The 72,089-nt window shown below is 43.3% G+C and overlaps 2 protein-coding genes across 2 annotated transcripts; one reads left to right on the top strand and one right to left on the bottom strand.

Moving 5' to 3' along the window:
* Window positions 1-25,096: 25,096 nt before the first annotated feature.
* SLN (sarcolipin) lies at window positions 25,097-25,481 on the top strand. Its single transcript, XM_059825832.1, has one exon. The coding sequence runs from the start codon at window positions 25,164-25,166 to the stop codon at window positions 25,257-25,259; it is 96 nt and encodes a 31-aa protein (XP_059681815.1). The 5' UTR covers window positions 25,097-25,163; the 3' UTR covers window positions 25,260-25,481.
* Window positions 25,482-48,038: 22,557 nt separating this feature from the next.
* Window positions 48,039-66,411, bottom strand: ELMOD1 (ELMO domain containing 1). Its single transcript, XM_009812877.2, has 10 exons — window positions 66,267-66,411; window positions 66,075-66,103; window positions 64,742-64,839; window positions 60,340-60,469; window positions 57,061-57,194; window positions 55,811-55,879; window positions 55,502-55,525; window positions 53,017-53,067; window positions 51,364-51,497; window positions 48,039-48,211 (listed from the first exon to the last, which is right to left on the bottom strand). The coding sequence occupies exons 1-10, from the start codon at window positions 66,409-66,411 to the stop codon at window positions 48,039-48,041; spliced, it is 987 nt and encodes a 328-aa protein (XP_009811179.1).
* Window positions 66,412-72,089: the final 5,678 nt, after the last annotated feature.

Genomic DNA, 72,089 nt, shown 5'->3' with positions numbered 1-72,089 from the left:
GGTGCTGTGGGGAGGGCACGCCAGGGCCGGGTGACTCGGTGAGAGTCCAACCAGCCACACAGCCCGGAGGCTGCAGCCATGGCACAAGCCAGGGCAGCGCCGCAGCCTGCCCGGCGTGGCAGGGCACAGAGCTGGGGCATGCTGGAGGCTGCTTTTGGCCTCCCTTGCACCCCCTGGGAAACGCACTGAGGGAGTTGCATGGACTTCACCACCTTTTGCCCAAGAAGCAGCTGAGGTTCCTCCTTTGCTTTCTTTAAAATATGAATTCAAGCCTTATTCTTTGCCCTCTCTGCCTCCGCCCCAACTCCCGATTGTTGCAATCAGTTATTTTTCAGTCTCGGTTTTTGTAAAACACAAATGTTTCTCAGGGAGAGAAATCTGACAGCTCCTACCTAGAAGGTGCTGTATAATCCCAAAGGTAGGAAAAAATTAAAGTTAGAAATAAAAGGAAAAAAAAAATCAAAGATATTTAGTTGTCACCAGAAACCCCTGAGTGCACTTGATCTCTGGAAAAATACGTTAGAATGAAGCTGAAAACCCAGAAAAGGATAATGGAAAGACAGGTGTAAAATTAGGGCCCGATGCAGGCTGCGGTGAACCAGTGGGAGCTGAATCCCGAGCACCACGAAACGGTGGGCTGAGGGCTGCTGAGTGGTGCTGCGGGGAGAGGACGGGCGGCTTTTTGCAAGGCTGTTTTTAGGTCACAATTACTTTGAAATTAATATTTTTTTCCCATCAATAACTGAAACCTAAAAAAGGCAAAAGGCATCTTGTAGATCTCCTTAAGTGGAAAACACCCTTTAAAGTATGTCTGATAGTGATCTCAGAAACAGCTGCCAGTCCTGGCAGGCAGCGGCAGCCCGAACACGCTATTCTTAGACCAAGAAAGCGTAAGTAGGTCGAGTTACAATTGGTTCTTGTAAACACTGTCCCCACTAAAATCAGAAATCGATATGAGGTCAGAAATTTGCAGAATGCTGAATCAGAGAGATAAAATGGACAGGGCTGATTTAGTCTCCAAATACCTGTTCTTTTGGTTCATCTCCAATTTTACCAAATGCATTTTGCTCCATATGGTGTCAGTGGTCGGAGACTTCTCTCCAGTGGGGGAGGTACAATGAGCCCTTCTGAAGGCCTGGCAGAAATAAGACAGCGGTACAGTTTAGGGATGCCTTTTTATTTATGCATCATAAGGTAAAGCTAAATAGTTAATGAGACTAAAAAGGAAGTTGCAACTTGATAAGTGCTCAACACTTGCTAATAAAACACAACTTATGTGTGAGTGGAGTGACTCCAGTCACAGTGTCACCTTCTTGTTTTCCAGAGCTGGCATGGACGCGCAGGTTGTGCCAGGCCACCTGGGTGCTTGTCTCCTGGAAATGTAGCTCTTCAGCCCATGCCCGTCCCTGGCCAGTGTCGGCCTCCCGCGGGCCCTGGAAGCAGGTCCAAGTGACCACCTCCAGGCCATGGCCATGGACATGAATTTCAGGTCACATTCTTCACTGGCTGCATCAAGGGCTTCCCAGGGAGTGGGGCATCAGTGACAACCAGAGGCCCATCGAGAAGCAGAGGTGCCTGGAGCAGGGCTTCCCCAAGGTGCCCTAAGGGAATTATCATTCCTGCTCTCTTCTGAACTCCTGTGTGAGTTTTGGAGCTACTGATGTCTGGTTGACACGACACCAAACAGCAGTGGGCTGCTTTTGTAGTGCTGCTGGCTGGAAAGGAAGGCTGAGGAGCAGCAGAGGTGGATGGGGCTGGGCAGTCAAGGTGGCCCCGCAGGGCACTGCCTCTCTGACAGGGCTATGCAAGGCTCCTGCCTCCTCCCGAGGGTGGCTGTGCCTCCACCAGTGTCTGCGATGCTGCAGGACACCTCAGTGGGTTCCCGGCTTCCCCAAAGTCCCTGTTCTCTCCTCTGTCTGTGCTCTTGCCTCTCTACCTTTCTGGGATGGAAATATTTAGACATGGAGGGAGTTCATTGGTAGGCTACAAAGAAGGTTTGGGGTAAAATATGGGTAGTAAATCCAACAGAGATTTTAATTCTGGATTTTTTTTTTTACTGCCCAATTTTATTCTGTATTTTATCTGCTTTTTTGAGCTGGAATTATAAATTTGTTTCTACTCTTATTCCACACATGTATTACATTACAGCTCAGGGACCTCCTCCACATCCAGTTGAGCACTGCTTAATTACAGCTTGAGCTGTCCTTTTAAATGGACATAGCATTTTTTTCTGAATAATTTTCTTCTCTGCCTTTTTCCCTATGAAGGTAGATGTGCTACCATTGTTTATGGTCACCTAGACGGAGGAACTGAGACCAAAACATCTTTAGCAGCATTGAATTCATTCTGATCACAAGAAAAACTTCTGTGCTTGATTGCAGAGGATGAGAAGGAAAGAGTACACCAAAAGGAGGTTTCCAAATGAGCCTGGTAGGCAGGGCAACATGAGGAGACTGCTCCATGAGCTCTCGCCATAAAAGACTGAGGTTTAACTGAGCCTGAAATGAAAGAGGGTAGTCTTACTTGTGAGTCTGAGGCCTTTCCTTGAAACTGCGACTCAGTCAGTGGACTGATTTAATTCCTTGCCCTTGTTAAAACAGATTAAAAAATTCTGACATGGTTGGGATCCCATTATCAGCCAAAAGCCAGGTTAAATCTTTAAGAACTTGGGTTTTCGATTGGGATAGACTTGCGAAGTCTTGTGTTTTATAATGATTTCCACAGTATCTTTGAATTCCTCCTTGCAACTCCAGCACCTGGAAGCATCTTAGCAAACAAGAATACTCCACTTTAACTGAAAAGTGAATGTGCATCTACTGCAGTTAGAAGACCTTGAAAATCGGACTCCTGAGGTGCAAAACCATCAGGCAAATGACCTCCTGCCTCAGCAATTTGTGTTTCACCTTTCAAGCGAATGTTCTGCTTTCCAGGTCCTAAATCAAAGGGCAGCAATAATATCACTGTTAAGGTCGTAAGTAGCCATTGGCTATACTGCAGCTTTTAATGTGGGTATAAAATTGTACTTATATATAAGTGACACAAGATACAGTTGCAGCTTGGGTAGGTCCTGCCTGTGTAAGTGAATATATCTTTCGTTGTATCAGCTAGGCTATTAGAGACCACTGATGGGAGTGTTTTAGAAGACTGGCAGATCATACCAACTTTAAATTCTAAAACTAAATTGTCTGCTAAATTCATTCATTAGCAACAAACTTGCTAATGGGTAATTCTTTCTCACACATTATTAAGCATTGCTACATAGAGAAAACTCTCAGTCCCTAACAGTCATGCTCTAAATTAGCTGTGAATACACAAAACCATGGAGCTAACAGTTTGCACTGCTGGCTTTGCTTTTGGTCATTAACAATCACTGAGGTCCAGGTCATCAGGCCTGAGACCTCCTCAGTAAGAGAACTCAGAGCCCAGGTGGTCTTTCTTCTCTGATTTTCCTTGTTTATGCCTAACGCTTTCATTCTACTGCCCCCCTCCAAAAAGGGGCAGAAGGTCTCCTCTGCTCCTGATACCACTTACTTACTTTTTTTTGTCTTGCCATCAATCCTTCTTATCCCACCTACCCTGTGAGTAATGAAGTGTCCTTAACCTGGCTTGGCTAAATATCTGACAGAGCGTGGGACCAGACTGCTGGGACACAGGGTCACACTCCCTCTCTCTGGCTCTGGGGACCATGCTGCATAGTATGACTCTGCTATACACAGAGCAAGGATTACGTACTCGTCATTACCATTCCATGTAGTGCCTACACATGCAGTTTCTGGCTGATGAAATAGAAAGAGCTTTTAAAAAGTTGCAACTGTTTTTTTCTTTAGCTGTATTTTAATTTCTCTGATATTTCTTGGACTTCAGAGACCCCTTCTATTGGTCAGTGGAAAAATCTCCAACAGCTGGAATAAGACTGGATCCATCTTTTCATTAAGAAGGTCACTATTTGAATATAACATATCTGCATGACAATTTGCCTGTGGCCTGATTCAGCAAAACTCCCCAAGTGCATTCAACACTACACGAAAAGAGCTATTCTGAAACCAGCAGCTGACTCATTGTCACGTTAAAGGGCAAGGCAATTTGGCAGAAAATAAACCCCCTTGTGTTCCAGCTTGTCCTCAGATATCAAAGGGGCTGGGGGTGGCTAGGCTTAGATTCTGAGTGATGCCCAGTTCTCTGTGTTACAAGTCCGGTTGTGTTCAATATACGTACTGAACTCTCACAATTACGGATGCACTCGTAACTCCACACACTTTCAGACTAGTTGCATTGCATGAGCTAGCACAGCCACCCTTAAGGAATTTGGTTGCATTCAATGAGAACTCTCATGGCTAGATTAATGAATAGTGTAGTTTATTAAAGTAACAGATGCACAAATTCTTTCGATTGCCGGTGATAGAACCACTGCCCACGAAGCATGTGCACATACCAAGAAAATGAGTAATATAGCTTGGGTACAAATGTGTTAAATCACAAAACAACTCTATAGAGATTTCTAAGTCTCCCAGGGAAGCACTTGGTATAACCAAATGTACAAATCTTACCCAAAGACATCCCTATGGGGGGGAAGAGAGGCTCAGTCCGTTGACTGATCCCAGATGTCAGAGCAGGTCTGCGACGGTATCTTCCCTAACATCCCTCCTCTCTTAAGACTTTTTATACTATTTTTTACTTTACAGGTGGAGCTTGAGTGACTCTAGTCGTATATTTCTTTGTTGTAATTGGTGTAAAAGTTTCTCTCTTTGCTTTTAAAGTTATAGACCAAGAAAAATTCAGAGTGCAAACTCAGTGGGGGGTGGTCGCACCTTGGAGGCAGGTAACTTTTGGGATGGAGGTGTGTTTTGGTATTATAATGAGATGATAATGAGCAAAGTTCACCCAAGGATAGCATTTTGTCAAAACAGTGACAGACTGTGGGCCCATTCCCAGGTACTCCACTACACACCATTACACAGGTTATTGTATCTTTGTACAGTAGCATTGTCTTTGACCAGGTACGTATCCTAATTATAAGGGTGAGTCTCCATCTCATTGTTTCATAGTACCTTCCAGTTCCCTTCTTATCACAGAGCCTGGCCACAGTGTCTCCACTCCGCTCCACCCTCTGTACAGTTTCTCTTAGAGTCAGCACACCAAGCTCCCCTGGTGTTGCCAACACCTAAGGCTGCCTAGGGAACTTCTGTGGGATGGAGCCCTTGCATAACTGCCGTACTCCACCCTGAGAATTTCTTCAGTGCTGTACCTTTCCTTAAAATGTGGATATAAATGTAATTTCCAAGTCACCTCCAGCAATAATTCCACACTCATGTACAGCTAAACATGCACTTAAACACTTGATGGGATGCTGCAGTGTGGCTCCATGTCTCTGGGTAGCTCGGCACCCAGCCAGGCTGTGGGTGCATGGAACGGCCACCCCCCAGGGTTGTACATCTAATTTATTATTAATTTTTTGCCACTGGGCAGAAAAGAGGTTGGGATTTAAAAGCCACTGTCACTGTTGAGCTTTCTTTCTCTTGCCCCAGCTCCTTAAACTTCAAATAGGTGTGCAGCTCTCAGAAGGCACTCAAGGGAAAGTGCCCTCCTGTGGGGTATTTAAATGCAATTGTTAATGTCTGCTTGGCTGCAAACACCCAGCAAATTGCACATCTGCATTCTTTCCACTGAATAATTAAGGCACTTTTAACATGTGTTAAGACACTTTTGCTTCTATGTATGTGAAGAGATGTTTTTTCAGGCCCAGACCACTTACAGGGTTATTTTTTGTTGTTTAGTCCAATTTCATCAGCTGTGTCCATTTTGGGGTTGCCTCTTGGCAGCCAGACAAGGGCTTCCTTGACCTGAACGTGACAGCAGATTATTTAACCAGCCCCCTCAGTGAAGAGTCATTTAATCCTCCTAATCCTTCTCGATGTGTTCTCTTGCTTTCCATGCCTGGAAGAGTAAGGGCACAAAACTTCAGCTGAAAGGTTATACTGCAGGATCCTCACTGTAGAAATAATTCATCCAAACAATTCCTTCTGGGATCAGATAATGCCCAGCTATTCCTTAATGAGATTTTGAAGCAAGAGCTGACAGGTGTCCTGCGGCAGGGATGGATGCACATGCCAGGGATGGCTATGGGGGGAACTTCAGAGCCCCAGACACCACAGCAGTGGTGGCATGATGCTGCCCTGGCTGCGTTGTCCGCAGTGGGCTCTGGCTGTACGTTGTACCGTGGTTGGTTGAGGCTGCACAACAATGATCTGGGAAACCTGCCAAGCCTCAAGCCTATGTTGGAACGGGGCTGGTGTGAATATCTATAACTGCAAGCTGTAAAGAATACTTCAAATGCTGCTCTAGCAAGGCCTAATGATTGAAAAGCCAAACTCTCCCTGGAATTCTGCTTCCATGAACATTAGCTTTCATTCCTCTATAAATTACTGGAATCTGTCCTTTACCTCTCTGAAAACACCAAGGGCTTCAGATTATTTGCCCACAGCCTGTGACAAGCTCCGAAACTCTGGTAGAAGACTCAAATCCACAAACATAGAAGAGCCACAGTACCAATATAATAGGGAAATCAAAGTTGCTACGTAGAGCAAGGGCAGGGAATTTGTGGATGATATGTTTCTTTTTAAAAATATAATTTTGAAATAGACTTTTAAAAAAAGCTTTATTAGATTGTTACAGAGATATTTACAGTACATAAAGTATATGCACAATACAAATATTTTGTAACATAACTTTTCCACGTGAGACTGATCCCTGCTGGTTTTGGATTGCAATTTTCAGTCACAACAAAGGGGTTAGTGGTGAATCCTGCATGAACTCCCAGGCTTCATATCTAGACCTCCTTCCCTCCTTGCTGCAAGCATCTTGCTCCATGGCTGTGGACTTTCAGGAGCAAGTTTGCATTGGAATAAAATGCTTACAACAGGCAGCTGAGGGCTATTTTGGCATCCTTAACAGTGTCCAGTGCATGAAAGTATTCCTTCAGGTTCTTCTCCATCTCTAAGAGCAGTGAGAAAAGCTACTTGTCTATGTCTTTGGACTAAGGCAGCTGGAAATTTGAATGTCTTGGGCTTATACATACCCACACAGATGCCCTTTTTCTATTCATCTCCACCTGAGACTGAAGCAGATGACCTGTGGAAGTTGGAGAACTCAAGCTGTATTAAGGAAAAGCTACCCCAGCCCTTCAGCACTCTCAGGAATTTCTTCTTGGCTTTTCTGGCCTCTGCAGACTTCACCAAAGCTTTCCCAGACCTGCGTAGAGTCAAATTGCAGCGAGATTCTACCTTCCTTGAAAGTGCCAGGCACGCAGGGAGCCTCGTGCCCCTGAGAAGGGCTCGTGCAGGCACCAGAGCCGACAAGGTACACTCAAGAAACTCCCTCCCCATTCCCAAAGGGCTGCAGGTTAGACCCTCCCAACCAGGGGTGGTTGGGACCAAGGCAACAGTCTGCCCTAGCGCCATCCCTCTGCCCACCACCTCCCTGTCCACGGTGGCCTGCACCGGCTGAGACCCCGTGGAAGGGTCTCCAAAGAGGCTGAGTTAGACCTCTCTCTCCACTGGCTGCTGGGGATCTCAGAAAGATTGGTCTTGTTAGGCTGAAGATGCACTTTGGCTGTATACCCCTAAGTCTTACACAGACAGGTGAGCAAAGAAAATATCATGCTGGTTTTCTGTATATTTCTTTCTCACCTTTTTTTCCCCATCTCCTCTGAAATTATCTAGGAACAAAGAAGAGCCAATGCAACTGTTCCATTGTCCATGAACTATTTATAGCAAACAGCTTTCCAGTATGCCATTTATCAAATGGAAAAAATATAGCTTGGTCTTTAGTGATACTCAGAAGCTTTGAAATTCAAAGAAAAGGACTTGCTGTAGATAAAGTAAACAAATAACAGGCTTCTGAATGGAAAAAAATATTTTTTCTTTTTTTGGTAGAAGTAATTGTTCCAAGCTTTCTTCTTTCTGTCTCTTTGCAATAAAGCATCCAAACCCTTATTTCAAAGATTTTTGTCCAAATGAAATAAGCAGACCTGAAAATATTTTCCATTTTTTGCGATGTCTTGGCCTGCAGGCCCGTCCAAATTTTACAAGACTATAAAAGGTCCAAGAGATGGACAGAATAAGTATTTCTTGAACTAAAAAGCATGGAAGAGTCTCTCTGGCTTTCCTGGGGTTTAAATCAGGCCCTAGAGGGAGGTTATTTTGCCAGCTGTGCTGTTTATCCCTGGGCACACTGCAGCTACAATTTGCAGTAAACACTAACTGCTTCTCTACTGAAATTTTCACATTTGCCCATGAATGAATAGGAAAACTAAGAAATAGTACAGTACTTACAGATCAGATGAATTTATGTAAATGTTCATCACCTCAGTGAACAGTTCTTATGAAAGGCAGTGAGAAATAAACTGTGAATAATTCCTCCCCGGTCCTACCAAGAGGGAGATGGGAGAACAGACATTTTAAAATCTCACTCAAGGTGTCGGTGATTTTCTCCAGGGCTTTCTTAGCTCAAATGGTTTTTAGCAAAATAAAACTGTGTTAAAAAAAACCCAAAAGCTTGGAGAGAATGTTCCTAATGGAAAATGGTGCATCCAAACCTCAGTGCAGCCAGTTTAATACTCCTGACATTTTCTGGGATTATGCAGATTGAGGAAATCTGGGATGTACCATAGCCAGGTGAAAGACCTGCCTCCTCTTACTGCCTTCCTGCCACCAAGGTGGTTTTAGGTTGTAATGTACTAGCTAAGCTGAATGGCTGGTGGGAATTGGCTTTTTGGTTCACGAAGTAGGGGTCATCACTCTGCTTGCATTAGCTTTCTGTGGCAGAAGCCAGAATATTCCTCTGGTGCAGTATCTGTGTGCCTCCTAGTACAAATTTCCACCTGTATAACATGCTGCCCTTTATAAACACTTGAAATTAGCAGAGGAGCTATGAATGATTTGCCTCCTCGGTTATGCACTGATTAGTGTATCTACATTGCAGGCAGGAAAATGCCATAAGATTCCCATAGTTTGACTGCCTGAACTTGCCTAACTAAGTTTTGACTTTTACATCACCATGAAATCATAGCATAGGCTCCTCGGGTACTGGGCAATTCCCCAGGGTCCCGTTCTCACGCTGCTTCCAAAGGGCACTGCAACGATGTTTGAATTACTGAACACCTTCCTCTACTGGGGTGGTGTGCCAGTAGCACAAGCGCTGGCATTGGTGCAATGCTTTGTCTGTGCTCAGTCCAGTGGTGCTGTTTGCCTGTCGTGCACTGCAGCAACAGAGGCCGTGAGGGTGCTGGAGCCGTGACGTGCTCCATCTTGTGCTGCTCCGGCTGCCCCAGCCATGAGTCTCTTCTCTGCCTGCCCTAGGAAGTGGATATTAAACATCAACAGGGCATGGGAGGCTGGACAAGTCCACAGGCCAGCTTAGGAAGAGGGAATGCTCATGTAGCCTGCATGGATGTACAAAACCCAGGAGCATTCAAGCCCCTAACAATTTCCCCAGCAAGGACAAGCCTCTGTCTGTCCTTCTGAGCGAGTGGTGAGACCTGGCTGGGCTTGGCACCTATTTCCCCAGGTCTGCACATGTGTCCACTCCTAATCCTGTGTCTGAACAATGCTTGGCACAAAAGGCTTCTCAACTACATGCCTGTGGACTACAAATCAAAGCAGCTGAGAAGAGCAGTGGCTTTCCTTCAGAGCCACTCTTTGCTGCAGGACTGTGACCTTACAGTTCTTCTAGTGCTTCATTAATCCCAGAAGGTGACATGCTATTAAATGCCAGAAGTTTATTTTGTGACTATTTCACGGACCATAATCAGAACAGCTGTTCCCTTGCGGCACCGTTAATAGCACGGATCCCTTCTGCTGGGATTCCCGTGTGCTGCCATGGCTGCCTCAACCCTGCCCCTCTCCTGCATCGCCAATACACAGAGCTGCTGCTGCTCTCCCAGGCACAATTTAATGCTTTGCTTTATGTCTCAGCTCAAAAGCACCCAAATAAACATCCAGCGAGGTCTACCAAGGGAGGACACCTGGGGAGATGGGCAGGGAACACAAGCAAGGGCAGGTCAGGCTATGCCGAGTCTGACCAGCCTGGCACGGTGTTAGTCCTGTGCGGCTGTGTCTGTGCCACTAAATAAAACCGGCCAGGGGCAGCGCTCTGCCCTGAGAGCAGGAGGCATGGCCCAGCTGCTGTGCGCGTGGCTAAGTCCTCTTCCCTCTTAAAATGGGGTGATCACATCTAAACTGCCTCCATTGAAGGGTCCTGGCATCACACTGCCCCGAGCCGTGCATGGGCACAGTCTGATACCGCATCCTTGGGGCTCAGCCAAATGTGTGTCCTAGGTGGGTGGTTTTTGTATTTTAACTAGTACAGGTGGGACCTCTGGGACTAGTGGGGAGCACAGAAACAGAGGGCATCCTGGCAGGGGAGAAGTCTCTGGGATCTTGAGGGGAGCAGAGCCCTCCACTCCTCCCTGTGTGCCTGAAGGCTTTGTTGAGAAGAGGAGGAGCAGCAGAGACACAGGCCTGACAAATTTATGGGTAGGTGATCCTGTCCCACTTTTCTTTTTTTTTAAACTGGAGCTTAGCTAAAGTTTCAGCAAGCCAGTAAATGAGGATTTGCACTTAGCCACGTGGGAAGATAAAGGTCAGGTGCGGCAAGCCGTGCTTTGTCCTAAACATGATGCTAAAACCGAGCTGATGTGGCCAACCTATGCTATGGGATTAAGACCTCCTGCCAAAGGAATCGGTGTAACAGCTGGGCTGTCACATCAGTCCAAAATGCTTGGATCATGACCCAGTCAAAGAGCTTGCCTCCTACAGAAGATACTTTTGTTTTTATGCTAAGCCTGGTGGGACTGAGATCAAATAATACAACGCCTTTTCCCTTGCTTGCTGTGTCATGTGCAACTTGCTAACCTGGGATGGGAATCTGAAATTTCTAAATCAAACACAACATAAAGGGAATAAAAAGTATAGAGCACTGAATGTGGCAGAAATTCAGAACCGGTGGGCACTGAGTCTTGAAAAAGGACTTCTTGATTTCAAAAAGACAAATCTTCCTCCATGGGGACAGGACTTCATGCATCCAGGTACTCCATGGAGACACTCGGGGGGGTGCTGGGCATGCTGCAGACAGATGGCTGCAATTTTCATCTCCGTTGTGTACTCAGAAGGCCGATCAGAAAACTCATCACCTCCTGCATGGCTTCTGTGATGTGTTTTGGACAAGACATGTGGTACTGAGATTGCAACCCAAATCCAAAGTTAGATTCGTAGGTGGGATCAGCAATATTTCTTACTCAGATTACAATTATTTTACAGGCATGGGTCTGCTAAAGTGCCAAAGGCATTTATGAAATTCGTAGCTTGAACAATTAAGATAACCTGGATCTGGGCTGAGTGTTTATGGACTGAAGACCAGAGGAGTGTTTTGAGGGAAGAGAAACAGCACAGATAACCCTGATCTTAGAAACAGTCTCTGCAGACTAAAACTGGGGCGGGCTTTTTGTGCTCTCACCTGCTACACTTTTAAATCTGTAATAGTCTGAATTTCTGCTGAAGAAGGGATTTTGAGATTAGTTGGTAAAACCCAGTTATTTACACAATTGTGTTTTTATTTGCAGTTTTCTGCCCCAAATTGTGTGCATTTCCCTGACATTTCCAAACTGGCTCTGTTTTGCCTGGTTAGAAGTACTAGCCCTGGCCAGACATAACGGTAAATCCCATTTTAGGTACCACTGCTGACCAAGTGAAAACTGGCGGTGGGGTCAATCCTGTTCAAAAATATTTGTGGCTGGATGCAGAAAGCTCTGTTCCCTGCATCCATCTCCAGACACATTCACCCCTGTTCTTGCTGGACATGGTTCCTGAGTGCTACTAACCTCTTTGTAAGTACTTTGGGCCCAACACCATTTTCTAAGACACTGTGACTTCCCTGTCACCAGTTTCCCTGAATTTGACTAGGCCTCTGCTTGGCAACTTTTTCTTGCAACGAGGTTTAATGCATTCTCTTTCTTAGGGCACTGCCAGGGCAAGACCTTCTTTTTCTTCCAAGTCAAATGCCTTGGGAGAGAGTAGGCAGGCAAGGGCATGCACAGTCATGCCTCTGGCGGGGAGCAAGCAAGCTCCTTGGCTCAGAGTATCCCTCGCATCCTACCCGCCCTTCTATGCACACACACGCTCTCTTACTTCTCCATTGCTCCTTGGCTGACATTTCCCCAGCACCTCCCCTTCCCCCAGGCTGGTCATACCCAAGCCACGTGCTGGCAAACCTCAGAAAATAATTGGCGCATAACCAATAATTTCTTATTACAAGGAGGACTGCACATAGAAAACAACACGAGCTAGCAACGTTTGTGTGCCCTCATTGCCCAGGTAATCATCAACAACATCAACCCCTGCCAGCGTGTCGGGGTGGAAAAACTGAACTTTAGCTCAAGATAATGAAGCAACATCCCTCTACTGTTTCCTGGGATGATGAGTTTCTTGTCTGACCTGGCACAGATTGACACTTCTCTCCAAGAATGTAGCGAGCCCCACAGGAGCTCTGCAGAGGATCAGAACATGCTTCCCTGGCTGTTCCTGCTGGATTAAAAGATATTTTTGTTAGCCAGGGTTGACACAGGTCAATGTCATGTCATCCAGCCTGAGTGGTCTATTAGGTGTCAGACGGTTGCTAGGTCTTATGGGCAAAGTACTGATTTTGTTAATATTATCAAGCCAAGTCAAAGAGTGCACTGACCTGCGTCCCTGACACTCTCTGGCAGGGAGGAGTTACGATGGGGTAGGAATGTGTGCTTGCTGCTAGTTTAGCCAGACCTCCTATCTGGAAAGTGTCTCCTGTGATCCATGAAGATCTGGAAGATGGCAGATAACACCTCTTCCAGTCAAGAAGAAATGGAAGAGTCTTCAGGGGGGCAGATGCCAGAAGCGCATTCAGCCAATGCTTTCAACATGGCACTTTCAAGCAGAGCATCTTGTAACCCCCTGTGCAAGCATTTGCATCGTGCAAAATGGCTAGCACAGAGCAGCGCACCCAAGGGTGGAGGGAAGGAGGGATGTCTGGCTCTAGCTGCCATAAACACTGACAGCGCGCTGGCAGGTCAGCTGTTCACTGCTGCAGGATTATGTCTGTGGCTGGTCCAGAGAAAGCCTTGCTGACAGCTGGTTTGGTAATGCCCAGGTTTGGTATTAGTAGTTGCTTAATCAAGCCCTGAGAGGGTAAAATAAGTAGTTTCCTGTTTCAGAGAAGGGAATGAATGATAAAGTGTTAGTAGAGAGTATGATCTTCCCAAGGAAAGGTATGATAGATGGGCAGGGAGTGAATGCCCTTGTTTTTTTTCCCTTAGCCGTATCACACTCATGTTTGTAGGCATAAACGTAGGTGTCTGTGTGCTGCTCACTTGCTGCTATTTGTCTGCAGTTGTATACCCTCAGGTAACAAAGCCTCCATCTGCTCATGCTGAGATGTGTTAATTGATTTTGTAGAAATGAAAAAGTGGATTTAACTGTTCATCAGTGATGCACAAAGTGTGATTACTAAGACAAGAAGAGGGCAAGGATTATTTATCACAAACAAAAGAGGAAGCTTAACCTTAGTGTTGTAGCTATCTAGTGTTAAAAGACTTTGCTCCCAATACATTACTGGCCAGTAGTCCTGTTAAAAGTTGTTGTTCACTCTTAAGACTTGTCTTGTTAAGAACCCAGACGAACATACGTCTAGCAAAACAGATTGGGAGAGCAACATCCAAATGGCTGATGATAACAGATGTGGATTTTGATCAAGCAAGAGGAAAGAAGCACTGGGGGAGCCCAGACTAAGGGTGCTAGTTTGGGCTGTTCCACAATTTGGCTGTTCAAACTTTTTTTTCTGGATTAGATCCTGACAGTCCCTAAAGCTCAGCTGCATTTGGTAACCTGGAGCAAGAGAGGGAGAGGGTTGCTGGATTGTTGAGAGTATCTATGTCTGACTTTTTCTCATTTATTCCATAATAGTACAGTGCACTGAGAAAGAATAACAATTTCTTTTCATTAGTTCGATACAAAACTCTGGTCTGCATTGTCTAGAGCCAAAGTTCATTTCAGATTTCATTCCACTCACCCAGGGTCAATGACTAGAAAGTCATTAGAGACTTCTTGAGTCTCTTTGGCTTTGTATAAACGCCTCAAAGATGAAGGGTGAATCAGTGCTGAGTGGGGATTTGCTCCTGCCTGCCCTTCCCATCATGTCACTCCAGTGCTTATTAGCTCTGTTTGTCCTAATAAATGCAAAGCAATGCCACCATGTGCTCAGTCCGGCCCGGGTTAAAACCCATAGCAAGATTCCTCTTGAATTCAATGAGAGAAAGATGAGATCCTTCATGGGCTGGCTAGCACCACACAAACTTGGGTAGGAAGGAAAGTTGATTAGAACATGGCTACTTAAGATCGTGTTTGCTATTGTAGTTCATGCTTTTCTCAGGAACCAATGACTTATTTGGGTTGCTACAGTTACTTGGTAGTGTTATGCAAACCCAGCTCAGCCTATCGTTGGAATGCTGGATGTGCGCAATTTGAAAAATAAACACTACAAACGCTGCGTTAATCGTGCCAGAGCTCCTCCGACCACCTCAAACCCATAAAAACAATACTGCTTTTGCTAAGGGGTGTCTCTCACTTGGTTTTGGCTCTTGGAATAAAATGTTTTAATATGAGGATTGTGGAATTTCTCGCTGGAGTGAGGCTAATTAATACTGGCCTTGTATTTGGCTCAATAAATAAACCAGAAATGTGTCAGCACTTCTCTGCAGAGGGTCTTTGTGGGTGTGGCGGGCCAGCAGAGCCATATTTTAGGTACTGTTTAGTGGCAGTTTATCTATTAATTACCCCCATTTACATTTGTAGAGCGCACCTAAATCTTGCAAAAGCATTAGGTCTTCCAGCCCTGTTGGCTTCCCCCTGTCCCAGGCATCGACTGAATAACCGAGGGTTCTTGTCTACAGCATCCAGAAACTCAAACTACTGCAAAAACCAGTAACTAATTGATGACTGCTAAACTACACTTATACCAGGGCACGTGCTCTGAAGCATTTATAGAAATAAGCTTCCTTTTTTGTTTAAATTCAACAATATTCCTGGTTCTGATACAGATACTCACCTTAGTGTGGTTTCCTCTCTACCAGCCATGGGCTGGATGCAGAGCTCACCTCCACACATGCTGTTCGTAGACCCCCATACTTCCTTTTGGTCGTTCCTGGCTGGAAGTATGCTGCTTCCTATCCACCTCTGAGCTTCACAATTCCAGAAGCAGGGCAGGTGCTTTCTATCTGTTGTTTTTTTATTGTTTTTTATTGTTGTTTTTTTTCCCAGACAGGTTCCAGGCTATGGCTTCAGCTTGCTGGTTCTGTTCACATGCTAGGGAGGGACATCAATTCCTTTCCATGTTCCCAGGGATGGGCTCTCTGTCTTCTCATGGTGGATGCTGGACTATGTAAACTGCCCATTACTGGTGGTTACTTCCTGATGCTCTTCTAGCTGAGGGGGTGATGTCCCACCATGGTGTTTTGTGTTTTTTGGATTTTTTTAATTAACCCAAGCTGCACCCTTTTGTCAAAAAGTTTGCTGTTGGCCTTTGTAAAGTGGTGAGAATGGGAGGGAATGAAAGCTCGAACTAACAGGTAGAGCATCACCTAGAATTTGTTGCTTATTTGGCTTCCCAAAGGTATTTGAGGGCCCAGTTTGGCCAAGGTTTAGCCAGAATTTCAGAGTTTTTCCTTTGTTGGACTCAGGTGGGGCTGTCAAAGGATTCATTTTCCAGGCGCACACAGAGAGAGTGCCCCCCTCCACCCCTTTCAGACGGTGTGTGCACAGGCTGCTCCACTGCAGCACTCTTCAGCAGTCCCTATCCTTCAGGACAGCCCCCATCACCCCACTCTCTGGGTGTTTGTAGCCAACCAGGAATGGTTAACACTTCTCTGTGGCTGCCACACCTTTGTCATGAGGATTTGGGCAGGATATTATCTGTCTGAGGAGAAATAGTGCTGCTTTCTTGAAATGCAGCACCTGCTCCATGGCATCTGCATTCGCTGTTCCGTGGTAAATATGAAGCATCTTCTCCCACAGAGAAGGAGGGACCACAGACTGCACCTGGGGTAAGGGCATCCACACAAGTGAGTAGCCGTGCAGCTTGCACGTGGTGGCAGAGCTGGGCTGTGAGCTTTCAGAAACAGGTTAATCGGCCCATAGCCCTGTAAAACCACACAAACACTGTAGGTTGAAAGTACCAGGGTGTGTTGGCACAACAACTAGTGGCTACCTAGTAACCAAAGGCAAACCTTCCTCGCAGGGAGTATTTACAGGCTGCCTTATCAATGACTCTGGAGATTTAAGAACTTGCCGTATGAGTTACAGCTGAAAGCTTCTCACATAGCAGTAGTGCTGATATAGTTGTTCACAGAGATAAAAATTGTATTTCTACATGGTGCCAGGACATAGTTTATTAAAGACTCACTTCTTTTCATGTAAGAGAACTAAGCCAGGCTGTGGGCACACAGACACCTCACTCTGGGATAGATTAAGGGGAGAACCTGCCTGACATCAGCAACAGCTCATGGACAAACTCCTTCTCACAAATAACTTTAGAGTAACTCTCCCCTTTTTTGCAGATAAGCACCCTGTCTTTGCTTATACAACCAGTTACCAGGCTGCAACCAACAGGCTGTAAGTTCACAGCCACCCTTGTTGTTTTGCATCCATTCCTGTTGCAGGATGGCTGGATCCTTTGCTGGAGACTTTCAACATGTGGATCACAGAATCATTAAGGTTGGAAAAGACCATTAAGATCATCAAGTCCAGCCATCAACCCAACACCACCATGCCCACTAAACCATGTCCCAAAGTCTACACGTTTTCTGAACACCTCCAGTGATGGTGACTCCACCACCTCCCTGGGCAGCATGTTCCAAGCTACAAGGGCATCAATCAGTCTTGATGCAAGAGCACTGAACATCGAGGCCTGAGTACAGAAAGCTGCACTTCTCTGCCTATGCCTCTGACACTGCTGCACCAAAGTCTTTCCTCCACCACCTGTAGAAATTTCCTCCACCACTCAGAAATGAGTTAAAAAAATAAGATTGATTCTGTTTCTGATTTGAATGTGTTCTTCCACTACAGCTTCTACCATCAATGCCTCTCATGTATTTCTCCACAAGAATGCAGACTGTTCTTCCTTTGAACAACTGCTGACTAGATTTTTAGTCTGTTACCTTAGCACCTTGTACGTGTCAGCACAAGTCTGGTGGTTCAACCATACAACCCAGAAATGGCATTCGTTGCACTAAGGAACTTTCACTGATGTTGCAAAGGTCATGACTGCTCTGCCCCGAAGATGTTGCCAGCGCAGGGGCCCATAGTCGCAAGGATTTATCATGCACTTGCCTGCTCAAACTGCAGCTCCGGCCAGCAATGCATTTTAAGCTTTAACTGTGTGAAAGAGTGTGGCCACAGTAATCTGCACCTCTGTGACCTTGACCGTCATTGCTGAAATTAGCTTTACAGATGGTTAAGCTCAAAAGCCTCTCCATAGCTTCTGCTAATACTGGCTGGACAAGGGAGCGTGGTGAGAGCCTATGCCAGCACATAGTCCTGAATCCCCCACTAGCTTTTAGTTATCTTCCACTAGAAACTCATTAACTGCAAGGTCTGTTGTTTAGCATCACTGGGAAAACTTGCCTTTTAATGCCTGTCTTTAAAATCCAGTGAAAGACGAAGGCTGTGTACCGGAATTTGGCTCCATTCAGAACAAGGGGGAACATGTACAAGCTGAGATGAAAATACATCCATTTTGGCTAACTTTCTACAGCATTTCTGCATTTTCACCTCTGATATTTAATCTCCTAAATGCTATTCACTGTCTTGATTGTCCCTGGGGTGACTGGGTCACTGCTGTTGCAGGTGAATTGATGTTTTCTTCACTCTTGACCTGACATTTAAAGTAGTTTGGAGGCAGCCAACTATAAAAGACTAAAACTGAGGTCTCCCTTTCTTCATCCTTCTTGTCTTACTTCTCATTTGTGGTGCCTTAGAAGTAATTTTAAGTTGTCTTCTTTCCCCATGGTGTTCAGGGCTGCACATGATCTTTACTGGGTCAGAAATGCTTAATTTGTCTAACTACATTACCACATGGGTTTGTAGTTTGACTCATAGTACTGTTGAAAATGTTGCATAGAAATGAGAGGAGTATTTTCTGACTCTAGGCTTGTTGTGAAAAGAAGTCTAATATCAATAAAATTAAAAATGAAAAAATAAAATAAGCTTAATAGAAACATGATAACAAGTCTAACAATAAATGAACTCTGACAGAGAACAAGAATCTATGATCTGGCAAGAACTATAAATGTTCATGTGACTTGTGGCCCATGCTTTGGCTATTGTAATCTCTGAAACATTTTTCCTTGTTATCCTCGACTTTTCTGGTCATATTCATCTCACATAACTGTGGAGATAAAAAAGCTAAATACCTTCCAGAGAACTGTAAATGTCTATTTTATGTCAAATAAATTTCCAATTGGAGGACTCTTTCTCCCCACTGACTGTAGTGTGATGTTTGAAGTTGGAAGAGATTAATCCCACCCATCAGCCACTGAAAAATAGTGATGTTTCTCTGCCTGCCACCCATTCCTTATTGTGTTCTCTTTGAGTATTGGTCTTACTAACAAGTCAGCATGAAGCAAAGCTAAACATGAATGAAAGATTGTAAGAGAGAGTGCAGCGATCATTAAAATTTGGAAGTCTCATTCACCAATATTTTCAGTGATTTCTAGAAGGACAAGATTGGTAAGCAGCAAACATCAACAATACAGGGCAAGTTGTTCTACTTTGGCTTTCCGCACTCAGAATATATGTCCTCAAGATCCTTGCTGTGCTGACATCCATCCTGGAGACACTATCCATGGGTGCTAACATTCTTCATCACTGAAGTTCCCTAGGAGCTGAAAGACCTGCAGTGGCAGGCAGATAGCTCGCTACCTCCTGCCTCTGTTGCTGTGCAGTCCTTTACCTGTCTGCCCTGAATGAGAACAGACCTGAATCCTGATCTTCATCTCCCATGTGTGTCTATCCCAGTGGTCCTGCTGGGGAAATGGAGGAGGTACAGTTTGCTGTGGTTTGAAGAAACGATGCCTGTGGCATCTGAGGATTTCTTCAAAGCATCTAGTTTGCTGGAGAGGGTTATATGCATGCAAATGCAGTTGATAACTACTTTTGTGACTGGGTCCTCTGAATATCTAATGATTTCTTCTTTGCTTCTGCTGATCTGCTGATCTGATGTCCCTGCCCATTTTGGGACCTGTTTTACACTTCAGTAATCCCAAAAAGGACATACTGATGCTAATGTAAATGTCATATGGACAGTCTGTCAGACTATGCTGATCTGTTGGATAGGCAGCTTTACCTAGAAATAATACATGGCATCTCTGGGCAGCGACACTGTGCGCTGTTGGCTTTGGAGAATGGAAAGTCCTATTCCTTGCATTGAGGAAGGAACTTGACAGTGCGAACCCATTCATCTTTCAAAATAAAAAGCTAAACTCAGAGAAAAGGCTAAACCCACCCGTGCCTAGGTAGACTGAGGTGTCTCTCCGCAGCCCCAGGAAAGGTACCTGCCTCTCAGACAATGACAGCATTTAAGACTTGCTTTGACCCACAGTACTCTCTACCAGCTAACTCAAGCAACTGCCTACTCACACAATGGCTGGTGTGGATCCCGTTCTTGGGAATTCAGGTAGGTTCATCTGCTAAAAATACAGACCTCTGCCATCTGACCAAGTCCAGCCTCCCTAGCCCCCCCAAACTCCCTTTGGAGGTAGTCAGCACGACCTGTGGAGTTTAGGAAGGCTGACCCTACAGCAGACACCTACAATAGGCAGATGACTTGCATCTATGAAGTGCCTGTTTTTCCTTCACTAACTCTTTTAAGGGAGCCTGTGCTGACTGGTTCTGTGGGAGGCTCTGTGCTGTAGTCACGCAGCCATCACGCTGTGAGCCATGGGTCTCACACCCTCCTGGCAGGTAGGATCCTGCTGCGGCTGTTGTGAATTCTGCTGGGAGCCTGAAATTGAGATGCAGCAATGTTCAGGTTCCTTCATACGTCTTCTGCCCAGTAGCTTTTTGTGGAGTGGTGGTGTCTGTTTAGAAGTCCTGTAAATCACCAGATTTAAGACCTGCTGAGCAATTTCCCATAGCGAGACATGATAGTTACATGTGAAAATCATACTATGATTGCAAGTACTGTATGTTGCTGCAAACATGGGTTCGTACAGATAAGACATCAGTGCTTCAAGTGGGTCTTCTAAGAAGATACTCATGATTACACTAGGGAGTAGGTGCCGATTTAAAAATGAACCAATTATTAGCAGATTAAAAAATATATATACTGCACTTAGTGAAAAAGGTAATGATGAGAGCAAAAATGAACACAATCTGCTCTAATTATGTAAGAATGCCTTTGAAAGATTATGTGCTACTTGATTAGTAGGCTGGGAAGAACTTGAGATAGTCACAGCAACTTTAAATATAGACTAGAGCCTTAAGTTTGAGTATGTGAGGCATGAAGAGGGAGCTTTGGCACGGGCCACATGAAAGTTGAGAACATCTAGATCTGTCAGAAAAAAGAAGAAAAAATAAAAGTGTCAACAAGAAAAATATTCAGCACGGTATCTAAACCTCTGGGTTAGCATTTAAAGTTAAACTATTTAGTTCATTCTCCTATTTCTCTTCTTTCTACTTTCCTGGTCACTATTAAATCACTTGGTTAAATAAACCATCCTTTTAAAGATACGACCTTTAAGGTCTTTGGGCTCTTCGTCCATAAACATCGGGGATATGGTTTGTTGGAGCAGGTTAGAAGTTTCAGCCTCTGGCAACTGCAGACTCTAATCTACGGCTATTGAAGTCAGATGTTCAGACACTGTTTGGATTTACAGCTAACATCCAGGCATATTCCACAGCTCAGGCGTGTTTATTGGTACCCCCTGTTCAGTGCCAAGTCCTTTTTTTTCCCCCAAGTCTTTGTATGTGTGGACATATATATATATATTCTGTCAGATGACATCAAAAGCAAATGCAACATAGTTCACCTCCTCTATAAGTTACTAGGGTTTAGCTCTGTCAATCAAAAAGTGTTTCTTAGCTAGTTGGTCTCAGTTCTAGCAAATGAGCTGCCTTCAAATTGCTGACAGGTTGAGGAAAGTTACTTCCTCTGCTGTATGGAATATTTGAATTTGCTATTTCATTTTGGTAATGCTGAAAGTATGCAGGATGTTGTGTAGAGAAGCTGAACTACAAGTTGCCCAGTCTAGAACTATTTGGAATGAGCTATCACAGGGGCAGTAACAGACCCTTGTGTTGAAGGGATGCCTTGAGAGTATGAGCAAGAGGGAGCCATAAACCCAACCTTGTTTGTAGTCCCAATCTAGCAATCCCAATAGGCTGAATCCCAGAAATTTGAGGATAGCCAGGCAGAGATCATGTTACATTTGCTCTGTTTCTATATCCTTTCCCTGGATTCCCCTACCAGCCAGTATGCTGGGTTAGGTAAACCTTTGTTCTGGTCTGTTAATGAATTGTGATCCTATATGCTCTTCCATGGTCTCCTGTAAGAGCCTCAGCACATATATGAGGGAACAACTGTGCCTGTAGACAGAAAGGAAGGGTATGCAGGAGTTAGGGTGTTTATTGTGTGTTGATTAATGACATTCATAGTGCTGTTTCCCTACTTTGAAGAAGGGACATTTTCTAGCTGTCATGGATGAAGTCCGAGATGAAGGAGGTGAGCTGGGACAGAGCAAGACGGGGCTCCTTGTCAGTGCAGAAGTGCTGATACAGGCCTGGGGACGAGAGCTGAGGGGTTCCAGTTAAAGACAGACAAGTTTTGAGTTTTCTGTTGGCAGAGAGTAATATAAACCCCAAGATCTCCAAGACGCACAGCCCAAGGGGAACGTTTGGGCACTGATGTGCAATATTTAATAACTAGGATCAATGGCATTCAAATATTTCACCCTTTTCCTGGTGGAAATTCATGTGATTCAAGGTGAAGTGGATTAGTGATTGCATGAGAAATCCAGAGATTTCTGCTTCAGAACACGCCGGGGAAGGGAATAGCCTAGGGCAGTTTCATGGCAGACATACACCCTGCTTCCCTTGGGCGGAGGGGGAGCATTTTGAATCTGGATTTCCCAAATCCGCTGTAAGTATGGGACAGGTTTTCCCCAGTTTTCCTTGAGAGGACGGGCTTCGGTGGCTCAGCCCCGAAAAGCGTGCATCACAATAGGACTCTGCAAACCTACTTAGGCATCTAACTCCTGAATGAGGCATGGGTTAAGCCTTTGCTCTTTCATCTGCATATTTTAGCAGAGGACTCTCATGCAGCACATCAGCTTTTGTGAACATGCTGCCTGGGCATCTAGGAGAACAGTAGCAAGGCAGTCAAGCCAATGAAAGGGAAGATTTCTATGGTTCTGGTCCCCCTCCTACCTCCAGTGATTGCGTGGGGAGGTTATTTAGGGAGATCATCCAGCAAAACCCAAGCAACCCTCCCCTCCACCCTCCTGGTTACCCACAGCTATATGTTTTGTTGTGTTTTTCATCGGATTGGTTTCCAGCCAGCCAGCCTCCCTCCCCAGGGGTATCACACCATGACGTGAGTGCCGGTGCTGGTGCGAAGGGTGAAACCTGGGAGCTGATGGAGGGGGACCGTCACAGCGAGGTTGGATACTCTGAGCTACACTACCTTCCAGCATGCCTGAAAATAAATATACAAAAGGCATCAGAATCAGTAAACGATCTGCATACTATATATCATGCAGTGTTTGGCAGTGAGAATAAGGCCAGCATTGTGGATAGCTTTACACACTTAAACCTGATCAGGATCCTCATGCTCATCTGGCAGCACCGTGTTGCAGAGGCGACCCCTCTGACTTCAGTGGAAATACTCGTATCATTCCTCCGAAGCAAAGGCTCTGAGCGGGGGGAAACACGTGGCAGCACAAGGCTGGCAGAGCCTGCTCCCAGTTCAGTCCAGCCTGCTCTGCTGAGACTCTCTTTCAGCTCGATCGATTTAAAGGAAATAAATAACCATTTCTTTTTGTTCGCATATATAGCAAGTTCTAGCAGCGCCTTGGGCAAAGGTAAGGTGATGTGGGGACTACAGCTATCTAGGGCACAGAGCAGTGTGCTTTCTGGGAAGAAACGCTGCAGGGTGGCAGACATACTTCTCTGTATGTTCAGGCAGATGGAGCATTAACATCAGCATTGAAAATCGGTGAGGGAAGAGCATGCACGTGAGTCATTGGCTCTTTAAAGCAATGGATTGTGCTTTTCAGATTTCCTAGTCCCAAACTTTTCTATCCAGCAAATGATCCTGGATTTCAGTAGTCTGTATTTAAATGCAAAGAATATTTTTTTCCTATTCATTTTCTTTTAAATGCATGTGAACTTGAGAAGCTGTGGGGACTATAGGTATATAGGTAACTGTGTAGACATGGCTCCATACACTGGAAATGATCTTGAGAGATCCTGAAATCGGCACACAGACTTCTGCAAGTGGCTCTTTCTTTCCTTTTCTTTTTCCCACATCGGGCGTGAAGAGACCAACAGGCCACAACAAGTTCTCTGTAAAATCCCATTGAGTCCCAAAGGCTGCACACAGCTCTGCTCTTAGCATAGTACCATGTCAGAAGAACTAAAATGAGCAAATCAGCCCACAAAGCCCACTGCATAAACAGTCTTAACCAAATCCTGCAGCCCAGCTTAGCCCTTTTAAAATATTTTGCGAGTGATGTCAGCACCTGGGTTGCCAATGCACTTGTTGCTCTCCTCCCTCAGCCTACTTTAGTTCCCACACAGGGACAGGGCATGCAGACCAAGTGGGAGATAGGCAGAAGCTGAGAGGGAAATAATATCTGCAGTGACCCAAAGTCCAGAGGCAAAACCACTGGGCTCCATTTACTTCCTCAAGGTAAAAACTTGGCTTACTTATTAGGTCAGATTTTCTCTTGTCCAAGGACATAGGAGGCTGGCAAAACAACTTGGGAATGTAGGAATTTGTTAACTGCATGCACTGGGCTTTTAATATTTAATCTGCAAACTAAAGCAGTTTCTATTTAAACTCTCTGTCTTCATTTGGGTATGGTCCCAGGGCTTCTCTTGTTTGCACCGTAGATGTTACAGCCTAGTCTGGCTTCTCTGCTAAGATTTTGGTTGCTTGGGTGAAATTCTTTATCTAGAGTTTATGTCTCATTTGTTTAAAGGTTTTTAGTTTTATTTATAAGGCATACTGATGGGATTAGTGCATGATATTCATCATAAATTATTCTCATTTCTCTGCATAAACTCCAAGAACATATAAAATTCAAAACTTGCTGTGATAATGTAAATAAAAACAATAACTAACAGAAAAGTTTTCAAATACAACTTGAATGGGATTTCTGAAGTAAGAGATCTATAGCAGCTTGAAAGTGCAGGAAAGTCAGAAGGTGCTTGAGAAAATGTTGTGTCATCCGTAGGATTAACTCACAATATTTATGAAGTTCTTCAGAAAAGAAAATGTCTAACCTAAGGTTCTCCTTTTACTTTTAGTGGTAACATAGATAATTCAGATTTATTAATCTTTCTTTATAAGAGAATAGTTTGGTCCTAGTTTATTTAAAAAATTAAACTATGCAAACAAATATAAGAATTTAAAGAAGTCTAACCAGTAGTATATTTACAGTGTATATCTGTTGAAAGTAATAAAGGGGGCTTAGACATTATTTATTTGAAACTTCTTGTACAAAGCAGCGCTAATTTCCAAGGACTGCTCACTCCTGCGTGGTGTATTTTGGGGTGACACTGAGAACGCTCCTTGTCAAATGTTGGAAATCAAAGAAGGTGATAAGCTGCCAGAGATAGCTTTTACTTTTTAGCGTTCCCAATGCTTACTAACTTCTAGCCACTGAAACAACATTTATTTACACCAATATAAATAGCTCTGCTGAACCCACCACCTTTGCGCATCTGTTCTTCACATATTTTTCTTTTTCCTTAAAAGAGCCCGTGACCTGAAGGTTGAGCCCAAGGACGCTCCCAGACAAGTCACTGAAGTTTTCCCCTTGCTCTACCTGTTGACCTCTGCTATCCCCTGATTACTCCCGAAAAATGGAGCGATCCACACAAGAACTTTTCCTCAACTTCATGATTGTCCTGATTACTGTATTGCTCATGTGGCTCCTTGTGAAGTCTTATCAGGAGTAAAAGACAATCAGAAACTCTGGGAGGTGATTTAAGTGTGTGTCTCTGCAGACATAAGTAACACCCACAGCACACTGCTGTGATTAGCTTTCAGTCAATTGAAGATGTCGTCAATTTTTTTTTACTCTCTCATATCTCTTGCCCATGCTAACGTCTGTGATGGCCCTGTGATGGTGTAATTATTTTATTCTGCAGTGATCCAGCTGTAAAATGTAAAATGCAAGATCCTTAGGAACTGTTCGACATGGCTGTCTCCTCTGGTAGTTACTGTGAATGCTGTAACCCCCTGCCCGTCATGCCGGCTTGTTTGGCATCAGTGATCAGTTCTTGAGGGTATAAAACTGCAGTATGCAATGTAACAGCCTGAATTAACCAGTGTAAAAGGCACAAACTCGCTTAGCAGAAAGGAATGTGAAAGCTCTACTTTCGCTTGCTCGTTTCACTTAAATAAAGAACATGTAAACCCATTTTTTGTAGCATTTCTTGTCCCTCTCCCAGCCTGACCGCTGTTCACTGAAGGACCTGCCGATAACTGCGGTACAGTGCGCCATGTGAGTCTGGTGGTTTGCTTGTTCCTCCCACCTGCATTTTTATTCGTATTTAAAAAAAAAAAATGCTGTAGAGTGGAAATCCTGCAGCTTAACAGATGTGTAGCCAAATGAATGAGTTGTTCAGGTCGTTTTTCTGTCCAGAGTGACTTACACCGTTGGTGCCTGTGGACGCGGACTTCAAAGAGAACCTCTGTCCCACCGAGGCATTGTCAATAATTGCATTTTCTGAAGCTGGATTTCAGGCAGGGATTCCCAGGATCCTATTTTTGGCCAAGCTATGCTTGGAGCAGTGCCTGGAGGGATGAGCCTGGGTCAGTCGCAGGCGTAGGCGCCCGCTGGCGCCGCAGCCCTGCTGCGAGCCTTGCCGGGAGCGGCAGTCCCTCAGGGTCCGCTGCGGCATGCCAGGCGCCACGCACGGCCCTGCTCAGACTCGGCGGGACGAGGTGTGAGTGTGTCTGGGTTGCTGTGATGGTGTCGTCGCCTGCTAAAAAATCTTGAGCCAGCTTGAAAAGCCCAGGGTCCCTGGGTTTGTGAAATCAGTAATTAAACTCCTCCTAGGCATTCCCCATCTGTTATTTTCATGGCTTCAGCGGATCAGTGTCTTCTACAAAATACAGCTTTCTGTAGGAAGGCAGTTAGATGTGTGCCACGCCGCTGATACAGGCCTCCTTCCCCTCCAGGAGCCTGCAAGGAGCAGGCAACGTCGCAGGGCTGTGCTGAGCTACCCAAGGCAGGTCTCTGGTAGGGTTGGGCGGGGCGGTGCTGGCCGTGACAGCTGGGACTCGGGCCTGGGCTTTAAGGAAAGGCAGCAAACATTGTGGCAGCACCACTTGTTAAGTGTGTGTGTTGCTTAAAGACTCCCAGTAAATGACCCGTTGCCCTGTGTCACTTGTGCTGTCCGTCCGGGTTTGGAGCCACCCCCGCTGCAGCTGGTGCCACTCATCCTCCCAGTCAAGAAATCCCCACTCCAGTGCAATGATCAAAATTCGCCTCTTCCTTACTCTTGGCTGCAACTGAGCAAACCTCCTTCCAGCATTTACAGGGATGGCAATTTTTTCTGCGAGAAAACCAAGACTTTGAAACAGACTTTTGCAGCCTTTCCTTGCAGCCCACCCTGCACCAGATGCTGCTATATTTTCACTAATTTACACGGTCAGTTTGTGTTCATAAGCTTGGCTGAGACACGCAGCAGCGGCTGGAGAAGGACATGGAAAAATCTATTTTTAAATACAGTGAATACTTGATAATTCAGTATGAAAGATTCTCATCTTTCACCGGCTGTGATTCCCTACCCCAGCTGAACACGGTGTCTTCATCCAGCATTATAAGACCTTCCCTGTGGCTTAAAAATAGATTTTCAGAGTCTCTCGTGCATCACAGCTTGCACAGGGGACCTCACCGCTGTGCGCCGGTCCCACCTGGCAGGGCCGAGGCTTTTCTGCCAGTCCCAGAGCACACGGCCGTTGCCCAGGGAGAGCAACGTCATGAGCAAATTGACTTGTTCGGGCTCGTCTTAGGCTAGCAATGGAAAAAATAGAGGTGTGGGCTTCACAGTCTGAACTAGAAGTGGTTCAGCAACAGCTCGAGGTGATCCTAGCAATCTTCAGATAGGAAGAGAAAATGTTCTGGAGAGTTTGGGCCATCCACAACTTTTAGCCATCGATCTTTTGAGACTAGACATGCGTCTAACTTTGACAATATGATTAAGGTAAAGCATCGCAGACAAGTTGCTAGAAGTAAGAATGCCAGTCTAAGAGGTTCTCTTTTCAGGCTTTTATAAATTTTAAGCAGATTTTGAATGAGATAAGTTATTTGCCTCAGTCATTTGCCTAAAACTGAAGAAAAAGGCAATTCAACTGTTGGTGCCAGATGCCCTGAAGAGTCAGCACTGTGCAGGTGCATAGGCACATTAGTGTCAAAGAGCATCAGCCAAATACGCGTATATAGACAAGGTTTCCCAGTTTCAGGGACCTTAATGTAGATGTTTGGTGTGACCCTTAAGTCTCAAACTCTCTCCTGCTTACCTCAAATTTATCTTCCTGCTTGCCAAAGAGGCCCTGGAGGAGAGGTGGCTCTCCAGTCATCTATGTTACCAGTGTTTTCCAGCACTTTGCAGTGTAAGGGAGATCAAGAACATCAGAGGACTTCCGAGCTAATAGTGATTTGTCTTTAGTTTATCAGTAAAATTACTTTAGGCAAAAATTTTATTGAAACTATACTTTAGAGTAAGTAGCTGCTCTAACTTCTCCAGCCTCCCTGGGCAAACTGTACCAGTGCTTGACCACCCGCACATCAAAAAAGCTTTTTCTTACATTTAAATGTAATTCCTGCATTTCAGTTTGTGTCCATCACCTCTTGTCTTGTCGCTGGGCACCACTGAGAAGAGTCTGGCTCTGTCTTCTTCATTGCCTCCCATCAGGTATTTGCATACATTGATAAGAACCCCTGACTCTTCTCTTTTCCAGGCTGAACAGTCCCAGCTCTCTCAGCCTTTTCTTCTATGTCAGATGCTCCAGTCCCTTCATCACCTTCATGGCCCTTTGCTGGACTCTCTCCAGTAAGTCTATGTCTCTCTTGTACTGGGAAGCCCAGCACTGGACACCACATTCCAGATGTGTCTTGCCAGTGCTGAGCAGAGGGGAAGGATCACCTCCTTCGATCTGCTGGCAATGCTCTGCCTGATGCAGCCCAGGAGGTTGCTTGGCTTCTGCTGCAAGAGCCCGTTGCTGGGTCGTGGTCAGCTTGGTGTTGGCGATGAGCCCCAGGTCCTCTGCAGAGCTGCTTTCCAGCTGTTTGGCCCCAGCCTGTCCTGGTGCCTGGTGTTATTCCTTCCCAGGGGCAGAACTTGGCATTTTCCTCTGTTGAACTTCATGAGGTTTCTGTTGGCTCATTTCTCCAGCATGTTGAGCAGGACAAAACTCTGGTGTATCAGCTACTCCTTTCAGTTCTATGTCTTTACATATATACCTTTACATACTTTACATCATTTTAATTGACCCATACATGTTTTAAGCTGCAGATGTGTATCCCTTCTTTTTGGTCCCTAACACATTATGAGTTATGTACCATGAAAAGTATTTATTATGCAAGCTCTCTTTTATATCTGCATGCTTTTTTGTTTATATATATATATATGCATTTTTATATGTATATATGTATGTATATCAACATTTGACCTGCTGTAAGTTTTACACATAGTATGCACAGGACATGAATGCAGCACAGTACCTGCTCATGGAGAGGAATGCCCAGGTATATAAATACTTACGCTGTTTCCTCTCCCATCACACCTACTTTGTTAAAGGCGCTCTGTGTAGCACCTCAGGAACAGCCAACGACAAGTAAAATGGTGGTTGCTCATGACTTTGACCTGACCTGAACAAGGAAATTTTCATTCTGGCATCTAAGTATAGATGAATTAGCCTCGCTCAGAACCAGAAGTTCACCAGTGGCCTTTCTGTTCACTTTACTGGGCTTTGGATCAGACTGTAGCTACCTAATTTTAGATGTTCAGATTTCAAAAGTTTGGCTCTAGGCCTGGTAATTCAGAATTGCTAAGCACTCAGCACTTCACTCAACAGAAACTAGAGACACAGGATGTTCAACATGCTTTTGGGAAAAATCAGACCACTAGTTTATGTGTCTGGATACCAACCTAGAAACCAAATTTTAGGCACTAAGATTTGAAACTTTGGCTAAACATTAGAAAAATGTTCAGTGGGGTTTACCAAAATGCTTTTATCAATCAGAAATGTTTTCAGTCAAAACTGGTTTCTGTATTTCTTCCAAGAAGAGTGTTTTTGTCAAGGAAAACTAAAATTTGTCAAAAAGGCAAACACCATGTTTGAAAACCTGCTGCCTTTTGAATGGTGTCATGGCTGCTGTAGACTGTGTGGCTTGTGCCCCCTCTCTCCTTTATTGCCCAGGTTCCAGATCAGGCAGGTTGTGTGACATAACCAACCACTCTCATGATGTGTCACCTCCAAGTCACAGGGTAGGAAACTGCCATGCAATGGGAGAGATATGAGAATGGAAAAAAAGGTGACTGACACCGAGGAACCACATGTGCTGCATTTCTAAGTGGGTTGATTACAAACCATTTCTTTTAGTTTGTAACGATTCATTCCAAGTTCAGTTTTCTGCGGAAAAAATTGCACACTCTGTAAGCTCTGTGTGTGTGTGGTGTGTGTGCGCGCTCAGTAGATGACATAGAAGAAGAAGGAAAGGTAAAAACCAAGGTTCTCAGCCTTATCATGACAGCATTCCTGTGTATGCATATAAGTTTTCTGTGGACCAAACCAAGAAAATGTGAAGCATAAATAACTTCCTTGCTACTTAGCAAGTCCAGCACAGTTCTATTTATACAACTGCATTTGGAATTGTCCCAAAGGCGATAGACGCCCTTGCAATTCAAGAAGAACTTTGCACAATAATTATCTATATTTTGGTGGTGCAGTGAGCTAGGTGAGATCAAGAAGACTGACAGCTGCTGACACCTTGGGATGCCATTGTGGGGGCTCCTAAATCATTCTTCACCTACACAGCTGAGCTGGTTTGCCCCTTGTGCATAGAGTTTACCCACAGATTAGCGTCTCGCAGGTCTGAGCTGGAAAAGCCTTTGGCATGTTTCCCAGGGCCATATACAGCTGGTGCTCAAGCCAATCAACTCTGACCTCTTAGCTTAACAGTTCAGCTGTCAGCTTCTAAAGAGAGATGACAGCATTTTCAAGCAGGCTCCATTATGCTTATCAGCTAATGCTAATCTCTACTCACACTGGGCTGAGCTGTGAGGGAGTGTAAAGAAGCATAAATTCATGCAAAATGAATGGAGATGGTCAGTTTGTGCTGGTGTGTGTGTGCTGTATCGCACTTGTACTTGCCAATTCTTCGCTGTAGTGGGTGGATGAGGGAGAAGAGTAATAATTTGGTTTTGGCAGCAGTTGTTAGCTGAATGTAGATCTATGCTTCCTTATACTACAGCTTGTATGGCAGGGTTCAGAAGAGTGTTTATATGGGGCATGGATGTGCTTTGCATACATGCCTCTTCCTGTACCCAGAAGAGCAGCCAGAGCTGTGCCTCTCTTCCAAATGACTGTTTTCCTCGTGTTTCACCTCTCCCCTCTTGGGAGGTAGGCAGTGGCTTTTATCTCTCGGCCTTATGGCCAGAGTAGTACATGGTCTACCACAACAATGTCATGCCCTGTTCATGTTTCCTCTGTGTTGCTGTCCCTGCCCATGTGTATGAAGGCCTGGAATGAGTGTGGCTCAGGTGATCTGAAGATCGAATCGATGGGGTCAGGATATTCACAGTGACCCAGGTGTCTGATAGTTTCTTAGGAGGGACTTAATCCCTTGTAGAGATGTGCTTTGGGAGAAGGGCTCATGGGGAAGATCCTACCTTGTGCTCATAGAAATCTGCACATTTCTACATGCACTTGGTGTAACTTTGGTCTTGCACATTACTGTGACAGCCTGGCCTAGATGCATCCTCCAAAACAAGTAGCGGGAGTGACCCAATTCCTTAATCAAAACCATGGAACAAGCTGAGCAATAAATAATCTAGAATAGATTTTGTGTGTACCTCTTTTCCCTGCAGTATTCAACTATTTTGCTGTTCAGCTTCTTGTCCACAGATACCTGTTGGCATATCTGAAAGCAAGGACATAATTTTTTTAATACCTGCAGTCTAGTTTCACTGGTGACTGCCAGTTTCAATAGGATTAACCTGAGCCTTTCAACCGGGTTAGGAAAGATCTTCTGCATGCTGTGAGCCATTTCCCCAGTGGACTTCAGTGGAGCTGGGCCACAAGGATCAGCGCCTTTGCGTTTCCCCAGTTCTGACCTGCTCTCCGTAAAAGTCTGTTTCAGCATCACCTGGAAGCGATACGCCAGTAGTTTTAGATCTTTCACTCGAACCCAGTTTTGAATAGAAGAATTTCACCATAAGAAATCTTACATCCTATATTTATTAAACTATATTAACTGACACTTTAATGAACATATGATTTGGAAACACTAAGGTTCACACTTTAAATCCATGGCTGTACTTTAAACAATACCTTTGAATTGCTAGGTTCTAAAACTTACTGGGCTATGAACAAAATAAGTAATAACAATTAACTGGGTTTAATTTTTTTTTAACAAATTTATTTTTACAATCCCAGTAGAACTTTAAATCTAGTCCATTTTTTTGGAATTTTTTTTTCTGAATGGTTTAAAACTAAGTGAGCTCAGAAGCTAATAAGCATTGAAAACACTAAGCCTTAGGTGTTTTTTTTTCAGTCTATAATACTTCCATACTTAACTATACCTCCGGGTACTTCAGCTGCATTTTCACTTGTGTATCAGCAAAAAGATGAAACTAAACCTATTCAACGAGATACAGTCAACTCCGTGTCATAATGAGGCTAAATAAAGCCTCCTGTGAAAATACTAAGTGGGAACTCCTACCTATCACACTACAGTCACGCTCCCTTTGCAGTCTTGGTTGTGAATTTTGGCTCTTTCTCTGCTGAGGCTGTACTCACTTGAGCACAGAAAGTGCTGAAAACTCCCTTACAGCCTTGGGGAAAGCTTGTCTGCATAAACAGCCAGCCCCAAAGCTATGGTGCTCATCTTCGAGGTGTAAATTAATATCATACTGTGTCCTCTGATAAAGAACATGATGGAAGTCAATGCAATTCAGATGGGAAACACAAAACCTAGCAATTTCAACAAATAAAGGACTATTTAGCCAGAATCAGGCCAAGACCAAAGTTAAACATACTTTTTTTTTTCCTGGCAATATTACTGATTATAAAATCATAGAATCATAGAATCATTAAGGTTGGAAAAGACCTGTAAGATTATCAAGTCCAACCATTAACCTAACCCTGCTAAGTCCACCACTAAACCATGTCCCCATGCACCTCATCCACAAGTCTTTTAAATACCTCCAGGGACAGTGACTCAGTCACCTCCCTGGGCAGCCCATTCCAATGCCTGACAACCCTTTCAGTGAAGAAGTTTTTCCTAATATCCAATCTAAACCTCCCCTGGTGCAACTTGAGGCCATTTCCTCTTGTCCTGTCGCTAGTCACTTGGGAGAAGAGACCAACACCCACCTCTCTGCAACCTCCTTTCAAGTAGTTGTAGAAAGTGATGAAGTCTCCCCTCAGCCTCCTCTTCTCCAGGCTAAACAACCCCAGCTCTCTCAACCGCTCCTCATAAGACTTTTGCTCCAGACCCCTCACCACCTTTGTTGCCCTTCACTCCAGCACCTCAATGTCCTTCCTGTAGGGAGGGGCCCAAAACTGAACACAGGATTCGAGGTGTGGCCTCACCAGTGCTGAGTACAGGGGGACAATCACCTCCCTACTCCTGCTGGCCACACCATTTCTGATACAGGCCAGGATGCCGTTGGCCTTCTTGGCCACCTGGGCACACTGCTGCCTCATATTCAGCCGGCTGTCAGTCAACACCCCCAGGTCCTTTTCCTCTGGGCAGCTTTCCAGCCACTCGTCCCCAAGCCTGTAATGTTGCATGGGGTTATTATGACCCAAGTGCAGGACTCGGCACTTGGCCTTGTTGAACCTCATCAATTGGCCTGGGCCCATCGATCCAGCCTGTCCAGATCGCTCTGCAGAGCCTTCCTTCCCTTGAGCAGATCAACACACCCACCCAACTTGGTGTCATCTGCAAACTTACTGAGAGTGCACTCGATCCCATCATCCAGATTATTGTTAAAGATATTAAACAAAACCGGCCCCAGTACTGAGCCCTGGGGACCACCACTTGTGACCGGCTGCCAACTGGATTTAAATCCATTCACCACAACCTTTTGGGCCCGGCCATCCAGCCCGTTTTTTACCCACTGAAGAGTGCACCCGTCCAAGCCATGAGCAGTCAAATGAACTTCGATATGGAATTGCCTCCCTAGTTACTGTGGAGTGTAACTTACTGCTCACATCAGACTGGTACCAGCGGAATAGAAGGTGGCAGATGCAATATCAGTTTTTAAGAGGGCTGCAGAGGACAGCTGCGGAGTGACAGACCGGGAAGTTTCATTTCCATATTGGGAAAAAAAAAAGCAAACCACAGACAAGCAAACAGAATTCAAAGGCATGTAAGTGGAAAAAATCAACAAGGCTTCTGCAAAGGGAAATCCTGCTTTTGGTATCTATTACAACTCTGAAAGAGTCAGTGAACATGTCAGTAAAAGTGAGCTGATTGATACATTTAAAAAACCCTAAACTGTCATGGGATAGAAAGGGAAGTTCTCCCTTTAACTGGTTGAAAGACAGAATGAAGGTGGCAGTGAACAGTGAAATTGCATAATAAAAGGAAGTCCATAAGAGACTGCATTGTTTAACATATTTCCAGAAAAAGCATGAGGATTGCAAAATTTTCTGGTGGTAAAAATGTCATAGATGAAGAGTTGTAGAGTGTTATCTCAGTGCCAAATGATAAGTGATAAAATGGTAGGTGACACTAAAGGTTGACAAATGTGAAGTAGGACACATAGGGGGAAAAATCACTTCAGCATACAAAATAATGAGCACAGCAGACAGTAGCACACAGGAAGGATCTAGGAATCACTGCAGAGAGTTCCCTGAACACATTAGCTCCATGGTCAGTGTTGGAAAAATTGCAGAGAGGGGCAATAAAATAATAAAAACCATTGTGACAACTTCAGCTTGAGAAGAAATTAAGCAGACTAGACCTCTTTAACTTGAAAAAAAAGGTGACTGAAGAAAGGATATGAGTAGTAACAAATAAGGGCATATGCACTGACTATTTACACTTTCTCAGTCCATCAGATAAATAGCAAACGTAATAGGGACATATAAAATGAAGAAAGGCATTTCACAGAGTAAAATTGAACTGTAAAACTCTGAAGTACAAGATGTTCTGAAAGAAAACAGGAGAGATATGTTTAAAAATGTTTAGACAAATCTGTGGAAGGAAAAAAACCATCAAGACCTGTTAAATATGAGGATAGACTTGCTGGCTCCATAGGAAGCTTAACCCACAGATTGCTAAGACTGAGAAGGTATTCTCAAGAGTTATTGCCCCTCATTTTACCTATTGTCAGGGTACTGTGGAGACTGGGGGCTCCCCAGGGGTGGCAGGGCAGGGCCCAGCAGCCAGGGCCCATTCCACCATGCCAGACATGGAGCAGGGCAGGACAGAGGCAGCTGGTGGCAGCCGCAGCAGCAGGCATTGGGGACCTCACTGGGAGGGGGGACAGGCCAAGCAAGAGAAAAGAAGGTTGTTAAGAGATATAACAGCTTTCAAATATATACAACATAGCAGCAAAGAAAGCAATAAACTATTTTCCATGCACACAATGTAATGGGCTTGAATGTCAGCAAAGGAGATTTCAGAGCAGTTTTCTTAGTCTAACTAAAAGAGGATACAGTTGAGTTCTACACTTTTATGTGGGGCTACTAACATCAGGAGATGCTGTCAATGGTTTTTAAGAATGGGTTCAAACATCTGTCAGAAATAGTTTACAACAGCTGTCCTAGCTTGGAGAAGGATACTATCTCTTGGGGAGCTTCCATGAAAGCAAATACCAAAGGCTACCCTTCTTTCAGTGCTTAAGAGGTCACAGACTCCCCAGCCCAGCTCAATGAAGAGGAGGATATTTCACAATGGAGAAAAATGCTAATAGAAAGTTGCTGCATTTTGTTTATGGGATCTAACAATGAATGTGCGAATAAGACATTCTGTACTTTTCTTGATGGAATTTAGAAAGCATTTATGTGACTTCGAGCAGTGTTTCCCAGAATGGAAGATGCTTGCCTCAGTGCTACAGACAAGTGCAACAGGAGTAATATTACCTCCAGGCTGCTTCAGCCTCTTTGGGCTCTCTCAGGCCTTGGGGTGCAGGATCCTTGGCAGCCTTTCTCCAAGGTGAGGGCATTCACAACAGCTGACTCCTATCCAGGCAACACGACATAGAATCATAGAATAGAATCATAGAATAACTCAAGTTGGAAAGGGACCCATAAGGATCATTGAATCCAATACCCTGCTCCTCACAGGACTACCTAAAACTAAACCATATGACTAAGAGCGTCATCCAGATGGTCCTTGAACTCTGACAGCTAGACTGAGTGAAAATGTCTTAACACAGTTCCAAACCCTGAAGGGGCACAGCCTCAATATGATCGCAAAACTCTGATTTCCCGCAGAAACTTATATAATTAACCTAATCTGATTAACAGAGTTTTCTTGGGGGTGGTTAAAAAGCATCCCCACTACTATTGTTCCAGCAGTCAACTAGCAGCATGGGTCGATGCAAGAATATCAGGGAGCGAGCAGACAGCGTTATTTTCTGCCTTAGAGACCCGGTGGACCCGGCAGCACCGAGCGCCGTGTGCCCCGGCCCTGCCCGGAGCTGTCCAGGGTGCTGAAACCGCCGCGTGGGCGGGAACGGGAGTGGCCCAAAACCTCCCGGGTTTTTTGCACTAAATCAGAAGGCTCGCGCTTTTACCCCAGAAGGTTCCTTGGTTATAACTCTGGGGGGGTCAACTGGAAGGCAATTAATGTGATGCTGTTCTTAAAGGTATTGGTGCTCATGGCTTTGAGGCTGTCTTTTGTGGTTTTTTTCCCTTATGACCTCAAATTTATTGTACAGTCAGACACCAACAGTGAAGACTAGGTTAAGGGGGCCTGGCAAGAAGAAAAGTTTTGAAAGGGAAATGAGACTTTGGTTTGAGCAGGTAAAACGCAGGTGAAAGAAATAGGTAAGAAGACAAAATCCAAAGAAGGCATTGGCACAATGGTTAGCTCATTACTGTTAGAAACTGAAAAATGTACCAGGCACTAACCAGAGGAAGCTGCCCCTTCTGTCTGGGGGATCTGACTTTCTACATTTTGAAGTCATTTAATGATCAGCTTTCAAGTGTTGCAGAATGATGATGTGACAGTTTTAAACAAGACAAGACAGTTTCTTCCATGCTTGGCGTGTGTATTGAGTAACACAAACTTCAGCCATGTCAGAGAAGTGGCTGTTAACAGCCACAACAAGATATTTCATTCTCAAAGGGAATCCTACTTGTTTTTTTTTGGAGAAGGCTTTCTCATGGCTGAAATAAGGAAGGAGAGCTTGGGAATTCAGGCCTCTCTCATGCACTATCATAATTAAAACCTAACTTATTTTTCATTGCATCTCATTTCTCCCAAATACGATAAGTAGGTGTTATTTGTCTCTCTATTGGGATTTTGTGAAACTGAAGTCCTTCTGATGTGCAAAGTGTTACTTGTCCTGTCTGGAACATGGCTATTGGGTATCAGTCATACAACAGCAGCTTGTTGAGATACATTGATTTTATGTGGGCTTGCTAAGAAAAAAATGCTTTCTCCAGAATACAGCATTTTTTTCCCATTGCAGTAATTGTTACAGGTAATTGAATATGAAGGAAATAAATGTATTACAACTGCTTTGATCCTAAGAACAGTGGGCTGAGGTATCTTGGAATTAAGTCCTGACAGAATACAAGACAGATGTAGAAGTCCCACTGTCTATGCAAGGCAAAGAATCACTCTGCAGTTCCCAACTGCCTGTGGGTATTTCAGACTCACCTTTTTCTAGATAGGTACATGGTCTTATAAACATTTTTGTTACGTGCTTATCTCCCTCTCTGAAGTTTAGGCATTTGATATTAGGGTTATATTATTAATGACACTTTCAGTAGCATCACAGATGACCTAATCCAAAATGGCATAGACTGCACTTTCTTCCACAATGCTCTACCCCACAGGCAATTCCCTCTCTGGGAGGAAGAGATTCTCTAACTCCCATCATTCAAATGTCTAGGAGCTGTCATTGCTGTGCCTAAAAGTAATGGAATCGAACTGTGGCATAGAAGTTAATTACCATTATGTATGAGACTCATAGGCAGTGACTATAGACATTCATAATAAATTTAAGAAGATCACAAAAGATACTGTTGCTAGACAGTGATGTCTAATTTGCATTTATAGGTGCAAATTAAGAATATAGAATAAAACACTAAAGTGCCACCATCTTTCTCTATGACTTACAGTTCAGACATCTCTAAAATGACTTGAACTGTTACAGGTTCCCAAATGCACTGCACAACCTCTCTGTAACTTTTGGATCTCTACTGGAATCAGAAATGAGCTTAGTGCTCAAAACCACTTTTATTTCTACATGATAAAACAGCCACTGACTGGCTTTTCAAATCGTCTCCCAGGATATGAATGCTTAGTCAAGCTTTTAATACAAGAGCACTCATACCACTGCCCAGGGAAGACTTTCTGACCCACTCAGTAGATAGGTCACAGAATCACAGAATCACTAAGGTTGGAAAAGACCTGTAAGATCATCAAGTCCAACCATCAACCCAACACCACCATGCCCATTAAACCATGTCCCACAATGCCACGTCCACACGTTCCTTGAACACCTCCAGGGATGTTGACACCACCACTTCCCTGGGCAGCCTATTCCAGTGTTTCACTACTCTCTCAGCAAAGAAATTTTTCCTAATATCCAGTCTAAACCTCCCCTGGCGCAACTTGAGGCCATTTCCTCTTGTCCTATCACTCGTCACCTGGGAGAAGAGACCAACACCCATCTCTCTACAACCTCCTTTCAGGTAGTTGTAGAGAGCGATAAGGTCTCCCCTCAGCCTCCTCTTCTCCACACTGAACAACCCCAGTTCCCTCAGCCGCTCCTCATCAGACTTGTGCTCCAGACCCCTCACCAGCTTCGTCGCCCTTCTCTGGACACGCTCCAGCACCTCAATGTCCTTCTTGTAGTGAGGGGCCCAAAACTGAACACGGTATTTGAGGTGCAGCCTCACCAGCGTTGAGTACAGGGGCACAATCACCTCCCTAGTCCTGCTGGCCACAGTGTTTCTGATACAGACCAGGATGCCGTTGGCCTTCTTGGCCACCTGGGCACACTGCTGCCTCACATTCAGCTGGCTGTCAATCTGGGCAGCTTTCCAGCCACTCTTCCCCAAGCCTGTAGCGTTGCATGGAGTTGTTGTGGCCAAAGTGCAGGACTCGGCACTTGGCCTTGTTGAACCACATACAATTGACCTCGGCCCATCAATCCAGCCTGTCCAGATCGCTCTGCAGAGCCTTCCTTCCCTCGAGCAGATCAACACTCCCACCCAACTTGGTGTCATCTGCAAACTTGCTGAGGGAGCACTCAATCCTCTCATCCAGATCATCGATAAATATATTAAACAAGACCAGCCCCAAAACTGAGCCCCGGGGACCACCACTTGTGACAGGCCGCCAACTGGATTTGACTCTATTCACCACAACTCTCTGGGCTCAGCTGTCCAGATAGTTTTTTACCCAGCAGAGTGCACCTGTCTAAGCCACGAGTCGCCAGCTTCTCCAGGAGAATACTGTGGGGAACAGTGTCAAAGGCTTTACTAAAGTCCAGGTAGACAACATCGACAACCTTTCCCTCATCCACTCGGTGGGTCACCTGGTCATAGAAGGAGATCAGGTTGGTCAAGCAGGACCTGCCTTTCATGAACCCATGCTGGCTGGGCCTGATCCCTTGGTTCTCCTGCACATGCCCTGTGAGCGCCCTCAAGATGAACCTCTCCATAATCTTCCCTGGCACCGAGGTCAGGCTGACAGGCCTGTAGTTCCCTGGATCCTCCTTCCGTCCCTTCTTGTAGATGGGCATCACATTGGCGATCCTCCAGTCGTCCAGGACCTCCCCCATTAACCAGGACTGTTGATAAATGATGGAGAGTGGCTTGGCAAGCTCCTCCGCCAGCTCCCTCAGTACCCTTGGGTGGATGTTCACATCTCCCTCAGACCTGCCTTTTTATCCAGCAAATGAAAGGAGAGCACTGACCTGGGATTATAACTCCTTGCTGGGGCTCAGGGTCCCCTATTCTTTGCTGTTGCTAGATTCATCTCTTCTGGCCAGACTTGAAGCTGGTGTAAATTTGCACAGCTTCACAACAGACAGGCACGACTTCCACTAACTGAGGCCTGTTTCAGACATGGACAAAAAAATAAAATGAATTCTATTCTGTGAGGCAGAAGCAGCTTATTCTCCCTGGAGGGAGCCTGGTGGGAGTCTGAGGATGCTTTATGGGCAGAACAACCCCATGCACTAAATCAGCAGCTGAGCTAGAGAAACTCTGTGTTCCCCATCCAGCCACATGCTCATGCCCCATTCCCACAGCCCTCATGAATGGGGCAAAGCAGCTGGAGGCAGCAGCCTTGAGGTGGCCAAGCTCAGAGCAACCCTCTTACCCCTGCAAGCTGGGCCAGCGCAGGATGGGAGGAGGGGGCTCACCAGGTCAGCTGGTGCCTGCTCAGACCTCTGCTCCCACGGTTCTTTTTCTGCTCTTTTTTGACCGCAGAGCTACTGAGAGGTGACACCCACATCCTCTGCAAAATGGTTCTTTGTCAAATGTGTGCAACAAAGGGTGAAAGGGAGAGAAGCTGAAGGGGCAGTGGGGACAGAGACATGGAAACTCGAGGCAAAGTGTATGTCAGTTGGCTTAAATTCAAACCAACCAACCAATGTGAATGGAAAACTGGGAGAAAGTGAAGAGGCAGATGATGGCTTAGTCACAACAGCTTAAAGGAACATGTGAAACCACCCAGAGCCAAATCAGCATCACAAATACCCCTATCAAAGAGAGGCAGCAAACTGCATCCTCATGTCTTCTGCATCCTGCCCCTTGGGCATTCCCCCCATCCAGCACATCAAGCAGGGACAGCTTCAAGGGGGTGAGCAGGCAGGTTTCATAGGCTGGATCAACCTGAAAGGTCTGTGTCATGAGGTGCAGAACACATGCGATTCCCATCAGCTAGGCCGGAGTCGACTCAAAAAGATCGAGTAGTTTGCAGGAGTCAGTCTGCAACTCAGCAAAACTCATGCCTGCCTTTGAGCAGGCAAAGAGGGCTCATGTGCTTGGGTAATGCTTGCCTAATGAGTCCTGCCAGAAGGATGCCTTGGTTTGACAAGGGCAGGTGACAAAAGCTAAGGGGCTGAGCTGATTTACTGCTTTTGAGGATTTTGGTACTGTTTTTGCTCGTGTATGCACTGCTGATTGGCCTGTGGCAAGATGGGCACTGCACGAGTGCTTTGCTGGATGAATTAAAAGGAATCTGCTCAGAACAGAGCACATCATTAGAGAAAAGATAGAGCACTCAGCTGTCAAATGCCTTTGACACAGATGACCATGGCAGTTTTCTCAAATTTGGTCTCCCCTTAGTTTCTGAGACTGTCCTCTCCCGCTTCCCACCTTTCTGATCATTACTGTCACAAGTCCTGTGAAGGATTCTTTCTATCCATGGGGCTCTCCACAGGGTTCTGCCATTGGTCTATTTTTAATTCCTGCCTCAACATTTTCTCCTTGAATAATCTTGTTTGCAAGCACAATCTTGACATTTCTTGCCCTGTCGATGAGTCACAGAGCTCTCTCTGCTCCAGACTTTTATCCTGATGTCCATATTACAGTCCCAAGTTGTTCACCATTTCCTAACAACTGTCCCCCCTTAAGCCTGATGTGCCTACAAAGCTCTTTCCAGCTATGGAGAACACTCCCATCTTGTCTCTGAACCAAGACCAAGGGCTCTACTTTTGTCCCTAATCCCTCTCTAGGGCTTTATATCTAGGCTATGTCTACATCTTGATATTTCCTGACTGGCATCTCTTGAGAAGCACAGCCTTTCTCATCCATCCCCAGAAGTAAAGTTTGCCCCAAAGTTGTCCTTATCTTCTTAGGCCCTGGACCATGCAGTGTTGTCATGCTCACACCCATTCAGGACCTTGGCACACAGCCCTTGCCAAGCTCTCTGTGCCAACTGCACCAGCCCCATGTTTATCACACCAGCATCTCCATGAATCCCCCCTTCAACACGCACTCTCTCACTTCGGACTATGTTTTTCTTTCAAGGACCTTCTCAGCCATCCTGTATCCACCAGAAATATGTCTGTCCTCATTTCTAGTATGTCACAGTGCCATGCCCTGGTGTCCTATGGTTAGGTTTTTCACATCTCCATGTCTCTTCTTTGGTTGCCCTTGCAATTGGGAAAAACTGCCCATAAACACACAACAAGCTTCCTCGTGTCGCTTTCTCCAGGTCCTCTTGTGCTGCTCTGCTTTGCTGAGCTGCCAGCTGTGCTGATAGGTGTCAACCCCTATGCTCCCTTGTCTTGCTCACCTCCCTTGTTTCAGGCCCAAAGCACTTTGGGGAATACGCCACTGTTAGTTACATGTTTTCATAGTCCTTCAGTACAGTGGAGCCCAGGTGTAGGAGCACAGCAACACAAGTAACAAACCCTCTGCCCTTCCCCATAGTTCATTTTGATCTAAGCTGCTGTACCCAGTTCTTGCTTGGAGGTTTTAGAGCTAAATCTCTTTTTCTAATTATAGTTCTATAAAGAGAACAACAGTTTCCTTTACTAGAATAAGTAATGACCTGATTTCTATGTGTGCTGCTCACAGGGGAAAGCACAAAGCCAGTCCTGCTATATTCCTACATGATCTTGTAGGAAGACTCCTGTCTAATCTTTGGCAAGTCTTACAGAAAACCTGCACTGCCTCAAACTAAGGAAAACAATGAATAATTCATTTTCTTATCTGTTTCAGGATTGTTTTCTGCAAAACATCTGTTTTAATAATTCATATGATTTTTAGCTGCACCATGCTGCAGATGTAAGTGTCCAGAGGAGAGCTTGGAGGCTGGAGGATTCATTAGTGCAAAATTCCAGCTCACATTGGACCACATTCCAAGTGAGGAGTGAGAGGTGAAAATCAGGGTGGTTAGTAAGATTCAAAGTAGAATAGTTCTCTGAAAATCAGAGATTATGAGAGTCATTTATGGAGAAGTCTTTCTATGATTCCAAAATGGTCATATGTTGACAATGTCAAGCTTGTCAAGAGCTAACTGGAGGAGAGAGGGAAGTATATACAGTGTTCCTATATTTCCCAACAGTATATACAGATGTGGTGGGTTGACCCTGGCTGGACACCAGGTGCCCACCAAAGCTGCTCTATCGCTCCCCCTCCTCAGCTGGACAGGGGAGAGAAAAGAGAACAAAAGGCTCGCGGGTCAAGATAAGGACAGGGAGATCACTCACCAATTACCATCACGGGCAAAACAGACTCGACTTGGGGAAATTTGGTTCATTTATTACCAATCAAAATCAGAGTAGGATAATGAGAAATAAAACCAAATCTTAAAAACACCTTCCCTCCACCCCTCCCTTCTTTCCGGGCTCAGCTTCACTCCCAATTTTCCTCTACCTCCTCCCCGCAAGAGGCACAGGGTGATGGGGAATGGGTGTTGCAGTCAATTCATCACACGTTGTTTCTGCCGCTCCTTCCTCCTCACACTCTTTCCCTGTTCCAGTGTAGGGTTCCTCCCACAGGAGACAGTTTTCCACAAACTTCTCCAACGTGGGTCCATCCCATGGCTACAGTTCTTCACGAACTGCTCCAGCATGGGTCCTTTCCACAGGTGCAGTCCTTCAGGAAGGGACTGCTCCAGCGTGGGACCCCTACGGGGTCACAAGTCCTGCCAGCAAACCTGTTCCAGTGTGGGATCCTCTCTCCACGGGGCCACAGGTCCTGCCGGGAACCTGCTCCAGCGCAAGCTTTCCACGGGGTTACGGCCTTTTTCAGGCATCCGCCTGCTCCGGTGTGGGGTCCTCCATGGGCTGCAGGTGGATATCTGCTCCACCGTGGACCTCCATGGGCTGCAGGGGCACAGCCTGCCTCACCATGGTCTTCACCAGGGGCTGCAGGGGAATCTCTGCTCTGGTGCCTGGAGCACCTCCTCCCCCTCCTTCTTCACTGACCTTGGCGTCTGCAGGGTTGTTTCTCTCACATATTCTCCTTTCTTCTCTGGCTGCTGTTGCGTGGGCTTTTTTCCCCTTCTTAAATATGTTATCCCAGAGGCGCTATCACCTTTGCTGATGGGCTCGGCCTTGGCCGCAGCGGGTCCATCTTGGAGCCGGATGGCATTGGCTCTATCAGACACGGGGGAAGCTTCTAGCAGCTTCTCACAGAAGCCTCCCTGCTACCAAAACCTTGCCATGTAAACCCAATACAACAGAGTTCCCCTACTTCCCAACAGTACTTGCCAAACACATGAACTTAACAGTCATAGAATTGCACACAGTTACTGTATCAGGCTGTAACTGATTCCTATCTCAGTCTGATCCATCCAAGCAGCAGAGCTGTGGATTGAGGTTTCCTCTAGAGCTCATACAGGAATGACTCCAATCTGCAAGACCCTGCAGTGGCCAACCCTGCAGTGCTGGTCCCCCTGTAGGAGGGCCAAAAACCTCAGGTCACAGTATGACAAAAATGGACAGGTTAGCAAACGAAATGTTAAAGCACAGTCCGTGAAGGGCAGGATTAATAAAGAAATGTTGATACCAACTGCTTAAAGGAAACCAACCTGTGCATGATGCTGCCGGTGATTCCTTGGGTCAGTAGCAGCAGATCTGGGTTCATTAACCCGAACATCAGCACTCTGTTCACATATATCCCGCTCCACCTAACAGCACTTCTGTCAACTGGGAACATGCTGAAAACTCTCCGCTTGCAGCAAATTGCTTCAGCCAGCACCACTAAACCATTGCCAGACAGCACAGACCATACAGCGGGTACAGGTGCTTTTATAGATTGCTCTTCCATTAATGAGGACAATGGATTAATATCCTTTACACTCTACATGACAGGAAATTTTCCAGTGCAGCTTCAGTGCTGCTCCAGGAAACAACCAGGAGATACAGTTCTCCAAGACAAACTGCAGAGATAAGATGGACTTCGTTTGCTTCTAAAAATAGTACATAGAAATACCACCAACACCAGCATTTGAAAAAGTACATTCTAAAAGAGCCAGTAAGAACCTCAGCAAAAATAATTCTCCCTTCCCCAAACGAAGAAAAAAGCTACAAGCCAAAAAGTGACAGGAAGCCAGAGCAGTGCTCGCTCTCCTCCCGGCTGTAATCAAATCCCCAGGCACAGATCCTGCCGGTGCTCACAGCCCCAGCTCCACAGATGCTGGCGGAGCACCGAGGTTACTGAAGACAAATCAGTACCCACCTACGTTGTTGAAAGAGCCCTGGCAACAATTTAAATTTACATCAGCCAGGGTAAGGATGTGCTATGCTATGGGAAGTGGCTGAATCTGTAACAGAGAGAAATACTGGCCACCCTTGTACAATTTTACAAACAGAATTAAAGAACCACAACACTACATGGCCCACTTTTCTGGCTTTAAGCAGATCAAGGTAAATATTTCTGCATTTTAAATCACATACAACCTGTCAATATCATGTTTCATCAATCATATTTTCATCTGCCTGCCCAAAGCAAGACATATTCTGTATAGCATCAGTGTGCTATCTTGTATTTTATAAAGTAAGTTAGCAGCTTAGACTTGCAACATGGCTGTGCCTGTTAAAAACACCTGGCTTGTATCATGCTGCCAATGTAAATTATTTGCCTGAGAAAAATACCTGTTAAAAAAGAAAGGTGCCAAAGAGCTTTACAGGCTGGGCAGGCAGCACTTGCTGCCTGAGCCGGACAGGGCCAGGGATGATGTTTTCCCAGGAGCAGGCACCCGTCTAGCTTCACGGGAGCCTCTGGGGCAGGAGGTGTCAGGTGAAGTGCAGCAACCACGAGGCTGTGGAAGGTTTTTCAAAATATCCAACCTAAATCTTCTCTACTCTTAATTAAACCAAAAACTGCACCCTGTGGTGAGTATAAATAAGGATTCTACTTTCTTGAAACAACTTTTTATACCTTTCTTTTTTTGCTGTTTCTTTAATTTTCTCCTCCCTAGGGAAAGCAACATCCAGTTCTTCACAGGTCAGTTTGGAGATGTACCGGTGATAGTATAAATTCTAATTTTTTAAAGAAAAGTTTAGGTTTGCATGGTGGTAAGAGGCCATTCCTGGGGAGAAGGGAAGGCAGTGCCAGACAGATATCCTCCCTCAGCAGTGCACAGCCAGTTTGGCAGTCACCAGGGACATTCTCTGCCCCAGGTTTGACAAAGATTTTGAGAGCAAGGATGTCACAGGCCAAAGCTGAAGCACAAGTGGGCAGGACGATAAGATCTGTAGGCACCAGCACACAGGGACTCCACAGGAGGAAGAATTTCACACTTAGCTTCACTAAATCCATCTCCCTGCAAGACAGGAAAAACAATCACCCAAAGCAGCTAGATTAGAGTGACACAATCTGACACAGAGCCAGACGATATTTTCTGATTTTATTTGAAGTTGACACCTTGAGACAAGGCGAAACAACTGAGAGGATCACACCAGTAAGAAGGTAGCACAGACCTTCATGCCTTCCTCCCCCCCAACTCCATGAACTCCAGTGCAGAGCATTAAAAATAAACCAGTGTAGGCTAACAAATTGCAGAAGGTGTTTAAGTCAGAGCGGGGCAGGGAAAGAAAGCAAGAGTCCAAGATATGAAATAATGAAAACTGTTACTAGAAAGTTAGTTTACAAGCTTCAAGAGTGATGCAAAGAAGTCCTCGCTATCTAATGATTATAAATAACCACTTTCCAAAATCAATGGTAGTAAGTTAAACGTGCAGTTTTTATTCCTTGTATTTTCATGCAAAATATGCAATAGTTAATATTTCCAGTTCCACATTTCTAAATTCATTGGAGAAGACTAATTATCGCAACACCCATAGAGTTTGGCTGATTAACTCTGCAATGAGTGAGGGTTTCCAGCCCTGAAGAGAAGTCCTGATCCCCATCTTACATTTTAGCAAAGAAATGAGAGGGCTTGAATCCAAGGAGTTTCCCCAAGAACTTTAGCCACTCCCATTGCTTTTTTTTTTTTACTTATAAAGCGATGGCCCAAGCTCTAACTAGAAATGGTATAAAGAACCTGATCCAATGAAGTTCAGGTCACTCTTCAGACTAGTGAAATACCACAAAGCTGTTACATCCCCTTTTACCTGATTCATTAAAGTAAAATAGCTTTCATCTGTATTACTACATATCTTAAAAATAAAACCCACAGTGCTCCAGTTTAGAATGACATATAATTTATTCGTAGAATTCACAAGTAGTTGGACACTACTCAATTTAATCTCCATATGCAAATGATTTACACAAACATATAATAATAAAATTGATTGCTTAGAAGGTAAAAAATACCATGGGTATGAAATGCCATGGTAGATGCTGTTCAATATACTACACAATCTTAGTGTCAGACACTTTTATTCATTTATGTTTTTAGAAAAAAGGCAGTTTGCCATTTTTAAATTCTTTTTAAATAAGTAGTCTGGGAAACTCAAGAGGTTTTGCTCTAAACCTTCTAATTAATTATTTCTCCCAGTTCTTAGGAACTGAATTGACAACCAAAGCAACATTTTCAGTAGTTCAAAAAAATAAATTTTTGCTCCCCTGAATTCACCAAGCACAACGTGACCAAATCATGTTGCCTTACAACGTGTGACAAAATACTAACCCTTGTATACTCATAGGAATGTGCAGGAATTTAGACCATGCTTCAGCATGGTGGTGTTGGTGACAACAGCCTGATGATAGGATTTTTGGCCCCTGCCAGTATCCAGTAGTTGTGACTGTGTTTGCAGTTCACTGTGAATGTATTAGCATCACCAGACCATTTGGTATTCATGCAGCTGTGGAATCTGACTGTAATTCTGCATAAACTCTTCTCACTGAAACTTGTATCTCATAAGCCTCATTAATTCTGCATTAAGCATATATGGCCACATGGAGAAAATTGGACTTTAATGTGTTTGCCTGCATTAGATTAAGTTACACACATTATCTTCTAGAGGAGGTCCAAACATATATTTCACTTGAAATGCCAGTAGTTATCTTTAAACATACCAAGAAGTTTAAAAGCTTTCACAATACAAGATCCAGCTACTTATTCCACATATACAAAAACACAGCTAGAGAAATACAATTCAATTGTCAATGCTGAATTTATGAGGAAAGTAAAAAAAAAAAAAAAAAAAAAAGAAAAACTCTGGTACCTGGACATCAATTCAGAATGTAACACTGCATAATGCCGCAATATGAGCATCCATTTAAAATGAGAAATCCCCAAGATAAGCATAAGGGGATCTAGTACGTGTGACAAAAATAGATGAATACTGCACCAAAAACATGCATACAATCGCCATGGTCATTCAGTATGCTAGTGATGGTCTAAACAGTGATCTAACATAAGAGTGAGACAGTGTTTCAAATTAAAACCAAATGAGTAACTACATATTGATTAAACTTTCTGATGCAGCAAAATGGGGGCACAGAGCCATCTCTGGGTTCTGGAGCTGTTTCAAGATTCGCTTATGAAATTTCTCTCTGACACGATTGAACTCCATTATGTCCAGCGGGTCCTCTTCAATCCAGAATTTGTGGAATTCATGCATTAAGTAGCCTACAAGACAATAAAAAAGGAGAAGTGGAAGAGATAAACACAGTATGTAAAGATCACATACAAAACTAGAAAGAAACCTGCAATTAACAATTATTATTTACACAGAGAATCCTGGTCACTGAGGTCTGACACCTCACAACACTATGCAGGGACAGGACTAAACCCATTTTGGACAAACCCCAAATTTGATGAATATTATACATTGGCAGAACTTCTCACAATAGATGCAAGAAGTCACTAGTTGTCTTGACATATGGATACATGAACGAAAACATTAAACCAATAAACGTAAAAGCAGGGGAAGATGCTGCTGACGCTGCTCCACCAGCCTTTTGTTTATATTCAAGTTCTGCCTCACAGATACTTCCTCATGGGAACACTGCTTACTCCCCACTAAAAAAGAGCATACTCATAAGTAACTTAACAGTTACCATCACATCTTTCTGTATTAACACTTCCTCCTCATGCACAATTCTACCTTGTGTGTGCATGACCTTGCTGGAAATGTTTAACACGTATGCCTATGATCCTGAAAAGATGACTGATAAGGTGCTATACAGAACCACTAGCTTTGCTAAGATATCCCTGCTTTAGGAAAAAATTTGATTCCAAAGTGGGTTTAATGCACAGGCTCCGATTAAGGCCATTACCCTCTCAGTTCTGTGCCATCCTTGGACTCAAAGAGTTTCACTGACAGGAAAAACATTACATCCAACATTAGGACTTCAATAAACTGGACCTAACCTCTTGATCTCAACTTCCACAGTAGATGAACCATTGAGGAAGTATAATTTTTCATCCCAACACAGCAAAATGTGCAAGTTTTCAGTATTCCAGAAAGTGAGGGCATTTGTTGTAAAAAAGGCTTAATTGCTTTTATCCATTTGTTTCTATTTATGACAATTACAACACACATACTTCTAACTTAAATTTCAAGGTGTATTTGCATAGTCGTATTTTTTCCCTATCATCAATTTGAGAAACTTCATTCAAAAGATACTTTAAGTGCATCTTCAAATCTCATCCATATATTCCAACAGCCACAGGTTGTTTCATTCCAAGAGATGTTACTTTCAAAGAAAAGCTCAGTAAAACCCCTTCAAAAAAACAAAAACAAGAATCACTACAGAAAGTGTAAAACATCATTAGATCTTCACCCCCAAAACCCAGGAGATTTCCAAGAGGTACCTTCTGTACTTCAGCAGTGACTGTGTTGAGCATACCATTGAGCAATGCAGTTTCATGCATTGCTTGTACAGTCAGAGAAGGCAACAGAGCCCAAGAGCAGCGGGCCAAGTGCAATTCTCAGCTTCATGAGTGTCCCCATGGCCTGAGGGAGCAGAAGGGTGCAGATGAGGTGACATGGTGGATCAGCATTTAGGAGGTCCATACAGTACAACCACTGTGTTGCTTCACCAGCAAGGCTGCTGGCTGGGCAATGTAATTTTGACTTTCCCCTTCAGTCAGACAGCCTGTAGGCACTTAATGCAGCTTAATAGTGTCTGGGTTTCAAGGAAATTTGACGGAAACGTAGGATGACTGCAGTAGGGAGAGGAGAGAAACTGCAAGAGCTTAAGAGCAGGGATTTGTCAGACTGAAACAGATAATCTCTGGATATATCATCCTTGGTCCCAGAAAGTTTGCCTGTTGATGCTTTCTCTACAATAAAGTCTATTTGATAACCTCAAGTTTTTCCTAGGATGGCACGCAGAGTGTTGTAGGAACATCCACCACCTTTGCTGGCCCATTACTACACCAGAGACCCATGCAAATTTTATCCCACTTCATAATTCATACATGTATGGGCCGTAGAGAGAAGAGCTGTCAAAATCAGCTCTCCCTCTAGCGTTGTCACGATGGACTGGCCATACTGGTCAGCAGACACACTGGTCCTGGGGCACAGTCCCAGGCTTAGCCAGCAGAGCAGTCCCTCTTGCAGCCAAGACTTTGGCAGTGGCAACAAGACACTGCCAAGGAACTAAAACATATCTCTTCTGCCCACAAATTCAGTGGTGGGGGATTTTAGACATGGCAAGAAACCAGAACCAACAATAGTACATGAAGATATAGGAGCCAAACCAATCATACTAGACGCATCTATTCACAAGGCCATGGGCACATGAGGAATTTGGCGAAAAGACAGAGTAACCTTTCCAATGAAAAGATGACCTGAGGATGCATAAGTAGATATTTCAGGTAGATACTTATCTTTTTTTATTTATCAAGCCAACCACCACCAAAGACAAAAGTCTAGCAGCTAAACTGCCCAGAGTTCCTACCAGCCAGTCTATCTAGGACAGCAACCCAGAAACCATCACAAAAGGGAGAGCCCTGCTACATTATGATACCTGCCCACATCGGGTTTTGGGTGAACGAGTCTTACTAAACAGCATCCTTGTTCTGAAAAGCCTATACTATTTAATGAAAGAGATGCACAGGACACTAATATTTGCCATTTATCCAGTTAAGCAAGAATATATTACAGCTGCAAAACAAAAAACCTGTTACCTAAATAGCCAAACTTAAAAGAAAAAAAACAACCAAAAAAACCCCTGAACAAAATCTTTGCAATTGTCATAAGCATGGGAAACAGTGCATCCTGACTTCTTGTTATCAGTTTCTTACCTGTACATTGAAAAATATTAGAAGTGTTTTTCTCACTGTGCAAGGATGCACAACAGGTCTGTGCTGTAGAAGGGACACTCGAATACAGGGGAAAGGGCTAGGAAAGCATTATTTTGAGGGGGGACTACTCTACTGAAGGGTGGAGGGTAATGCTTGAATGTAAATGCATTAAGACAGTTGGATTTACAGGGAAGCAATCTCTAGAAGCTCTTTAAAGGACCTTTAGTTTCTTACTGTTATTTAAAACCAGTCTAAGAAGATAGGAAAGTCACCTGGTTCAGGCCCTTGGAGTTTTTTGGTTGGGTTGTTTTGTTTTGGTTTGGTTTTGTTTGTTTTACTCCTTAGTTTGGTGGTGGCATCCATCACACCTCAGAACTGAATCCAAGTATCCTAAAGACAGGACAGCAAGACTAGCATGATAGTCTTTGTGCTGTGTCAGCAGGAGATTTTTTTTTTTTTAAAGTATGGGTAGTACAAAAGTGTTAGCAGAGTACAAATTATGTATTCCACCCCCCACGACCACTTACAGAACGTCTGCTGAAAGTGAGTTAGTGTTGGTGCTTCTGGAGCAACATTGTAGAAATGGGTCTTCAGAGCTCCACTCACAAGCAAGTTGTATGCAAGGTCTGTTATATTAATGCCCACGATAGCGAAAGAATAGCTGTAAGAAAAAGAAGCAGCAACATTTGCTGAGAGTTTGTCTTCTTTCAGCACACCATAAGAAACACTGATGACACCAACACCGCAGATTGTGTGCTACTGAGGTGTATTAATTCTTTCCCTCACAAGCTTCCAAGGTGGGGGGATGGGAAACAAGAAAAACATTTATCCTGCCTGCTTCGTACACTCTAATGGCAAGTGTTTCCCTTGTGAAACATATGGTCACAGTGAAAACAGGAGTTTCATCATTGTGCCAGCATTTTCAGTGGAGCAGCACAGATTCATTCCTACAGAATAAGAACAAGCCCAGGCATTCTGTGCTCGCCTCTGACATGGGGCAAGCACTCCACACGGTGGCTGTGTCTGCAGGGTGACCCATCATTTGCTATTTTAACCCATCTGCCCAACTGGAATTCATTAGCCACAGTTAGGAATATCAGGTTTCAACAATCAGTCCTATAAAGACATTTATATGGCTAAAAAGCCTGTGAAAGAGGTCCAGCTGAGTCACCTCCAGTTTCTTTCTAACAGAGAACTAAATACACAGGCCAGAAAACAGGCAAAAACCTAAATCAGAGCACACTGGAAACAGAAATAAGGAAAAAAAAAAAAGAAAAAAAAAAATCACACTTATGAAGCAAAACCCTGTACTGTTAAGAGATATCAACAAGGAAAGCATATTTAGGCACAACAGAACTCAGAAATTGGAAGTTATTTCTTAATTTGTGAGCCTGTTGCATAAAGAGCTTGACATTTCTGGTACTGACTGTTTCCCAAGAAAACATATCATGTCTCACACTGACATTTAGTGATAAAAGCAAACTTGTTTAGTTATTCAGTGATTTTTTTTCTTCTCTCCTCTAAACACAGCTGTCTTCTGTAGATTATCCTAGGTATTTTTTCCAGTTATCTCCGTCAAGCAAACCAAAATGCTTTCCTTTTTTTTAACCTTTGACACATTTCAGGAGAAAAAAAATCCAGAAGTTAACAGCAACATGAGGCCTAATGGCAAGATTCACAGAAAAATGAAATACGGACATTAAAACGTTGTATTACAGATTTTCAGATACACTCATAAGGAACATCCAGTTCCATACTCATTAATAATACAGCTATACCAAGCCCACTGCTTAAGAAGAAAAAACCTCAGTACTATTTCTTTCCTATTATACTTTCCTGAAAGCAAATCAGAACCTGTCTCTGACAGTAAGAAGTGAAACTTTATCACATTATGTGTTAAGAAGAATTAAACAGATATTCATCACTGCACTATTCATAGCACAGACAGAAAGCTTCTCCTTGCTACAGCATTTTTGGTTTATTTTCCCTAATTCTTACTTCAAACTGTTTTCCCTGTAATCTTTGATCAAAATCAAGGTGTGGTTAAGACAATAGATGTTAGTATGTACACTAAAGTTTCCTTAAAAAAAGTGACTAGGAAACACCTTTTTCCCCTGAAATATGCAGCGTAATTGTTAACAATTGTGTTTGTGGCAGCTTTAAAAAGATTTTTAACTTACCCGATTGCCTTATCGAACTTTTTCTTCTCCCACTCAGCTTTGCTGAATTGGCTGGGGGGGGAAAAATATCCACATATTGCCATGCGTTGCTAATTGACAAATATTTTCTTTCGATTTCTTTGATATTATAACATAGATTGAACAGGGTATTTTACCTCTGTTGATATGGCTAATCACATTTAACTCTGCTTCTGAGTGAACAGATTGGTATAAAAAGACTCAAAATGGGTAACTGGCTTTATAGCATTGCTGATAAACTTGTCTCATAATTACAAAGTATGTGCCTACATCAATGGTCTCAGTAAAAGCCAGTTATTTTCTATACTGACCACAAAGATGATCCACCTCAATTAAGTCTAAGCTACACAAAAAGTTGAAAATATTACATTTCTTTTAAGTAATCAAAGATGATTTTAGCCTTCTGTGTTCTTGAAGATATATGTGACACTCATCACTGGAGACATGGTTCACCTGAGGAGGCAAACATGAAATATATTCCTCTGCTAGAAAGTTTTTATGTCCAACCAAATTAGAAACCACACAACAGCCAAAAATAAGGAACAGTATTTCTTATTATTTGGCACAATAATGCAGAGGTTTTCAAGGACACAGAAGGTCCCCCCTTAAAACATAATTACTTCGGGAACTGTTTATTTCTAGACTAAATGTCTGTTCAACATTTTCTTTCAAGAGTTGCCTGATGTAACCAGTCAGCCAACATCCCACTAATCAGGCTTTACCTGTACCTACTCAAGTGGAGCAAGTTTAGCAGAAATCACTGCCTACATTTATCAGCAGCTAAAAGCAGGCAGGGAAACTACCCCAACCAGTGGGCTAAAACTTAGACATGCCTGTGGGAGTTTTGCTTTAGTAAGGCAAATCAGAGTTTGCAGGGTTTAGATCCCAAATTACAGACAGCTATGTGTGAAAGTGTCTTTCTTGGACTATACTTGAACTACAAGAAGTATATATTACACTAAAGACAATGCCCTGAACTTCAAATATATATGGTATTTAAAAATTGTTGCCATTAAGTATTAAAGATGCTCCTAAGTTCATACCCATCCTGACCTGACTGTTACCAGGTGGCATACATGAAGAAAAAACTTCTCCTCTTAAATGGTTTTCATTCTCTAAGATCTTAGCCATCTTTGTAGGTTGTAGCATAACAACCGTTAAAAAACCTTAAGCAAATGTTGAATAATAAAAGGTGGCACATGTAGGATGTGGACAAGCAATACGGTTCAACAGAAATAGAAGTTACATTGATCATGATCACATCAGAAACCAGCACGGCTGCTAAGCAACCACACCAGGAAGAACACCACAGGCACCACCAGCAGCATCTATCTTCTACCAAATGCTCTTTCAAGGAATAGAAACTGCACATGCCACATAGCACTCCAAGATGGTGCTTGGTAAACAAACATGTAAATGAAGAACGCTACTGGGATTCCCTGCTTCACAGCCCCGGCACTGAATACTCAGCATCTGGGTAGTACAGTTTGGTTTCCCGTGTAAGGGTTCAGTTAAACAAAAGTCTTGGCTATTCTCTATAATGCTGCTTAAGCATCATGAGAAATCCGGTTAATCAGCATACATTAATAAAAATCATCCATAGGCAACACAATACATAAAGGCAAGACTGGAATTGTAGGTGATGCTTGTAGGAAGAGAGTGAATGCCAATATATAAAAGAAACCTCAGAAAAACTAAATTTAAGCGCTGACTCTCAGGCTCAAAGTCTGTTGGTTTACATCCCCCCCAACCCTGCAAGTGCTTTTTGTCACAGAATTACCATTGGGAACTCAGCCATAAAATAGTGAGGAGCTCAAAAGCTTCACAGGATTCAGATGTGGACCTGCCTTATGGATATCTAAGACTACCGGCAGAAGAAAAATGTCTTTTGAGGCAAGTGATTACTATGTAACTGGCTACGAGGCATTTCTGCCCCCCCTTCAATAATTATGGAATAAATTGTTCACAACATGTAATTTTTGCCATTTGAATGTACTTGGCCTCTCAATGCTCAGGACATTCCACTAGCCAGATTAGACCCATCATTAGTCAAGGCAGCCAGAGTATGCGCCTATAAATCAAGGGGCTCTTCAACTGCACTAACAAACCCTTGGCCGAGGCTATTTTTGATTATCAAGTCAACCACAGCTATTGTGACCATAGTGACACTGCTTAGACTTTTTTCCTACAGCTAAAAGTCACCCAAAATTTGTTAATTAAGCCTGGTACTAAACAGGTCTAAAATATAGTGCTTTAGCTACATCAAGCAAGGTTGATTTAATTATATATAAGCATGAACCCAGTGCTGCACCATCAGCTACGTTTGAGTTAACTTTAGAGAAAGAAATATGGATCTCTTGGTGTGGCAACAAAGACTTTCAGTTTATAACATGCTGAATTGCAGTATGGTTTGATCTTTATTTACATGTAGGGTCTCATAAAACTAAGAGAAAAGAAAAAAAAATACCTTAGTTCCATCTTAGTGACTTCCCTTCGTTATGAAAAGACAAAAAGAAAAGTAAATAAAAACCACAAAATCACTTGAAATTAGAAGTTAAGTGAAAACATTTAACACTAAGTTTAACTATTTCTAAGATGCAGTAGACAAGTTAGCATCTTGGATTTCATCAGTTTTCAGGATCAGCACTTGAAAACAGATAGCATGTGGCAATACCCAAGCATATGCCCAACAAAAAGAAAAAAAACCAGCCCCCTCCCCAAAACACCAGCCAGCACAGTGCGCTCTCAAGTTATTTTTTCTTGTCTCAAGCATTACCTGTATTTAGGCTGAAGAGAATCAGAGAGAACTTGCTGAGCTATCTCAGTGTCCCATTCGGCAAAATACCTGCAGATATATGTATTTAGGGTGAATTGTTAAGCACAACAAAGTATCTTCTTTAAGTCATACTAAGCTGTCCATACACACCCTTTTAAAAGTCACTACATGTGTTATGCAGTATGAGTAGCATTTAACTTCTAAAATTCATGAAGCTACCACTCAGACCCCCCAAATGAAAGATAAAAACAGCGTCAAATGACAAGTGCAATCCTATAAGCTGCTAGTGAACATGCATTACCAGAGTCCCCTTTCTACCCACCCTACAGAAAATCAGTTGCTTATTACTAGAGCATGTTGGCTGCTGAGCTCAAGAGAAAGTAGTTCAGGCTTCTTGATCTGGCAGATTCATCAAGCAAGATGAGAGTCATCACAGGAGACTAAGAAATTAAATATGTGGTGGCGATTCAAAGCCAGAGTTAAGATCCTCAACTGAGCTTTGCTAGAGAACAACATATGGACAGTGAATGATTTATGTCCTTCAATCTGTAAAAGCAGAAAATATTTCTTTTTCCCCTCATAGGGAGAGATTATTTTTACCAAGTGTTTCTAACTTATGTAACTACCTGCAGTAGATACGAGGGCTGGAGGAAATAACAGGCATTGATCAATCCCCAGATTACCAACTACAGATATGGCACCAACACCTGGTGTGCGTGAGGCAGAAGGGAATAGTGATGTAAACTTCCTGCTTAATTTTGGGTATCAACAGGAATTGAATAAGTTGTCCAACTACAGAAGTCTGCCATCAGTGGCTGCATTTCAAGTGTTTTGCCTAAGAATTCAGCATGAAATTCCCAAACAAGAAAGCTGAGCAGTAACATAACCCTTCCGCCTACCCACTTCCAGGGCATTTTGTTTAAGGATATCTAGATATTGGTGAAAATACACTTTACAGTTTCTTTCTTGTGGGAAGAGAGTGCTAACTTACCGTGTCACAGCAAAACTAAAAAAAGGGCTTAGCAAGTGATATTACTGAGTTGAATTAGGAATACTGAAAGAAAGGAGACCCCTCTGAGAAAAGAAACCCTCCAAAAATTGGGCTAGCAAATAAATTCTTCCAGTTTTTTCATATGAAGCGCCTAACACTTTTATAAGTTATTCACACACACTTGCTAAAAATCTTCAAGTAATGCTGCTTTTCATGACTTCAGACACACATAAACCCATCTACAGAGGAACATACTTACACCAAGTTATATAAGCCCAGAAGACCCATCCCTCTGAAGTCTGTTTTAGGATCATCACCTTGGAAACCAATTTCACACCACTGCTTCGAAATCCGAGCTTTCAGTGGCGAATTGGGCTTCAAGCATTTCCACAACTAGGAAGATTACAGGTAAAACATAATTAAGCTTCCACACATTAGTACAACTTTTTCTTCTTTTTAAACCAGTTAAGTTCTTATGTAACACCACTGCATTGTTATCCCAGCAACCCAAACATAAAATCAAATTAAATTCCTGGGGGTGAGGAGGATGGGGGGGGAAATCCCAAAGGACTCTTAAGTATTGCAGAGTTTCAGCCCTACAAGGCCCTTCCAACCTTATCAGCAGCTGCTGTAACATCTCATGCTTTGTGCGTCAAACTAGCATCTGCCTCCATAAGCACAGAGACAGGAACGGGCTGGAATTTGGTTGTAAATCACTGACAGAGCGGCAGGCAATCAGCCCTCAGGTCCCTGAGGCTCTGCAGCAATCTTTTCTCCTGCATCTTTTGCAAGTCTCTGGAAGGGTTATAAATCAAGAGTGCCGACCTGACTACCACAGTGCTGAAAAGCAAATTAGAGAACATAAAAATAAATTCCATACAAGAATAGTATGTGCCACCTTCATATTTAACTAAGGGGTGAATCATTCATTGATCTCACATAAAAAAAGGACAAAGTGATTTAACAAGCCAAATCCTCAGCTGGAATAAATCCACTTAGCTGCACTGGTTCAGTGACTTTAGTGCCTAAATATCATGTTGCTAGGAACCTAAAAACAGCCTAAATTGACATGTCTGACAAACACATACCTTTCCACACACCTCACATGCCACATCACAAACTCACCCTTTCCAAAGTGCATTAAGAAATCAGGTGTTCTCTGTAAACCATGAGTTGGTGAGTAGGGCCTCAAGCAATGCACTTAGACAAAGCCTACCCAAGGGAAAGAGCTGTATGCACATTTCCCAAACAACTAACCCATAAATTGTATTAGTTTTAGCAATTCTAACTGCATTTAAAATGAAGTGCCTTAGGAAGGTTAAAACTAATGATTTCACTTTGTAATGACTGCATAAAGCATCATTGTTTAAACCATATTTGCTATTTTTCTTGTTCATCCATTGACAGTAAATACAGTATTATTCATTAGTTCAATCACATTAACTTAATCTTTCTCTCCTTCATAAAGTGTCCTCCTGGTAAACATGAATAAATTACAGACATTAGGAACTCAAATTACCTACTGCAGAGATCACTTAGCAGAATATCTAGAAGGAATGAAAACCAACCGGCCTATTCTTCCCCGGCATGGGTTGGAAACCAAATTCAACCCTTGGACATCTTTCCATTTGACATGAGAATTCACAAAAGCAAAACGCCTGCTGTAAACAAGTGCTAATACACAGGTTACACTAGAGGCAGATGATGAAACTGATACTTTCTTCAACATTACAAATTTTACAGCATAAGTTGCGCTGTTTAATATCCCCTCAAACAAACTCTCAGTTTCCATTCTGCTTTTATTCTCCTGCAGCTATGTTTTTAAAGCACTTAAGTGACTACACATCATTGCTGACATGATTCTCAGGAGCATCTAAGAACCAGGACCTGTCCCTCACAGGCTGGGAGGCCAGGAAGGAGACCTCACCCAGCTCCTCGGTGCTTCTCACCTGTGATCCTGTCCTCAGACCCAACTTCTTTTTCTCCGGGCAGTGTAGATGCTCAATGTATTTAGGAATGCTTTCCTGGAGCCAAAGGCCCTCGTTAAACCTGCAGCCAGGTACCTAATATTTTTAGGGACCAACATTGTAGGCTAGCACCTAGATCTCCCACCTCCAAAACACAGGCTTCCTCACTGGGTAAATGTGTATGTACTTTTAGTTAAAGCCCAGTCTACCCCCAGAAATTTGTGCTTTTGGCTGCACAGGGACAGGACTTGAACAAGAGAAGTCCATCTGCCCCACCCCACCTGGTGGCTAGAGCACTCCTTCAGGTGCAGCTCTGGATTTTGACTCCTCCTTGGCCAGACTCCCACCTCCCAGCAAGGAGCCGATCTTTAAACACAGCCTTCCAGACACCTACAGGAGCTCTTTGACCAGATGATGCGTTTTTTAGAAATAATTATTTGCAATTTTAAGTGCTTATATAAGATGCCTAGTGGGATTTTTGGAAATGCCTGGAAGCCCAAGTAACTAAGGTAACATTTCCAGAAGCTCCCACTGTAACTTATTTGAGGCACTACACTGCAAACTGGAGCATGGAAGACAGCTTCATCATCATGTGCTGTAAAAATCCCAACAAACAAATTTGGATGGGGACAGGAGCAAAAGGAGGTGTTTAAGTTTTCAATATTTTTGTTGAAAAAAAAGAAGTGGTATGTTTTTATAAGATCTCTGAAAATTCTGTAAGAAGGCATTTTGCTTATAGATAAGCTAATATACCACTATTCTACGTTTCTTGCCATTTCTCTGAAGCATATTGCACTAGCTACATTCAGAAATAGGACCAGAAGAAATACTGGGACTTGCTGTTGGACTATTTTCTACCCCCTTTTCTCTCCTCAATTGCTTTCTAATATAAGAGCTCTCTAGCTCTCCCTTTGCTTACGGTTTCAAGACCATCTTCCTAAACAAACACTTTTATTATCTGCTCCAGTGCAAGGCCTTCCTGAAAGCATTAAGTTTGTAAAACCCAACTGGTATGGCTTTCATCACTGTGCATGTATTATCTAAAGAATGGATTAATTTTGTTTTCATTTGAAAATATATGTTAAATGTAAATGTGCAAGTTATCGTCCCCCAACCTTCCAACCCACACGATAAAAGCTAGATGTTTGCCATTGGGATGTGCAGACAATGTCTTCAAAAATCCAAGAAATTTAGGAAAAAAAAATGGTTATTCTGGTTAAGAGAGAAAAACAGCCTTCTTATCTTGAAGAAATGTGCACTGAAGTAGGACATACACCTATTTTTCCAGAACTCATAGTGCAGAGCTGTTATATGCAGTAAGAGCTGGGTATCCAGTGCCTAGGCACAGTCCAGCCAAGGGACATGCAATCCTCAACCAGGGAACAAGCTGCATGCTTGGCAGGAGTTACACCCAGACTAGATTAATATGCTGTATAGCCTAATCTTAAAATAGGTACGTGATAGAGAAAGGTGACAATACCTCTCAATGTTTTGAAGAGATCTATAAACCAAGCCATTTGGAGCTGGCATGAAAAAAGGATGCTCTATAAATACACCTCTTAAGCACCTACCTTGAGAAGCATTTCCTCATGTTGCGGATTCTCTGAATCATACTGTTCTCTGCGCAGCTTTTCAACCTCTGCAATCAGATTTCTGTACCCCACAATCTGCAGCAGGCATGCCTGAAGAGATACTCCCAACCTGAGAGGGGCGGGAAGGAGCAACATAATCCAACTCAACTTTATGTTAACCATGAAACAGCACTACCGCATACATACTCGTTTAGTTCAGATGAGTAATGTTACATCAATGAATTGATTGTCTAACACTTTAATTACAATGGGAGAATTTCCTGGAGATCAATATTACATTAAACAAGGCCTTGTGAAATACAGAGTCTTACTTAGTGCCTTCCTTAGATAATAAAATTTGGGATTTTTTAAATCTTCAAACTGTGAATTTTCACACATTGAATTCTCTTTATAACTATATACAGCTGCATTGAACGCCTACTACAAGCACATCACTGAATCTTTCCCCTCATTCACATGGCAGCTTCTCAAACAATGCCCTGAAACCAGAGATGTGAACTTAAAAAGGGGTGGGGGTGGGAACTCAGCAAAAAGATAAAAATACTCATTTTGTTTCCATGCCACAAAAACTAGCATAAAGAAGCCAAAAACCTGAAGTAATACAGCTCAAAGATCTGCCTCTAGGCAGCTTTTTTTTTCCAGTCTCACGTTAAGAATCACCATAACGGCTCTCTTTTCATTATAATGCAGATTTTACATTTTCTTTTCAGATTTCCTGGTGCATCATTACAAAAACCAAAAAACAACCCCAAAAATCCAAATCAAATCAAAAAACCCCACCAAACACGTGACTTCCAAGGCTTTAAATTACAAAGCCTTACTCAGTTTTAGTTGAGATTTTATAATACTAAATACAAGTTATGCAGTACACAACTACCATGCTTATAAGAATATTTAATTATATATGGGAATAAACCCTTTAATTTTTAATAATGTCTGAAATTATCTGAATGCATAGTATGAGTTTGGAGGGCACAGTTAGATCCGTATCCTCATTCCTCTGTGGAACGCAGGTTGCACTGATATTAAGCTGCACAGGTTCCTCACCTGTCTTGTTTGATATCCTGAAACATTTTGTTTATTCCATAATACTGTTAAATTTTCTGAGCAGAAGGATTTTCACTGCTTATCTTTTGAGATTAATCTACAGAATCAGAGATGTCATCATTAGGTCATTTCTCTTGCTGCCATTTCATGCTATTTGTGGCTATAACCCTTTTGGAATAACCTACGCAGTGTTTTCCCTCCTTTGCTGTTCGGTTTGGGGTTTTACTTCGTTGTTTGTTTGGGGGTGTTTTGTTTTGTTTTTGTTTGTTTAACATGCTTCACTTGCTATACCCTACAGTTTTACAGAAAGGCTGCATTTCAAAGAAAGCTGAAAAGCCTGACAAGACTGCACATGAATTGCTGTAGTGCATCACCACAGCCATAGTGTTTTTAACTACGTGATAACCTCAGAATAGTTTAGAGTAGAACACCACAGGCAGTGGCAAAGCAGAGCAATTTTATATTCAAAAAATACATATATTTTTAAGTTCCAGTCTCACAACATATACAAAGCAAGCCATGCTTGCACTTTAGATAAAGCCAGTCAAATGCTACATGCAAGATTATTCAGGGGGGTGTGTAGGAGGGGAATTAGTTTCCCCAGTCTCCTTTTCATTAAGCTTTTGCTCTCCTCCTTGCCCCAGCAGCACCAAGCAAAGGACATGGGTGAGCTGCTAATGCCCCACGCCTCCTCCCTGCTACCCCTGTGCTTGTGGTAGCAGTTCTCAGAGCACAGAAGCAACCTGCCTGTGCTTCCACCCCCACCTCACTCAGCTCCAGGTGAGTCCAAAACTGGGAGAATTTAATGGACTGCTACGGTAGTTAGTGTAGACTACATGTGTCACCACCTGGTTATTCAACCTACTTGCTCCTACCACTAAACATACACACTGTTACCTCAGAGGCACTGGTAAAGGGCCTCCCTCTCTTTAGGTCATAGCAGCCCATAGCATTCAAGAACAGCTCAGTGCAAACAACCCTGGGATGCTAGTTCAGCTCTGCAAAGATGCTACAGTAACAAAAATGACTGCATACAGATTTGCAGAAACACATGTAGTATGACACATGCCCCCCTTGTCCTTACCCCAGGAGTTTTCAAGTCTCTACTATGCAAGGGAAGGTCAGAGCTGCTGAACAAGACAGTTTGGATGCAGGTTTTTTTTTTTTTGTTGAAGAGTAGGCAAGCCAATGGATTTTCCTTAATCCTGTCTAAAGAAATAGCTGACGCACTTTTGCTGAAGTTTCTCCAGAAAAATTTAGTGTAAAATAAGTGTCTCACATGTAAAACTTCAGTGCAGATGTTTAAAGTTTAGCAGAACTACGATTAATTTAATATAAGGAGCAATTTAGTGGCAGGGTGTGTTTTTATGTATGTGGCACCATCTTGCTCATCCCAGGCCCCTATTTCTTACTGTTTTAAAGAGATATTTCACCAAATTGGGGTGTGGGTGGGTGGGTGGGTGTGTGTGTGTGAAAGACCCAGTCCTGTAAAATGTTGATTGCATGGGTTCTAGTCCAAAACCAGTAATTTGTTCTGTGCTAAGCAAATGAACACCCCCTGGATTAAACAAAAAAATGGTTTAGGGTTTTTTTCTTAAAGTTAATTTATTTATTTATTTTAATATTATGACCAGATCACTCAAAATGTAACTTAAGGTTTGGGAGCCTGATTCAAACTAGCAGAAGTCATTTGCACCTCTGTGCTCTCTCTCTTCTAGAAGACAGCATTTCTTCAGAGGCCAAAGGCAATGCCATGAGGAGAATCAGATGGTGATCTCCAGTATCATTAAAAAATACTATTTTAATGAATTCCTTGGTTTTCTCTTGGAATTATTCCACCCAGTTACCCAAGGGTCCAACACTGAAAAGTGAGTGCTTGAATCAGACTGATTGCTAACACTGCAGTTACTGATGTCCACAGGCCAGGCTCTGAGCTGTGCACATTTACATCCTGCAGTTTTTCCTCATATGTCACCTTCACTAATTTTGACTAATTTTGACTTTGCTGATCTTTTTTCTGAATTTCAGCTATCAGCATCCTGTGCAATACAAGAGTACCAGAGCTGTGACACCCTCCTCAGATAGGCAGCCTCTCAGCATGGCCTCGCAACCACTTGAAGCAGCTGCTCTTTCATCACCCTCCCTTTGAAGGTCATGTGGGCAAGGTCCTGTGAAGTGATACCCCTGGAAAAGCTCTAGGCCCACTCCCAGAAAAACTTCACATGGCTTCTCATCTATGAGAATGAGATGTTTTCTTTGTTTTATTTCTCTTATTTTCTTCCCTTCTTTAATGGTTGGGTCGCCATTTTTTCAATCCAGGTGGACAGTGGTCATGTCCACCACAGTTGTCTCTCAAGTTAGAGAGACACCCAGTGTGCTTTATTTCCTTTATGATCAGTGGAGCCTCATTTTAAGACTAGCCAGTTACTGTCCTTTTCACTGGGGGGTAGGGCTGGGGGTCATTCCTGTAATGAGACAAAATAAAAATTTATATTTTTCCAACTGAGCTTTTGGGTTTTGTTGTTGCAGCAAGACCTTGGGACCACCTTACCTGCTGATGCTGCTGACGACTTAAAGAAAAGCAGCTATCAATTTGTGGATGCCCATTTTGGATTACGTACATCAATTTCAAATTTGGGAAGAGCAGTGAACGTCAGACTGATCACCTGAATATTACAACCCTCAACATTTCTCCCATTGATTCCTGACCTAGACCATCTTGTGCCTTAAGGTAGGGGCTGAGAGGTAAGGCAACCACAAAAGTGTTATCACTTACTCTTGAAATACATGCTTGTAAACTCAATGGTTTGTCATCACTCTCTTCATACCACTAACATCTTGTAGCATTAAAAGAGTATCAGCTATGTTGTATTGTTAACATTTGTGTTTGGATAATTAAAGGCAGTTTTAAAATGTAAACCACTGATACAAATGGTACACAACAGGATGATTTCTTCCCTACTCAGAAGACTACATACAGCATTGCTAAGAAGCCATCACTGTCACTGCCAGGACTGCCTGCCTTGGTGGTATTTTATCCCTGGGGAAATGGCCCCCATAAATCAATGTATCAACAATATACTAAGACAGCATGATTCAGGAAGCAGCTGAATAAAGAGACTCAGGACTTGCCTATTACAGTCATCATAAAAGATCATTCATTTTTCCAATCAGCTTTTTGACAGCAAAGCTTAAGTTGGAGTTTTATGCTAAGAGACAGAATTCATCTTCAAATTGTGTGCCACAATAGCTATGGAGAACCAGTTCTCCATGGACCTAGGCACTGAAACAATCAATAATTCCCATTTGTTTTGTAAGGAAACCATGAACTTACTGTGGATTTATATCTGGATTAATCCTTTTCAGCTCCATGATGTCATCTATAGTTTTTTCAATAGCATCAGGGTGAACCCTTACTGAAGTTTGCAGCCGCTAAAAAGAGGTTTTAAACACGTATTAATTCTTATGGAAGCTATTACTCAATAGAAGTTAACAATGGTAAATTTGATACACAAAAGCTTCCAGATTAAGTGCCCAGAAGACCCACTTCAATATATATACACACCTTTCCAGTCTATTCAACCCTACTGACTAGTTTCAGAGCACTAGCCCTATAAGAACTCAAGTCATTTTGCCATGCCCTCATAGTCAGTCTATTGCATCTCTGTGGCGGCTGCCAGTGAAGATGATCTGCACTGAGGCCTTTGATCAAGAAGCAGTTTCAGACCATCTACCTAATTACAGTGGAATTGCTAGCCTTCATTTGACACCCCCCTCTCCCAACCTGCTGCAGTAACACAGTAAAACATTTTTCCTTTCTCTTGCATGTCATTGCACTTTGTAGAGATGCCCCTGGAAGTTCAGTATTCTAAAAATCAATTTTTTGGAAGGCATGTTAAGAGGTTGAACTTTCTGGTGCTTTGTCTCAAAACTACACAATTGCTTAAACACAGGCTTTTAAATAATATTCTGCCTTTCTGTTTGTGCTAGAAGTACATTTGGAAGAACCATGCTGAACTATGAGCTACTTGACGTGGCTTTTGCTAATACTGAGGTAAGCTTTTCAACATCAGTGATTCTCAAGCCAAAGAGAAATGAACGGCTGAATGATGCTATTTAACATGTACACAAATGCTTTGTGAGAAGAATTGAGGTTAGCACAGCCAGTGCTACAGTGAAACGATGAAGTGACAGAGGCTCTTCTCCATTAACGTATTTAAAAGGAAAGCAGAGAACAAAGTTGTCTTTTGGCTATCTAGGTGCTGCTGCCTTCAGCCTCTTATCTCTGCTTTCCAGACAAAAAAAAATCTGAGGTGTGAAGTGTGTAAGTGACTGACTGCAGATTACAGAAATTCTAAGACAGGATGAGGAATCAAGCCGAGAAACCCCAAATTACAACACATCACCCCGGTGTCTCCACCATGGCCTGTTGCCCCCTTGATTCCACCAGTGCCACAGCATGCCTGTTCCTGGGGCACAGGACACTCTCCCTGACTTTGCAAGATCACCTGCTATTGCAGACACAAGACCCTCTTTAGTAGAAAATGGTTTTTATGTAAAATCGTATCAAACCTTCAAGTGATTTTTTTTGGGGTGAGCAAACAGCAGACTAAAACCAACTGCACAGGACACAACAGAAAAGGTGAATTATGGGATCTTTCACTCACCTTACTTTTTGAACCTTTCAGTGATGCCTCTGTAAAAGAACAGTATTTGAAAGCATCATATCAGACAAGGTAAGTTTATATTGGTTTAATTTAAAAAATATTTATTTATTTACTTGTAAGTATTAAGTCATACTATTTTTACCACATGCAGAAAGGTACAAAGGCATGCAGAATTAAGTATTTTGCAGTTACCTATTTTCATAGTTCTGGCAGCTCCGGGTTTGGTATTGTAACAGATCCTTTGCAATTCACATCGACCTGTTAGTTTCCTGACCACGAATTTCAGGCAGCGCCACAAACATTTGCAGTAGAAGTACAGGCATACCTGGACAAACATCCTGGCAAAAGAAGAAGCCTGAAAATAAGAGTCTTGAGCAGAGTTTGTTTCCACAAGGTCACCACCTAAACAGAAGGTACTTCCTCATCCCAAATTCCCATTGCCTAAGGGCACCTTTAAAGCAAAAGCAGCATTCACACTGCAAATGTTTATCCTTGTAAGTGTTAAATCATGCTTTTTAGTCTTAGCCAACAAAAAAACATGCACAAAGCACCAGAAGTGGAAGCACAGATTAAGTCAACTCCAGAGTTCTCAAAAGAATATTTCTAGAAAACTCTTTGTCCCCTTGAAATGAAAGGCTATATAGTTCCTACCAATGCTTCGGGGAAACAGGACTACATAAGAAGCACAGCTCACCCTGTTATCATGGCTGCTGAGGATACAGGGAGCCACTACACCCTGGCTTAGCTTTACCTCTGCATCCACCTGCTTCAGGCAGAGCAGCTTGTTATCCTGACAAACATGAATCACTCATGTCAGGTCTCCAAGAGTGACGATTAGGAAACCAAAGCTTTGTCCCTTCAGGAGAGAAGGTGTTTTAAGAACCTGTCCTGAGGACTGTCAGTTCTTCCCAAGATCAGCTTTTATACAGAGCTGATGCTGCACAATTTCTCAAAGTACAGAACTGACAGTAAGCCACGAAAGCCCTTATTTAGATACTGCATCCAGTTTTGAGACCCAGCAATACAAGTCAGACTTTGACAAACAGGATGGATTTCAGTGGAAGCCTCCGAGATGGTAGGGCTGGAGCACAGACCCTAGGAGGAGAGGCTAAGAGAGCTGGGCTTGTTCAACCTAGAGCAGAGATGGCTTCAGGGCCACCTAACAGCAGTCCTCAGTGCCTGTGGGAAGATCATGGAGGAGACAGAGCCAGGCTCTTCATAGTGGTGCAGGGCAGGAAGACAAGGGACAACAGTCATAAGTTGGAATATAAGGAGAAACTCTTTCCCCATGAGGACAGTCAGGTAGTGGCACAGGTTGCCCAGAGAGGCTGTGCAGTCTCCTTCCTCAGAGTTTTTTAAGCCCTGACTGGAAGAAGCCCTGAGCAGCCTGGTCTGACCTCAGAGCTGACCTGTTGTGAGCAGGAGGTTGAACCCCAGACCTGCTGAGTTCCCTCCCAGCCTGAACTACCCTGTGATCCTATGAAAGCCTGAAAAAGACTGCATACATGAGAAACGCTCTATTTTAAAGTTTGTTAGCAGTGCAGCTGCTACTAAATCCTACATACCACCACCACGATTACAAAACACACCCCAGAAACAGATTTCATGGGCTACAACTTATTTAGACACAATTTAGCTTTCTTGTTCCCAAGGCTATGAAGGCCATGTTACCCAACTGTCTACCCCACAGGGTGCACCGGGATGTGAGGTGGGGCAGGATCCACCCAAGGTCCTTGGGTTCAGAAGCACATCTTAGAAAAAGCGAATTGCAAAGACCTGACAATGGGAACATTGCCATGTGGACATGGTCCTGGGCAACTGGCTGTAGGCGGCCCTGATAGAGTGGGGGGCGGACTAGACGACCTCCAGAGGTCCCTTCCAATCTCAACCTCTCTGTGATTATATTCTATGATTACATTATGGGAAAACATTAATACAGCTTTGATATGCTAGCTTGCCATTAAATGGTCAAAAATAATTCGGTCCATTAATGTTCTAAGCCTGCGCGTATGCGTATTCATCATTAGCCCATTATCTCCTCCACATGTTGTTGATGCTTTCAAATGACAGTTATTTGTTAGGAGACTCTCTATTATCCTTTTCAATGGAGTGTGTTGGTTATTCTGAAATACTGAATTACAGATACTCAAATCAGTTGCAGCTTTAATAAAGCTTGAAGAGCCCCATCACTTCCTAAAATATCCTGAAGGGCATGGTGTAGAAGGACATTCAGGGAAGGGAAGATAAGTTAACTCGTGTTAATGTCCACACAGGAGTTTAATCTGCTTTATGTTTACTTTAGCTTAATCCCCTTTGAAGGAGGATTAAACTAAGGGAACTAAAGCCATTTTATGTCTAAATGGAGAGCATCCACACAAGTATTAAACATGCTTTAAAAGCATCCACTTTATCTTCTTCACACTTTTAGTTAGTTCACTTAACATTATTTTAGATACAAAGCAAATCCTAAAGAATGAGGAATCACTCCCACACTGAAATCAAGTTTTAGACAAGCAAAAAGGTTTCGGGTGCTGACACTGAAATATTTGAGTATCATCCTTCCACCCCAAGATGTGCCAGAACACACTACTGTGAGGAGTTTCTAAGTGCTTCACAGCAGGTAAGCACCTTCAGTATTAAGAACAAGACCGGTTATCAGGAGGCAAGTCCATCCTCAGCCAAGCAGCCACTCTTTAAATTTCCAACAGTCAGAAGTGTAAGTCAATTAAAGAGTCAATCTCACATAAAGTCAACTAATGCCTTCAACTGCAACCTTTAATAGTGGCTTGAAAAAACTCACAGGCTAACACTGGGCATTTTGGTTTTCCAGTAGACACTCGATATCAACCTTCACAGATTTGACCAGTCCACCATCCATGAATAACGCCAACACAACCTATAGCCATCCCTCTGCCTCCTCAGCACAGCCCAGCTCTGTACTCAGGCTGAAGGTCCAGAGAAGTGAATACAAGAGATTAATGCCAAACTGTAAAGTGGAGTGTAGCAAAACAAAGTTCTGGGTTTTCACCATACATTTGTAGTAGAAGTTAAACTGGCTTTCTTTTGGCCTGCTTTATTTCCAAAGGTTAGGTCTTTATTAGAGCAACTCGCTACCCAGAGACCTCATTTATAGCTCCTGTATTTCCTATAGGAAAGAAGGGGAAAGACCCACTTAACTTCACATTAACAGCCCATGTGAGAAGATTTCCTTGTTATGAGCAAGGTAGCTCCCACAAAAACCACACCTCCTTTAAGAAAGTTCATGGCTACACTTAATTGCCACCAGGGCTGAAACATCACAACCCATTTCATTACTCAAAACCTTGTTTCTTACTGTATTGTGTAATGTGGATAAATTTGCACGTGGAGGGGAGGGAGGGAAATTGTTAGGTGCATTTGAAATACTGCCTTTAGGCTCAATGACAGATTTGCAAATCAAAACAAAAACTCTAAAAGGGATAGAGCTGTGAACTTCCATGGTTGTAACTGCCTTCCCCACTGAAGTTTTGCTTTGGCTATGGTTTGCCAAACCATTAACTAATTAACATTAACAAACACTTACTAATAAAAATGCATCTACTAGAAAAAAATGTCACTATAGCACACAAACACCACATCTGTTATTCACTCAAATATACTTAGCAGCTATTACTAATAAAGCAGACAAACACTAGCTTTGACTAGGTAGCTTACAGAAGAAAGTTAGCCTTTGTGGATACCTTCAATTTTCTACTACTCAGCCATCTCAAGCTTACAACAGTTGAAATCTTCCATTTGTAACATGAACGGCATAGAAAGTAATCTAAGTTTGGTTTCAAGGGATTGTTCTTTGTAAAAGGGAATTCTTCCTTGCAGAAGTCCTGTAATAAAAGCACACTAGTGATTAAGTAAGACCAGTTTTATTTTAGCCACTACGCACTTCAGTTCACGTAAGCAAAGTGAAGACACCAGCGGCTATAAAACAAAACAGAGAGTAGCATGAACAAGAACCCACACAAAGTGTAGCATGAGCCACGTGCCTGACTACGGCACAGTGGCATTAGCTTCTGGTTTGTTTTAGAGTCTGATTCCAAACCTCTCCACCCAAAGTCTTCTGCGTTTTTTTTTTTCCCTGCTTGCCTTTGAAGGTGTTCTCAGCATACAAATAGTGTGCTTCATTAGCAGTTTGTGTAGTCATATACAGCAATATTTCAGATCCTGAGGTGAGCTTTAAGAACAAAAGCAGAAATTAAGGTGTTCCTCAAAGACTTGCACTCTACTCTTTCCCATCCTGATAGAAGCTCCTTCTCCTCCTCCTGTATTACACGGAGCTGTACAGACCTACAGATCTGTGTCTATACATACTAAGTGCATTACAAGAGTTCACATGAACATTTATTCAGGTAAAACAAATTAAAACCTGCATAAGAAGATGCTGACACGCACAGGCCCAATCAACAGGCAGTTCCCTTGCTAAGGATGCTCTATGAGTGGAAACAGCCACCTTCCACGAGACGTCAGGGTTACACATTTCCATTCGTTGATGCCAATCACTTGGACATCAGAAGCTCCCTGTTAGCTCCTGAGCAATACGAATGCAACTCAGCATAGTTCTGCCAACTTGGCTCACAGTAAGTGTCACCAAACTCTGAAGTCAATACCACAGGAAAATGTACTTGTTACTTGGGTTCCAAGAAAAAAAAAAAAAGGCAAAACAACAAAACATGCTGAAATTAGTAAGTATTCCCTTGCATGTCTGGAAGAGACTTATAGAATACTACCCAGTGCCTCAAGCTACCACCACAATAGCCTGGAGTACCACAGAAATGTGAAGTTTTCTTCTGTATAATTAGCAAACATCAGGTAAGGGCTGGTATACGCATCTCTCCTTCTTCCTTGGTCTTCTACTTTTAACTCTTTCATATCTTCCCTGCTGTATGTCACTCTACTTCTCAGCAATAATTTTCTGCTAAGAACAGCTTCAACCAAAAGAAGAATTAAGCAGTCAGTACCTTGCAAGGACTATCAGGAATGCTGTAAAACCAAGCAAGCAACCAATCTATATCAGCAATAATGGGGCTCAGCAGAGATTCTGGAGACCTCTCTTCCATGAGGGAAGCAATGAAGAAAGGGGGTTCTACAATTTCTAGGATCCTTGCAAGACAGAGAAATTTAGAGGCAAAAAGAGCATAAACTAAGGGTACCACTGCTGCAGTGACAGCAGTTCTATTCTCCACAGCACGTGCTGCTCTGCCTGGGGTAAGAAAGCACACGGCAGCAAGAAGCAGAGAGAAGTGAGCATGTTGTTTCACACCCTGACATTGCAAAGGGAAAGACAGAAGTGGTTCTCAACAAGGTGTCTCAAGGTTTGCCCTTGACAAACCCAACTGATGTGGGTCAGTGTGATGGAAATGGCACACATGATGATTATGAGAATTTACATCTCTCTCCAATGACAGTATGACATCACATTTTCATGAAATCTGGCTTTTTATTTAAAGGTGACTGACTCTAGCCAGCCTTCTCCATGATAAACAGGCAGGAGCAAAATTGAGCGAAGGTTTCCAAAGTTGTCTAATATTTCTGTGAAGCTCTTTTAGGTGAACATACCTCACAAAGAAATAGCAAGATGTATGTATAATGCAACATGCAGTATTTCACTGACATGAAGGGAAGTAGAGATTAATTTCTGAAACTAATAAAAAAGAAGGTGCTTATTCCCTCCCCCTGGTAGTTTCAGAACCTTAGTATTTTCAGAGCTAGTAACAAACAGAACAAATACTTGGGGTAAAATGAAAACATCAACTAAATACCCAATGCTAGTGACTGGACTTAAAATTGGGGGAAAAGTGCAAGCAAACCTCAAAACCTAACACCCCCTCCTCCCAAACCCACTAGTTTAAAGAATAAAATCACAGTCCCTGAATCTACTTTCACATCATTTTCTTTCCTGTGTGTCCTGTTTTAGGTCCTGTGGATAGGAAGACTTACACAACTATTTTTCCTGAAGGACAAACTCAGCTCAGAGAAGAAAGC

Source organism: Gavia stellata, chromosome 1 (assembly GCF_030936135.1).
Source record: "Gavia stellata isolate bGavSte3 chromosome 1, bGavSte3.hap2, whole genome shotgun sequence".
Taxonomy (NCBI): domain Eukaryota; kingdom Metazoa; phylum Chordata; class Aves; order Gaviiformes; family Gaviidae; genus Gavia; species Gavia stellata.
Note: the sequence above shows the minus strand (reverse complement) of the source record. Positions and strands in the feature narration are given on the sequence as shown.

Excerpts from the sequence above, each read along its gene's own strand:
- SLN (XM_059825832.1), top strand. The coding sequence starts at position 25,164 with ATGGAGCGATCCACACAAGAACTTTTCCTCAACTTCATGATTGTCCTG.
- ELMOD1 (XM_009812877.2), bottom strand. The coding sequence starts at position 66,411 with ATGTTTGTCCAGGTATGCCTGTACTTCTACTGCAAATGTTTGTGGCGC. Across the intron at positions 60,470-64,741 it reads AATCCAGATATAAATCCACA|GTTGGGAGTATCTCTTCAGG; the intron begins GTAAGTTCATGG and ends CGCCCCTCTCAG. Across the intron at positions 53,068-55,501 it reads GTCACTAAGATGGAACTAAG|CCAATTCAGCAAAGCTGAGT; the intron begins GTATTTTTTTTT and ends TTCCCCCCCCAG.